Here is a 54,235-nt window from a genome sequence, read left to right on the forward strand (position 1 = left end):
CGACGTGTCCTGCTACCGATTAGCTGCCAATTAACTGCATTTTTTGGTGCATTTTTGGCGGGTCACGCCAGTTTACAACAGTCTGGAGGGGATTACGTCTGCCCCCAAACCTGAGCAAGCCAAACCAGCGCTTACGAGCCTTCCCATCAATCAGCGTCCGGTCATGTCCCCCAGAAAGCACCGGCAGCGTGCTGCGAAAAATGATGCACGAACCCATTCCTCTCGCGGCACGAAAATTCTGCCGCGCGGCAGCTTCAGAGTCTCGCGTTTTGCCGGCGCACGTTTTGACGCTAGTGAGCTTATCGTTTGGCGCAGATTTGGCGCAGAAAAGCGGAGATGTGGCAGGATGTAGCAGGTTTCACGTCTTGGCGCAGTTTGGCGCAATTGGCGCAGCTATCACATCACTGCAATCTTTTTTCCACAGCGGCATTTCGAAGCACAAAATACCGAAATCAAGATGACCAATAATGGGAAAGATGGCTGTTGGCAGAGAAGAAAGATTTTACCAAATAATTTCAGCAAGAACAGCAACTTACTCAAATGATGGATGCTTACTGAACTTTCATTTAAATTGTACACTGTCAACCAATCTTCAACCTCCGATGTGCCCTGTTGAAGAAATGGTCAACCTTCTGCCCATCTTCCGCAGCGGTTTTCTCAGAACAGCCACTACGTGAGTGAGTGTCAAAGGTGACAAACTACGTGCACAACAGGCATTCCACATCCTGAGTGACCTACCATTTTGGCGTCTTCCACAGTCTCAAAGTAGACGAAGGCCAAGCCCCCGGGAGCGGCCAGACTGCGTAAGGAAAACAACCAAAACTTAAGTTCTTTTTATATCGATTTTTTTTTTTTTGCATACTATGCAGCTTTTGTTGTTTTTTCTTTCCACCTCCCTTAGGCTCAATTGGAAATCTATTCGATATTTGCACACCCTTCAACAAAACATGGAAGGCTGGTCTGATGAACCTCTCTACAAGTACACTCGTCCCATTGGCTCAAACATGGTAGCCTACTTTCTCTACCTCAAAATGAATGCATACAGGAGTACTGTTCAATCCGAAATCACTCAACCAGAACTACTATGTCCTTTGTACATGAAATTTACTATTTGCTAGAGGTGTGCGAATATTCGCAAGTTTCGAATATTAGTCCAATACAGTATAGACCGCTTATAACGTAAGTCGCCGGAGTCGCGAATATCCGCACTATAACCAAAACAACCTTCTTCAAAGTCTGCACTAGCGCAAAACGTGTTGAGCATGTAGCCTCGCGTGTCCGATAATCGACATATGCGTTTTGGGGCGCTTACAACCACTTAAATCTCCGAATGATCAAAAATTAACCGCCAAGACTCGCATTGCCAACGATTTGAACACAGGGGAAAAAAGCAAACAAAACAAAGTGCCATCGCGGAAATTCGCCGACTACCTCGAGGTATGCGCATTACACAGAAACAATGTCGAATTGCGACCGAAATTTACGTGCTGAGCGGTACCGATCGTTCGATTTCACGGGCGCGCACGCTATGTCCAAGACATTGCAATCGAATCCGGAACCACCATTCGAGAGTTGCATGTGCCAACCACGCCCTCGTTTTCATTAACGATATGATTCACTTCCCTTCAAGTGCAGCCATCGCAAAAAGTTTCGTTGATTCCGCACCAAACCGCAACTTTTATCGCCCGCGACCGCTACCGAAAAGCAACCAACGCTGATTAGGCCTAGCCTGCGGTTCAGCATGTTGTCGCGGGAACTTTGTCCAAGACAACAAGAAGATCGGAGGTCGAAAAGATCGCACTCAAGCACTAACCCAAGAACAGCGCGCGTGATACGAAGTTTGTGTTCGCGGCCGGGAGATCAACGGCGACAAAAGCCCGCCAAGCTCGTTTAAGTCCGCGCACTGGCAGAAAAGGCGAAAGCCCGCGTCATGAAGCCGCAAAACTTTTCAATTTGCGGACGAGGTAGCAAACGCAATATCTGTAGCAAGTGTGATAACGACGACGCTTTTCCCGACAGGAAACTTGCTTTAAAGCGCGCTTGATGAGGACGCGATCGTACGTTCCACGCGGAACGCACTGCCGGCAAGCGGCCGCGGAGCCTTGCCGCAGCCGGTGCAAAGGCTACTCCGTCGCCTAGGCAACCACCATCCTTCCCCACTGGGCGAGCCCGCACAGCGCTGCCGCGGTCTTTTTCCTCCCTCCGCCCCTCGTTCGTTCACTGTGCGTGCCCTCGCCCTTCGTAACGACCTCGTTGCTCCCTCCCCAGCGGCGTACCTTCTTTGAGAACCGCACTCGCTACCGCGTTTGTCGGAAATATTTTCCCGCAACCGCATTATAAACGGTATTTCATCATGGGGGACTGCACAATAAGCGGTATGCGTATACATGCGGTTCTATGGGAGGGTAAACGGGAGTCGAAAAAGACCGCATTATAACCAGTCCTGCACTGTATGCGGTTACGTTATAAGTGGTCTGCACTGTATTGCATTCGTAATATTCATATACGATTCAAAAACCATACATTCGAAAAGTCTCAAATATTCTATCTTTTCAATTATTCGGTCACATACGTTACTGTAAAGAACTTCTGTTTTTGCGCCTTTACGATAAGTGCATCTGCATCAGCAGTCGACCATGCACCGATTACTACAACTTCGGCGCGAGTGCTATGTCATCTACATGGAAATAAACGGGAGCATGATAACAGCCACCGACAAACGCGTCAGCACCTCTTTGTAACAAACCTACCAACGCTAAAATCATCTTGGTCGGTGCCCGGATCCCTACTTTTAAGGGGGGAGGCTACCTTCGGATACCAACATTTTGTTTATTGAGATATCTTAATGAAATTTTCAGGATAGACTCATAGCAAAAGCATTAGAATTACAAAATTTCATGAAGTTATGTTCACTGGTTCTCAAGTTACGGCAGTATGTCAGAATAGTGCACATGGTTCTCTTATCCCAGGCCTGGAGAACTTTCAAAAGGCGCTGGAACTGTGAATTTAACTATGATGATTCCCAGATTGATACTTCAGGGGGTAACAGAGCCCTTTTTTTGAATTTCCTTGCTGAAAAGTTTTAGCAGACCATCGAATTTTGTGTTGGTGATTAGGATATTATCAATCAAATTTTGATTAAATATAATAAATAACTGACACAATGTATTGAAAAAATGGGCTTGTCACCCCCTCATAAATTTATTCAAGTACATAATAAAAAAAGACTTATGGAAATCGGATGAGTGGTTCCAGAGATATGGCTGGGATAAGCAGCCTCACTAGCCAAAAAAGTCATTTTGAGAAAACGACGTTTGAAAGTTTTGAGCACATATATAGTTCTAAAATGATCCTGCAGCATAACTGGAGGTTTCCTTTGGCACTCTCTTTCTTTGCCGCCTTTCCATCTTCTGTAGTGATCGCTTCTTGGCCTTTTTCAAACGCACAGAATCTTTCTCGGCTGCCCGTTGAATGGCCAGGTGGCCAGGTGTCAGCCCCACTGATGAAGCTAGCTCTTGGGTGGCCCTGTAGCAGCCAGCATTGTATCTTAGAACTGCGTCATGCAGTGCTGTCTCCACAGCAATCAGTGACGCATGCTGCTCTTTGGGCATCAGGGACCACAACACAGAGTGAAAGGCCTCTGATGCATTCTGCGTCTTTGCTCCCAGGCAGCGTTGCAGAAGAGAAGCCTGCGAGAGCCTCTCATAAATGGGTAGAAGTGCATCTGCAACATAGCGTGGCAGCTTATACGAATGCTTCGGAGGTGGAACACCGTTAATCTTGCTGGCATTATAACTGCACCAAGAGTCTGCACCCTCTGGGCACAAGTCGTGGTGGGGCTCCTCATCCGTCGATGTCACGTGGTGGTATGATGCCATCACTGCCCGCCGCATTGCAGCCACATCATCGGAATTGTTCCTTAGGGCCCAGCCATAATAACCTGTCAATTTGTCGACGAGGGCCTTTGTCAGCCTGCCCTTCCCTCCCAAAGCCTTGTCACTTTTCTGCGCAAGGTTGCGAAGGGCTGTCCCCATCCTCTTCTGCACGTGGTTCAGGCATTCCTCTTTGAAAATGGGGACCAGCCCATAAACATTTTCTTGTACGAGGGCAGAGAAGGCGGCACTATCTCCATCAGACACGAGCGTTGTGTAAAGCAGCTTGTGCTTCGACAGTGACCGTCAAAAGAGGATGATAGCTGCCTCAACCTCCATTCTCCCTGATTTAGAGTCGGTGTTTTTTTGGCCCACATGATTCTCCAGCCAGCAGGCGTAGTCTGTGTCTCCAGGCTTTGGCCCTATTTGGCAACCAAGGCACTGATTAGACAGAACAACGGCGTCCAAGATGAGGCCCGTATGATATTCGATAATTGCCCCAACTCCAATATGGGATGTGTAGCCCCGCTTGTGCCATGTTCCATCATAACACACTGTTATATCCCTGGTGAAAAATTCATCCATTTGTTTGTAAGTGGCTTTTACAGCAGAAGCAGATTCTGCATAGAAATTTGCTATGCATTGTGTCTGCGGTTCCCTGAATTTCTTCAGGTGCCTCTGAAAGGTCCTGTGATGGAGGCCACGATGGGACACGTTCATCGCTGCCCAAAAGTCGTTGAGGGCTGCTTGTCCCTTGCCTATCTGTTTCGTTGCCATAATGGCTCCTACATTCACATCAAAGGCCATTGAGTCAGCCTGACGAGCGGAACTCCATGTGCTTGAAACTACTCCACAATGCAAGCATACTAGCTCAAGCTTTGTAGCAAGTCCAAGTTGGGTGCCTCCTCGTACCTTCATCCCAGTCGCGGGGCACCGGTGGCACGGGGTCCGAGATAGCAGGTCGTCTAGGGCATCCATTTGCACAAGCAAAAATGTTTCGCCTTCACTTGTAGCGGTGGCAGCTTCATGATCGCACTCCATTGCCTGAAATTTCCGCTCCGTCGCTGGCATAGCGCCAAGTTCTCTTTGCACAGCAGCGCGTTGTTGATCCGCCGCCTCTTTCTCCTCGCACGTCAGAAAACTTGTTCGCAAATGCACAGTTAACGACGCGATCGCACTCGATGCCGATGAAAGAGAAGATGCGGAAGGCACTGTCGATGAGCACGAGACACCAGGTGCACTTGTTACGACAAATTCTTGCACCGGTGGAGCAGGAGTCCCGCTGCTAGGCGCGTCGATGCGACCACTCTCTTGCGTAGATGAAGCAGAAGCTGCCCCACAGGTACCGTCGGCGCGATCACCGTCGGCGCACGTGCGAGCGGAGAGCCTCGGCGCGCGGACAAGCTTCATAGCTCGCTTCCTTGCACCGAACGATTGTAGCGTCCTTTTCGTTCCGCGCATCGTGAGCGAACGCAACAACGGTCTCGTAAAGACGGTTGAAAATCGTCTCGTAAAGACGGTTGAAAAATCGTTTCGTAAAAATGGTTGAAACGTGGAGAGTATGCGAACGGCTGCTACGATAGACGGAAGCGAGCGGAACACAAAGGCGCTGGCGACGGAGGAGCAGCAGACGAGCGGCCGCATTATGCGCAAGAGCACTACGTCATCGCGCGCAGCAGCCAATGGCAGTCGCGGGATCCCCCGCGTCCTTGAGGAGCGCGCGCTTCGCCCAATCCCAGCTGCGCGTCTCAGCCGCAGGAAACTTGAAAGCCCTCGCGAGCCCTCCAATCATGAGCGGCTTGCTCTTCTCCTGCGCTGCCGCCGGCGCCGCGGGTGGCGGAGAAAGAAAGTGCAAGAATTCACAAACAAAACAACACCAAAATGGCGGCGCTCCGTCGAGAAACTGCGATCGCGCGAAGTTGGGGTATTTTGAGCGCTCGTGCGCCGCTCGAGGGCTACCGCGGCTTGTTCTAAGCTTTATTTCAAATGGTTTCGCGATGAATTAGACGTTGATATTTACAGAAAAGGTAGTTTATGACACATACTGCCCGAATATGTGGTTTGCCAAAAATCGACTTTTTCGCGATTTTTCGGTTTTCAAAGGGCGCATCCCCCCTTAATTCCCCCCATCATTATGTAGCGGCCATGGCACGAATCCAGCCAGCACAACTAGGTCATAATGGCTGGTACAAAAGCTTTTTTTTTTTTTTTGCACTGCAGTGCAACCACATAAAAAAAAAAGATAGAGAAAGTTTGTTCAACATGTGAATTGAACCCAAGACATCACAGTCACAAGCTCGACTATTTAGCACAGTGATATGCTTCCTGGCAAGTACAGGTGGTGATATCCTTTTGTGCAATAACATATTATAATAGCTTACCAGTATACTGTTTTCAACATAAATATATGGTAAAATAAAAGATTACCGGTGTAAAAAATCACATCTCTTGATTATTCGATTCGTATTTGAAGCTCCGCATTTCTATTTGATTCGAAAAATGTTATGTTCACACACCCCTACTATTCGCCCATTCTAAGTTTCTTCGCATGCTATATTCAAATGTTGGACAAAGCACAGTCCACCCACCTGGAGGTCTCGTTCTTGCGTGTACAGGCTGAGCCCACACACGCCCAGGCACCGGCTTGTGCTCGGGTTGTCCTGCACACAATTACATCGACAAGCGCAGGGTTAGACTAAACGGGAAGCGACCATCCACTGCCAATCTTAATAGATTGCATTTTCTTTAAGATGTTCAATACCTGCCGCACAAAGAAGCTGAAGCAGCTGAAGCTGAAGCTGAAGCTGAAGGAAGCCATCTGTTTGGAGCTGGCCACCTCTGAGACAACAGTGGCCAACCAGGCACCACAGGAGTGGAAAGCTGTGGCTGGACTAGTCAAAGCTCTTGAACCAATTGCATCGGCGACCAAAGATCTTAGTGGCCACAAATATGCAACTTTGTCATCAGTGGTACCGCTTTTGTATGGAACACAGATGGTTCTGAAAGACTGTATTGCAGCCGATGATGACACCTCAGAGTTTGCTAGAAATTTCCTGAAAAGCATGAGGACAAGGTTTCCAGGGCAGGACGAGCAAAAGAAGTATGTGCTGGCAACCGCCTGTGACCCAAGGTTTAAGAACCTCTTCTGTACTGAAACATTCCAGGAAACAAGGCTTTTGGAGCTTGCAAGAACTGAGTTGCAGCAGCTCCCTCCAGAAGAAGAATCAAGTGACTGTGTCGAAGCGTCGACATCTACAGCTCACAAGGAGCGTGTCAGCAGCATCTGGAACAGCATTGAGAAGCTGGCAGTGTCATCAGAAAGAAGACACTGCACTGAAACAGCCAACATCAAGGAGTTTAAGCGGTACCTTCGAGAGCCCACTTGCCGCAGGGACCAAGACCCTCTAGCATGGTGGAAAGAAACAGGCAAGCAGCATTTCCCAGAATTGTGCAAGATGGCGATGAAAGACATGGGCATTCCCGCAACAAGTGTACCAAGTGAAAAGTTGTTTTCAACGGCTGGTAACATTGTTACGGCCCGGAGGGAGAAGTTGACCTCAGATCACGTACAACAGCTGCTTTTTTTGCATGAGAATTTGTAAACATTTGTGCGTCTTTTAAATAAACTTAATATTCGATACTCGATTCGATATTCGGCTTTTTTTCCTTAAGTCGATTCGAGACTTACTATTCGGTATTCGCACACCCCTAAAATTTAGTTAAGATTGAGCCAAAAGTAAAAAAAATTTTTAGGACCCACGTCCCCCCTTAATCTGAAATACAGTAGAACCTCGTTGATACGTTTCCGAAAAAAAACGCGGAAAATAAACGTATGATCCGGGAAAACGTACGATCCGAATCCAGTAAAAATTGAGGCTGACAAGGCCATATTGAGGTGCAAGGGCAAAAAACATTTATTTCTCAAAAAACATGGAGGGACTCTTCGATTTTCAAACTCCTGGCATCTCGCTGGCCGCCAGAGGTCAGCCAGCTAGTTCCGGTCCTGACCGAAAATAACGTCGTGGTCACGTGTATTGAAATCCCGAGACAACCCGAATATTGCAAAATCGAACTCTGTGACAACCAGCGTAAACGTAAAGAAACGCTACCGCCATCTCAGCAGACGAAAATTTGCGCCGCATGAGCGTCGGTTCTTTCTGCATTGCCGCTTGGAAATATGGGGCTAGGTTTGCCGAAGAGCGGGAGTTATAATCTCGAGCATGCGCATTTTTAGGATACGACCACGTACGTTCGAAAGATCACGCGTGACTCGCCCCGTCCGTGAAGAAAACTGCCGCCCCTCTAAAGGCTTAACAAGCTCAACTCTTCGCAGTGCACGTAACAATCGCGGTACAACACGGTATGCGATATCTCGCGAGAGTGTCCCCGAAAGTGACAGCTGTTCGCGGCTATCGCATACTACGTCGCACACTCGCGCTGATCAGTTTGCGTTCAGTCTTAACTTGAGACATGCGCTGGTATGTTCGCCGCCACTCGTAATCGCACCATCTCGCACGGCGGAACGGGCTTTAAAAGATAACGCCCGGCGTAATGGCAACCGAAGGTGAAGTCCCCAAGCGCCCACACTGCGATCTGTCGAGTCCTCACAAAGATGGCGGCGAGCGCGCATCGTCTCGTTTTGGCGTTTGATAACCAGAAACCTCCTAGATATCTTCCAAAACAAATCTTTTCTGTCTGCTTCTGACGACCCGCTGGTAGGCAGAACTGCCCAGCCAGAGAAATACGAACGCCGACTGGAATTGCGCCGGGCGGAGCAACCCCAAAAACGATTGCGCTCCGGGAGAAAAGTGTGCGGGAAATTATCGGCCATATTGTCTAGGCACAATGGCAGCGTTGCTATGGTTACGGGTCGCGGCGTGTTGTGCAGTGGTGGCGATGCGACGGCGGCATGTGCGTTTCCGCGGCAAGCCGTTCGAAGATTGTGACGGCCAGCGTCGCCGCCTGCCTTCGGGTCGGTGTGTGGTTGACAGAGAGCGGCGATCGAGCAATTCGGAAGAGACGCGGAGGCGACAATTGAGCAAAGCAGAGAAAGCACGGAGGGGGGAAAGGCACTGCGGAGAAGCTGCCGTCGCCGAGAGGGCCTTTTTTCCACACCTGAATGAGAGTTTCTGAGTACAAAACGTATCATACGACCCCAGTTTTCCGCGGTGCTGAACGTTGCTGCCGAATAATCGTATTTTCCGGGAACGTATTAACCGGAACATATTGCACACAGCTGTATTGGGTTATTTTTAATTTTCGTGATTTCGAGCGTAGGAGCCGGGAAATCGTATCAAGCGGGAACGTATCAACGAGGTTCTACTGTATTCGGTATTCTGAAATTCGTAGTACTGAAAGTTTTTTACATTGGCAATATAGGCATTCTGGTGGGGATTTCAAAAAAATTCGTTAATCTGAAAATTTTGTTAATCTGATGTTCGTAGTAATGAGATTTTACTGTAGTTACCGCAGGCACGACGGGGTGCTGTGTCAATGGTCTTGCATTTACTCGCTATCATGCCAGTACTGCAGCTTATTTTTGTTTTTTCGAAATTGGGTTGAGGCAGCTTATCTGGAGATTTATATGGCCTCAATCGTACAATCTGCAAGACAGGTAAGAAGTGGGAAGTCGCCCGGGCAAATTGGGAGAGTTGGCAGATGTGCTACTATTGTACTGACTGTAATCGCACAAAAACCAGGTACATCGATCATCACTTCCTGTGATGGGGATGGTCTGGCAGACTCATTTATGTCCTCAACATTGGTGGCCAATTAGGTCGTGCTTACAGGAATCTCGTGCTGTCTAAAAATAGTAGGCTACAAAAGTGAAAACTGGGACACTTTTTAGGCCTGCTTAGGCAAATGTCAAACAGCTTGTTCTAGAGTGCAGTTAATGACTTCGCAAAATTGATGCAACTTTTTTTTTTCTCCTTTTATTTCAGACCTACAGTTATCTGCCAAAATGCAGACAACTCTGAACAGCTCAATGCAGTAGTACTGTGTCAGGGGACAACAGCTGGTCTAAAATCAAAACAATATTAACTAGGGGTGTGCGAATATTCGAAATTTCGAATATTTTTCGTGTTTGCTATTCGATTCGATTCGCACTGAAATTTTACTATTCGAACTATTCGAACTTCCCAAAGACAAATGCAGTCAACGTCCGGTTGAAAGTGACCCCTTCAGATTTTCAATATGCTTCACCTCATTACACTCTCGTATTGCGGCAAAGCTGCCTTTCAAGCTCCGTTGCGGTCGAACTTGGGCAAGAGACAGTCAACGTCTGATTGGAAGTGGTCCCTAGATTTTCAATAGGCTTCACCTCATCACACCCCCGTATTGCGGCAAAGCTGCCTTTCAAGCTCCGCTACGGTCGCAAATGTATTAAGGGGGGAGGTGGCGATCGAAAAAAAGTTTTTTGTTTGTTGACCTAGAGTAATGAAATTTGGCAGGCACACTGAAGAGTGTCTCGAATAGCTATATTTGAAGTTTCATTGCGATATCTCGAGTAGTTTTCAAATTACACTATGTTACATAATCTGATGACATACTCTGCTGGTGAAAAGCCTAGCAATGTAACAAAACATGCCACGAAGGACCAAGTGGTTTTGATTTTTACTCAAAACAACACTACACAGGATGACATTATTAAAAATTGTCTATTCCTTTTAGTTTTTTTACAAATAACATCCCCATCAGCTTCATGTATTGCATCAGAACTTCTCATGCACTAATTATCACATAAAAAAAAAAACTATGCCCTAAGCAAGGTAAGGAATAATGTCATCCTGTCAACAAGACTTCAAGGATTAAAAGAAAAAAAAAACGGAATCAAAATCTGTGAAGTAGTTGCCAAGATATCTGCTCCACGAGCTGAGCAACATGCCAAAAAAACAGTATTGAGAAAACTGTGTTTAAAGTTTGGCCTTCTCTAAAACACCTAAAGATTGTGGTCTTTGGTTTTTTTTTATGGTGTTTCACTTCTTGGACATGTGGCCTTTCTCCAGTGTGCCTTTGTTCTTTTTTCATAACCTCCTTCTTTTTTTGATCTACAAAAACCAGTATGGATTTCAAACCAATAATAATAATAATATCTGGGGTTTAACGTCCCAAAACCACGATATGATTATGAGAGACGCCGTAGTGGAGGACTCCGGAAATTTCGACCACCTGGGGTTCTTTAACGTGCACCTAAATCTAAGCACACGGGCCTCAAACATTTTCGCCTCCATCGAAAATGCAGCCGCCGCGGCCGGGATTCGATCCCGCGACCTTCGGGTCAGCAGTCGAGCGCCATAACCACTAGACCACCGTGGCGGGGCGATTTCAAACCAAGTTCTCTGTATGAAGGAGTGGTGTGATAGACATGTCAGAAAAGACGATATTGCAATCTAATAAGGCCATATACTGAAATAATTACACATATTTCTTGTATTTATGCTGTCATTAGCATAATTAAGTCTTGCTTATTGATTACAAATAATCATTGAATATTTTTGATAAAGAGAGAGGCTTGTTGTGACAGAAAATGGCTCACACCATGATATCCGATGCCTTCGTTCCAAATAACAAACAGTTATGGCCAAGACGTTAGTGGCACAGGGATTTTTGAGCAATTTATTCAATGACGCGAGTCGGGCAGATAAAAATTCGTCCCCCTGCTTCATACACGTTCTTTTGCCACTCTCGCGTATGAAACGTATTATCATTCGGCCGATCGCGGGACCGCTAGTCTACGAGGCTTTCATTGTTTCAGAACATTCATAAACGCCTGCGGCGATACCAAGCAGGGCTCCAAGCACGTCTAAATTACATCACTAGTGCTTATTGACAGCACTCTGACCGCGAAGTGCTCGTCCGCGGGGTCCGTGGAGCCGGCGCGTGATGTGCTTGGTGGCGGCGTTCTGTGACGATTCGCGAATGCGAAGCTACGATGACGAAAAATCTGCGCGCAGTATACTTGGTCTCGCATTTTCGGGTGCCAACGCGCGAAATTGCTACCGCTGCTCCGAGCAGTTCGTGGCCGTGGGGTCTGACGAGCTTGGCTGTGGAGTTCACTGCCGATGCGTAAAATGCCCATCCGCGGTTCCGAAATGCCGGCGAGCAATGTGCTTCTTCGCTTGCGAAGAAGCACATAGCCGCGGGTACGCTAGCGCGTTGTTCTTGCCCGCAAGGTTCGAGGTTCGTCTCGCTAAACGGCGCCGTGAGCGGAGTTAGGCCTAGTGACGACTCCGAGCAGTAGGTGCGCAGGCCGTGGTGCCCGTTGCTTCGAAGTGCGTAATGCGTGCACTGACTTGCACAACTGAAGCTGCGTTGGCACCATACGTGGCATCGCGGCTTATTCGGGATGCACACTCGAGTGTTGTTTCATCAGAGAAATAATTCTACGTCCGTAGTTGTGACTTTGGTGGCCCCAAGATCAAGCAGCACTTGTTCTGACGCACCGGCGGTGCTACTGCCGTTGATAGACACCGCCACCTGGCGCAGTTTGGCACAACTTACGCTGGTTTAATCAGAATGTCGCAGTAAATCCAATTTGGTGCACTTTGGTGCAAGAGAGGAATCATTAAGGATGCGGTGCAGTGCCCCTTCACCAATAAACAACTCACTAGGCCCATGCAGACCACATCCAATACCAGGTGAAGGAACTTCACCAAGCTCCCTCTTGTAACACATGTACATAAAGTTGTCCAATGAGACCATAGAGAGCGCTGCTAATGTCAGATAGACTGAAAACTTCCTAAGCCATACCTTGGGGTCGCTAGGGTCAGCCCACTTGAGCAGTTCTGCGTAGACACGGTTGAGGTCGGCCACTGTAGGGCCTTGGTCATCTGTCGTGGTGACTGCTGCGGTGGACGGTGGTGCATCTGAGCTGGCACTGTCAGTGGCTGGCTGAGGCGACCCAGCAGGGGGGGGGCTGGCAGGCTGTCCATCACCGGAGCCTCGGCCAGCCTCCTGTCGCATGAGGAAGATCTCGCACAGGGCAGCACCCTTGCGCGTCAGAGCCTCCACCGTTTGCGCCTTCTGCTTCTCCTGCCTGCAAAAATGCTCTCCACTGCTTTACAGAGTCCCCTCTTACGTCACTGCATGCTCGTTCAAAGCTCTGGCTTATTAAGATCACTTCTGCAAAGCCAAAGGTGTCAGTCTGCTGCGCTGAGTTTGATTCCTTAAAATTCTGACTGAAGTTCAACAAACTCAACATAATTTATACAGTAAAAGCTCATTATTTTGCATTTACTTAATTCAAGCTTTTTGATAATTTGAACAAAGTTGCATGGCCCTGCCAAGCTCCAGAGAACTGTACATAATAAAAAACTCATTAACCGCATCTGCCATGGTTAATTTCAACTACACGCCATCATGTCCAGCTCTGGTACTGGTGGTCACTTTACCCGCTATGCGACAGGCGGGCCGACTTGTGTGAGCCACCATAATGATCATCCTCCGAAAACTATTGTGATCAATTGACACATCAGCAACAGTGCCCTCGAACCTCGAAGGTTTATTCTCTGTGGTTGAAAACACTTCATGGCTGACGTATAGATCCATTTTTTGAGCTACCGTAAAATTTCGAGCAAGCGCCCCTACCCAAAAGCCCCCCCTCTCCTCTTTGCACCCCAATCATGCACCGACCGCATCCATGCAACACTGGCCTGCTTGAATCTCACCCAATCCTGCTTAGCAGCCAGATCTCAAAGTGCGTGCACCTGAAATTTGTCATAAAAATTTGATTTTTCCCCCCACATAATGATCACACCCCAAACTCAGTGCGAGACACCCATGACTGTTTTCAGGGTCCCACAAGCAAAACCATGGCCTTCAAGATCTGTATTCTAAGAGGATGCCTATGGCAACGTAATCAACGCAGGCACCTGAGATCTGCGCCAACTTGGCTCATCATTAGAGGGGCTTCAATGCCATGCTTCCTGCAGTCTTCTTGGGTTGCCATTGCGTTTCGTGTGTTTGTGAGCTGTCGTTGTAATGTGCTATGCCAGGAACAAGAGTGAGAAAGTTTCGACTTGAGGGGGGCTTCCTCTGTTCATAGATTCAGCCAAATTTTAAACTGCGCAAAGAAGACAGGACGAAAACAGCAGCACAGGTGCACACATGAAGTGCATCTGCGCTTCGTGTGTGCATCTGTGCTGCTGTTTTCTTTGCGCACCTGTGCTCTTGTCTTCTTTACGCAGTTAAAAATTTTGCTGAATTTTAAAGCAGTTCGTTGCACTGCCATCGCATTGATATCCACTACAGCTTGTGCATGGAGGCTAGTGGTGTGTGCTAAGATGTTAGTAGCTGCCTCCGGCTGTTCTTGCTACTCTGGTGTCGTTTTCTCTAAATGCAGTGGGTGCGCCATTCAAGTATGATTAAAGGTTCTTTTCTTACATTTCTTGGCAAATCAAAGGCACTTTGTCCCTCCCACTCTCCCTCCTTACCTACAGTGGTTTCCATGATGATGATGATGATATGTTGTTGATTGGCACAAAAGCCATATGGTGGCCAAAGAGCGCCAGGAGAAGATAACAAACATGAACACTGGTTACGTTAAGTGGCTGTATACGGGCCTAAAATTCTGCGCGCTAAAGGCGGGTAAAACATACGAGTATTAAAATCATGAGTGATGTAAAATGTGTGCTGTGAGGATCAATGACAAAAAGGTAGTGACAATAAAACTACGGAGATAATATCAGCACGAATGCCTCATCAACGCCCTTGTGTCCAAGGGCCGCGAGGCAGGTGCTTTCTTTATGTAGCAACTGCAGCAGTGACTTCTGTTCAGAGGTCGTGCTATAGATTGCCTGGGCATATCATGAAAACTGCACACATCGTTTAAAAACACGAACAATGATTCATGTTTAAAAAGCGGATCCCTAACGAAAAACATCGATGTATGAAGTGGTATTTGCTGTCGGTAGGGTAATGAAAGGTGTTTTCTTCTAACACTGTCTAATTCTTTACGTTGGATTAAAATGTGAAGCACGGTAAGTGGTTCACCACATTTCTCACACATGGGTGGATCACCACCAGACAGAAGGTATGCATGTGTGCTGTGTGTGTGTGTCCTGTTCTTAGCCTGGTAAGTGTTACATCTGTGTGGCGTGACTTCGATAATGGCGGCCAATTACCAAGATGCGGCTTGACAACGTGTAGTTTATTTTGTGTGTGCCTATCCCATGATCTCTGCCAAGAATCCCTGAGCTTTCGTTTTAGAAATATAATAATTGTTGGGGTTTAACGTCCCAAAACCACGATATGATTATGAGAGACGCCATAGTGGAGGGCTCCGGAAATCTCGACCACCTGGAGTTCTTTAATGTGCACATAAATCTAAGCACGCGAGCCTCAAGCATTTTCGTCTCCATCGAAAATGCGGCCGCCGCGGCCAGGATTTGATCCCGTGACCTGCGGGTCAGCAGTCGAGCACCATAAACACTAGACCACCGCGGCGGGTCTCGTTTTAGAAATGGTTTTAGGTCTAGTGCAGGGACGGGTATGCCTGTATCGGCAGCGTTTTCATGGATGGATGCAGCTAGCTGGTCCGCCAAGACGTTTCCTTGGATCGCGCTATGACCTGGCACCCAGCACATTACGACAAGAGTGTGCAGAGCGAGACAAGGACAGGGTTTTTGTGTTTATTCCGTCTTTTCAGACCCTTTATTGCACTTAGTGAATTGGTGTAATGTACTCCACTTTGTAGTATTAATTGATTAATGAGTTCGATGGCCGCAAATATCGCATAAGGCTCTGCTGTGAAGATGCTTGGATTTTGGTGCAGAACGCCGGCATCTGAAAAAGATGGACCGACCATTGCGTAGGGCACAGAAGAATTCAGGACAAGTGTATTTCTGCTGCAGTTCGAAGAAGTACGTACGGATATGTGCAACAGTCGCGTGTTTTGTAACTTCCTCAAAGGATACATCACATTCTATTAGCTGCCACTGCTACGGCAGCAGAGATGCAGCAGGAGCCATTAGACTGTGTTCATAGAGCGACAGACTCATTTCCTCAGCTAGGCTCCTCACGCAAAGTGAGCAGGGCTGTCTCACCGAAGCATGGTTGTCAAAGAGGGCAGAAATGGACAAATCATTGCCAGTAGAGTGTGAGGAGTGTTTGCATTCACCTTGAGAAAACATACAAAGGATAAGTAAGATCTCTGCAAGTGGAACGACCACTGGTTCCAACGTTGAGGCTTTCTATGGGGCTCGTTCGAAAAGCACCCATTGAAAGGCGAATGCCTAGATGGTGAACTGGGTCCAGCATTTTTAATGCAGTTGGTGTCGCAGACTGATAGACAATGGCACTGTAGTCAAGTTGTGAGCGTATGAGGCTTTTGTAAAAATTCATCAGACATTTTCTATCAATGCCCCATGATGTACGTGACAAAGCCTTCAGTATATTCATTGCCTTCATGCACTTGTTTTTGTGATTTTCGATGTGAGGTACAAATGTCGATTTCATGTCCAAAATGATGCCTAAAAATTAGCTGACCGTGGAAGTCAATGTTCGGATCGGGATGGAGGCCTCTCTTTCCTGAGAATAAGACGCAAGTGCTTTTTCTGCGGATCAAGGCTGAACCCGTTCTCGTCTGCCCATTTGGTTACCTTGTTCAAACAAAGTTTAACCTGCCACTCACACATCGCAAGATTGCATGATTTAAAACCGATCTGCACGTCGTCGACATATATGCAATAAAACATAATGCATGATCTGCACAGACACAGCGAATTCATTTTTATAATAAATAGTGTGCCACTCAAGACACCACCTTGCGGCACTCCAGTTTCCTGGACAAATGTTCGGGACAAAACATTTCTCACTTGGACACAGAACGTGCGATTGGACAAATAACTAAGGGTGTGCGAATATTTGAACTTATGAATATTTTTTTAATAGTGTCTGCTATTCGATTAGATTCACACTGGAATTTGACTATTCGAAGTATTCGGACTTCTGGAAGATAAATACAGTCAACGTCCGATTTTTCGGACTCTCTAAGGACCGTGAAATCATCCGAATAATCGGGCTGTCCCCCGGAAAACGAATTCATGCTTTCTTATTCCACTCAAGTGGTCAAATCGCCACAGCCATATCCGAAATAGCTTTAATGCTTCCTAGTACACTTATCAAGCATTTTGGTGCACGTCCAGGCTCTTGTGAATACATTCGGTACCTGCCACAAACCTCGCTTAACTACGTGCCAACCGCCAATTCCAAATTTGCGCCTCGCGGTGAGTGCTGCTGAAACCAGCAAAGCGCGGAATAGATTACGGCTCTCTCACAATGGAGCAGACGCACAACACAAAGACTGCGGTGGAAGAGCGGATGGCTCGCCCTGCTTTTCCTTGATGTGCGCATGAACGTAAACGATGCACACACGTATCGCCGAATCTCCGCCGATACGCAACATTTGCTGCTGTGTGAAGCTGATCACCAACTAAGCTGATGCCGTCACTGCCGCGGCGGTTGCTGTACCGTACGTATAGAGTCAATGGAAAATTTTCAGAGCATACGAGCAACATTTAGCGGCGGCGACGGCCATTTTCCTTCCAGGCTGTCTGGCACGTTGCTAGCGTACGCGGAGAAGCGACCGGCCTCTGCACCTCGATGTCTTTCTGTGTGTGCGTCTTTCTTCAAGAGGATATTGGAAGTGATTTCGAGTCATCAGTGGTTATGAATGGACTGCGCGATGAGCAGCATAATAAAATGAAATGTACGACGATTGTTGTCATGTGCTTGCGAACCATCTTCATGGCTTCATCGGTCTCGTTTCATGCGGCGTGACGTCGTGTGTATTTGCTAGGTCTGGAGCTAGGTACAAAGCTCAGTGACTTCGTATAAAACGTCATTTACTTGGACATTGGGTGAATAGAGTGTTTGCACTAGCTTTTCAGTGCGCAGTCTGTGTTCAGGTTTACTGCATAGTGCCCGATTATGTGTTTGACTGATCGTTGAAGCACACCTTATTTGTGCACCTGCTGGTTCAGCTGGCCTATGCTGACCTATGAGGTAGCGCCGGCCACGTCGTATTTTTTTTTGTTTTTTTTTATATAAACGGCTCTTTTCAGAGCCACCTAAACGATGCATTGGCTGAATTGCAATGGGAATCTTGTACTCCGGCCGTGACCCTCTCCGTCAGCGAAAAATACCTACCAAAAAGGTGCGTTTTCACGTGCATTCGTTTTTCCGGACTGCCCGATTTTCCGGACGTTTTCGCGGTCCCTTGAGGGTCCGGGAAATCGGACGTCGACTGTATACTGTTTTTAAAAACGTGTCCAGATTGCCACCTAGGTGACCTCCCCTAAGTAGACGTATTCCTTTAGAGCCTTGCTACCAGGGCTTAAAGTCTCCCTTCATTGGAGGGAGGGCATTGGAAACCATGCAACAGTGCAAAAACAAAAGATAAAGGAAGGGGCAACAACAGAGTCAGCATGAGTGACTCTGTCGTCATACCTTCCTTTATTTATTTATTTATTTTTTGGCGCTGTTACATGAGTTGACTATTTTTCCTTTCGCAAATATTTTTATCATACTTCTCGTGAAAGTAGACCTGCTCCAGCACACCCGTTTTCCTCGAGCTTCTATAACCAGCAAGCAAGATGTGCCAGCCCAGAAACTCACTTGTCGCAGGGCAGGGGAGCCAGGTAGACGGGCACCTGCGCACCAGGTCGAGTCATGAGGGGCGCGAACTTCTTGGCCGAGGCGATCATGGCCTGCCCCTGGGAGCGGTAGGCATCCAGGGCAATGGCACTGGGCAGCTTGTGCGACAGCTCCAGTGGCATATCCGAGAGTCGCTCAACCAGGGCACTCTGCTCGTGTCGCACATGCACCCGCAGCACATAGTCCCCCTTCTCCAGCTTGGTCGAGTACTGCATGTTGAAAAAGCACAGCGTGAACAGGAGGGCCAGCTGTGGTAGCTTTGCAGGCCACTAAGCGAGGGCACATCTAACGAAGCCAATCAAAGCATTGGGGACATTAGGTATTTGTTGTAATAATTATGACCAAAATTGACAAAAGCACCCTCTTCGCCAGTGGGATCTGGACCAATGAATTACACGTCCAATGGTCCACTGCTCGATGCTCAATCTTTTGTTGGGCATGATTGCACATTAAAGTACAGGCTGTGGGGTTTTGAAAAAGCGTTCTCGGAACACATGGAGACAGTACACATCGTATTGTAACAAACACGTGGATATTTATTAACAGCTTTTATATAATGGCAAGCCTGCCAGATAGATCTTAGAGATAAGTGCAGTAATATGCGAAATACTACAATACAGTAGAACCTCGTTGATACGTTCCTGCTTAGTACAATTTCCCAGCTCTTACGCTTGAAATCGCGAAAATTAAAAATAACCCAATACAGCTGTGTGTAATACGTTCCGGTTGATACGTACCTGGAAAATACGATTATTCAGCAGCAACGTTCAGCACAGCAGAAAACTGCGGTCGTATGATACGTTTTGTACTCAGAAACTCTCATTCTGGTGTGCAAAAAGGGCCCTCCCGTGTACTTGTGTAGCACGAAGTCGCAGACGGCCGCCGCGCGGCAACGGCGGCTTCTCCGCAGTGCCTTTCCCCCCTCTGCGCTTTTTCTGCTTTATTCAATTGTTCCCTCCGCACGTTCTCTGCTTTGCTCAATTGTCCCCTCGCGTCTCTTCCAAAATGCTCGATCGTCCCCTCCGTGTCTTCTCCGAATTGCTCGATCGCCGCTCTCTGTCAACCACACACCGACCCGAAGGCAGGCGGCGACGCTGGCCGTCAAAATCTTCAAACGGCTTTAAAAAAAAAAAGTATTTTCTGTAGCACTTGGCACAATTTTGCTGAGCATTGCAAATCCTTCATCTGTAGCCGGTACACAGATGTACACTCGTTCCGCACACTTTGTGATAATATTAGTTTGCCGTTCCGGCGCCCGGGGGCGTCGATGTTGCAAGGAAATAAATACGGCGCACATGACCGGCCAGTCATGTGTGTAACCCGCCAACGTACGTGTGTGTGATTTGGTCCGGTGACCGGCATGGCCCAGGACTACCCGGTTATCACAAGTGGCGACGAGGTCGACTGACGAACCGCACGGGCACAGCACAATCGCACGTCGTCATGCCTGTCGTGGGGAAGCTGGATTCGTTCGACCCGAGTACATCGGAGTGGGCGGAATACCGTGAGCGGGCCGAGCTGTACTTCATCGCGAACGACATCCCGAGCGACAAGCAGACAGCTGTATTTTTGACATGCTGCGGTCCAGAGACTTATTCTCTGCTACGAGGCCTCCTAGCACCAAGCAGGCCCGCCCAAGCAGGACTGACCGAAATTTTTACTACACTTGGCAAGCACTACGCCCCCCGCGTATCAGAAGTAGTGGCAAGTTTCAAGTTTTTCTCGAGGCATCGAAAAGAGGGGGAGACCGTAAGTGACTACATTGCCTCGTTGAAGAAGTTAGCCGAAGACTGCAATTTCGCAACATTTCGAGAGCGCATGTTGCGCGACCAGATAGTCAGCGGAATCAATGACGTAACCATGCAAACACGGCTGCTGGAAACGACGTGTTTAACCTTCGAAACTGCGAAGGACACCGTCGTAGCGATGGAAGCTGCGCGTAAAGATTCACGCGCATTGAGCCGTCAGCAAGCACAGCTACTATCTGACGAAGCTCCGGAGCAAGCGAACGTTGTCGCCTCGGGGAAAAATGATTGCTGTTGCTTTCGTTGCGGGGGAGGTCATTCTACGCGTTCGTGTAGGCACGGCAACACGATCTGTCACAACTGCCGTCAAAAAGGGCACCTTGCAAGAGTTTGCAGAGTTCAGCCGGGGAGTAGAAATGTCGACCGGAGCCAGTCTAGTCGCAGCCGGTCTAGTCGCGTGAACAACCTGGGCGACCTGCCTGTCTCTGCTGAAGAGCCCGAAGTTTTCGACTTGTGGACGCTTCACACAGCTAGTTCGGAGCCAATGCGCATAGCGGTTGAAGTTAACGGCGTAACGCTCGATATGGAGTTGGACACCGGCGCAAGTGTGTCGACCATTGATGAAGGCAAGTTCGCCGAGCTTTTTCCGTCGGTGCCGTTGGAGCCATCGAGTGTGCAGCTGAGAAGTTTTTTCGGCGACATGAAACGCGTCCAGGGAAAGCTGGAAGCAATGGTCAAACTTGGCGACAAGGAGCGCCAGCTGCCACTATTTGTCGTGAAAGGGGCGTGTCCTACGCTGTTTGGACGAAGCTGGATGAAGGCCTTCAAGCTAGGCATCGCTCAGACGGAGGGAGTCAACGTCGTGAAGTCTACGGAAGACCTGGTAAGCCAATATCACGAAGTTTTTTCGGAGCAGCTTGGCACGTTTCACGGCGTTGCAGCTTCTATATCCGTACAAAAGGGCGCGAAGCCACGTTTTGTCAAGGCACGTCCGATACCATTTGCTTTGCGTGATCGCGTTTTTGAAGAACTACAGAGGATGGAACGGGAAGGCGTTATCAAACCGGTGAAAACGTCTCAGTGGGCCGCGCCCATCGTTCCTGTATTGAAGCGCGACGGCCGGGTTCGGGTCTGCGGCGATTTTAAGACTACCATAAACCCGGTGACAGTCGTCGAGTCCTACCCCATTCCTAGGATTGAGGAACTTTTTGCGCGGCTTACAGGGGGCAAGAAGTTCACAAAGCTTGACTTGCAAGACGCCTACCAGCAGGTCCCACTCGATGAGAAGTGCCAAGAGCTAGTCACCATTAACACTCCGAGGGGGCTATACCGATTCACAAGGCTGCCGTTCGGGGTTTCATCAGCTCCAGCTATATTTCAGCGAGAGATGGAAAATCTTTTGCACGACCTTGACCATGTCGTAGTGTACTTTGACGATATTCTGGTCACAGGAACCAGTGACAAAGAGCATTGGGAGAACTTGGGCCGAGTGTTGGATCGCCTGAAAACCGCGGGACTGCGGCTGAAGTTATCCAAATGCGAATTCTTGAAACCAGAAGTCCAGTACTTGGGTCATATCATTAGTGCGGCTGGGCTGCGTCCAAACCCGGCTAAGACTGAAGCAGTGCTGGAAGCCCCCGCACCCCGAGCGGTCAAGGAACTTCAGAGTTACCTCGGGTTGGTTAATTTTTACAGAAGATTCTTGCCAAACCTTTCTGCCGTGTTACAGCCGCTCAATAGTTTGTTGGCGTCGGGAACACCGTGGCGCTGGGAAACTGATGAAGAGCAGGCATTTCGGAGAAGCAAGGAGCTATTGGCCTCTGCTGCTATATTGGCACACTTTGACCCAGGAAAGCCAACTGTGCTTGTCACTGATGCCTCTCCCTTCGGTATTGGAGCAGTACTGGCGCAGCGAGAGCCATCTGGAGAAGAGCGCCCCATTGGTTTTGCTTCCCGCAGCCTGGCAACCGCGGAGAAAAACTACAGCCAATTAGACAAGGAGGCATTGAGCCTTGTATTTGGCGTTACAAAGTTCAGGCAGTACTTATGGGGCCGGCATTTCGAGGCCGTCACAGATCACAAACCGCTGCTCGGCCTGCTCGCAGCAGACAAACCAGTTCCCGAATCCTGTTCTCCGAGAGTGCTAAGGTGGGCCTTGCTGCTGTCGGGGTACAGTTACGACCTGAAGTATAGGCCGGGTTCACAAATTGCACATGCCGATGGGTTAAGCCGGCTACCTCTGCCAACTGCCGAATTTGTTGTTGACTGCCCTGCCGAAGTGTTAATGCTCGAAGGAGCATACCCGGGGGTACTGTCGTCAAATGCTGTTGCGGCAGCTACCTCCAGAGACCCGGTGCTGTCGAAAGTAAGAGCAGCGTTGTGGTCAGGCTGCCAGACAAACCTAGGTTCAGAGGGAAGACCCTACGAGACGCGCTTTCATGAGATGAGTGTGCAAGGGAATTGTCTATTGTGGGGCAACAGAGTCATTGTTCCAAAATCCTTACAAAGGGAAGTCCTCCAGTTGCTGCATGAGAGTCATCCAGGACTGTCCAAAATGAAGGCAGTTGCGCGTAGCCATGTGTGGTGGCCTAGCTTGGATAACGACATAGCGATAACCATTCAAAGGTGCCGTATGTGCCAGGAGCATCAAAGAGTGTCACGACCAGTGCCTGTCATGCCCTGGCCGTTCCCGGAGAAACCGTGGTCACGGCTGCATGTGGACTATGCCGGTCCTTACAGGAACACCTATTTTTTTATCGCAGTCGATGCTTTCTCTAAGTGGATTGAAGTGTTCCCGGTCTCGACACCCTCGGCTGAAGCAACTATTTCCTGCATGCGAATTATGTTCGCAAACCAAGGCCTTCCAGATGTGGTCGTGTCGGATAATGGGCCAGCATTTACCAGTGAGCTCTACTCCACATTCCTCAAGAAAAACGGGGTGAGGCGAATGCTGGTGCCACCGTATCATCCAGCGTCTAACGGTGCTGCAGAGCGGGCAGTGCAGACGGTCAAAAACAAGTTGCGGAAGGCTGGCCCTGGAGATATTCGCACTCAAATTGCCCGCATGCTCCTGACTTACAGGTCAACGCCTCACGAGGTCACGGGTTGCTGTCCGTCGGAGCTGCTGTTGGGGCGGAAGCTGAGGACTGCGTTGGACCTGCTACACCCAGACCTCAGGACTAAGGTGCTACAGAAGCAACTTAAGCAGAAAATCAGATGCGACCAAGGAACAAGACCCAGGGTTTTGGGTCACCCTGGTGACCAGGTGTTCGCAAGGAACTTCCGTCCAGGTCCTGCGTGGCTCCCTGCAGTCGTCACCGAACAACGCACTTCGTCCATGGATGTTCTACTGGAGGACGGACGGCGTTTAACTCGACATCTGGATCACATCCGCCAGCCCCCTGAGGAACTAAGTGCAGACAACCAAGAGTCGGGCAGCCCAGTAGCTACAGGTCTGGCTCCAAGCTTGGACGTGGGTCAGAGGCAGCTAACTCCGGATCGCCTTCACGACACCGAGTCTAGGCAAGATCCCAGGGAAGACGTGGCGAGGGAAACGGAACTTGCTGTCACAACACCCAGTACTCCTGTCCTGCGTCGAAGTGCCAGAATTCGACGACCAGTATCGCGCTACTCACCTTGAACAAATTGTTTGCATCCATTAATAAAGGGGGGAGGGATGTGATAATATTAGTTTGCCGTTCCGGCGCCCGGGGGCGTCGATGTTGCAAGGAAATAAATACGGCGCACATGACCGGCCAGTCATGTGTGTAACCCGCCAACGTACGTGTGTGTGATTTGGTCCGGTGACCGGCATGGCCCAGGACTACCCGGTTATCACAACTTTTGTTCAGACCCCAGCCGGGGGAACAACAATGCGGCCCAAAGAAAGGAGGTTGTCGCTTCTCCAGTCCGCCACGGTTCGGTACAAGACCTACGGAAACGCACATGCCGCCACCGCTGCACAACACGCCACGACGCATAACCATAGCAACGCCGCCATTGTGCCCAGTGAATATGGCCGATAATTTCCCCCGCGCTTTTTTCCCGGAGCGCATTCATTTTCGGGTTGCTCAGCCCGGCGCAATTCCAGTCGGCGTTCGTTTTTCTCTGGCTATGCAATTCTGCCTACCAGCGGGTCGTCAGAAGCTGCCAGAAAAGATTTGTTTTGGAAGATATCTTGGAGGTTTCTGGTTATGGACGCCAAAACGAGACGATGCGCGCTCGCCGCCATCTTTGTGAGGACTCGACAGATCGCAATGCGGGCGCTTGGGGACTTCAGCTTCGGTTGCCATTACGCCGGGCATTATCTTTTAAAGCCCGTTCCGCCGTGCGAGATGGTGCGATTACGAGTGGCGGCGAACATACCAGCGCATTTCTCAAGTTAAGACAGAACGCAAACTGATCAACACGAGTGTGTGACGTAGTATGCGATAGCCGCGAACAGCTGTCGCTTTCGGGGACGCTTATCACTTTCGCGAGATTTCGCATATCGTGTTGTACCGCGATCATTACGTGCACTGCGAAGAGTTAAGCTTGTTAAGCCTTTAGCGGGGCGGCAGTTTTCTTCACGGACGGGGCGAGTCGCGCGTGATCTTGCAAACGTACGTGATCGTATCTCAAATGCGTATGCTCAAGAATATCACTTCCGCTTTTCGGCAAACCTAGCCCCATATTTCTGAGCGACAATGCAGAAAGAACCGACACTCATGCGGTTTAAAGTTTCGTCTGCTGACACGGTGGTAGCGTTTCTTTACATTTACGCTGGTTGTCCCAGAGTTCGATTTTGCAATATTCGGGTTGTCTCGAGATTTCAACACACGTGACCACGACGTTATTTCCGGTCAGGACCGGAACTAGCTGGCTGACCTCTGGCTGCCAGCGAGATGCCAGGAGTTCAAGAATTGAAGAGGCCACGTTTTTTTAGAAATAAATGTTTTTTTGCACTTGCACCTCAATTGACAGTTAGCACCTCAAATTGAGGCTTGTCAGCCTCAATTTTTACTGGATTCGGACAGCATGTTTTCCCTGATCGTACGTTTATTTTCCGCGTTTTTTTTCAGAAACGTATCAACGAGATTCTACTGTATACACAAAAACATAACACTGTGGCGAAGCAATTGGTACTGTTTAACGGTTGCGCTCTCCAGCGGCTCCTAGTGGGTCGTCCTCTTCTAAACGCCGCTCGCGCTCGGGGCCCGTGCCTTTGCCTTGTCGCCGAGTGCCGTCCAATAAACAGCTTAACAACACATACAGTGTACCACGAATATGGCGCCGCCGACATTTGACGCACCATGGGAGTCTGTGAGACCGAGCAGCAGAATCATCCCCATGCACCTCCCATGATAGATGACCGCCGACTCTTACGCTGAGTTACAGTGTACTAGAAGAGGGCAGTGGGCTTACTCCCCGGCGGAGGGTATGCGTTAGGGTGGTTCCACAAACGTCGCCAGTGTGTGCTTCTCTCGTGTGCTTCTTCTCAGCATAGATGGCGCTGGCATCGCCATCTATGCTGATCTCAACGATGTGCTGAAGAGAGAAAGCCGCAACCTTCAGAGACAGTTAGAGGGTGGGATGCGTAAAGTTAAAGAAGTTTCTGAGAGTGTGCCATGTGACCATATGCACAATCCCAGAGGTCCGGGGGCAGTCTAGTGAGATGGAAAGGAGGATGGTGAAGGCTAACTGTCATCAGGGGTATGGGCCAGCAGTTCAGGTACAGCGTAATGGAGGTAAACCAGGACGCGCATGAGCCCGGCTCCCGCCCCTTTTGCACAAGATGGCATTCATTACAGTGGCGCCACGGGCAGGAGGGTAGGTAATAGAATAGGTCGCCAAGCCACAGCTTTTTTAGGGGGACCCACAACCCTGAGGCCAACAGTGTAGACAAAGACGATTTCAAAGAGGCCCCAATATTCAAGACGCATGGAGTGCGTAGGAGAAGAAATCGACGTAAGCACGAAGGGCTAACTAATTCAGACATAGGTGTAGTGTAGCTAGTTTCAGTTTCAATGCATAGTCTAGCAACATTGGTGGCACTGTTGTTGTCTTGTATATATGGGTGCTCTAAAATAAAAGAGCATTCGGTTTTGTTGTGTTATGGTGGCTTGTCCGCTCTCTTCTTCACGGCCTCAGGCCGTGACACCACATTGGCGGCGAGCTTTAATGAAGGCGTTACCTCGCCTGTAGCCACGCCGCCTGTCATGAGCTTCTCTGGCCTCGCCCCACCGCCACTGTTTTTGCCCGTGCAGGGCCATCCACCGGTTCCGTGGCCGCAATGGTTTCGCATGTTTGAAACCTTTCTTTTGGCCTCCGGAGCATCGGACTTTACGCCCAAGCGACACAAAGCCCTCCTCCTACACAGTCTGGGAATTGAAGGCCAACGTATTTTTTTCACACTGCCACCCCACGGTGGCAGTGTGAAGTGTGAATATATATTGCAAATTTGTTTTCCGTTATGTCCATGCTGAGCAAAGAAAAATTATACTTTTGGCGTGGGTCGCGGGATGCGGCACATCGAACGACTTGTCAAATATGGTAGTGCCTTCAGCAAAGTGATCGTATGCAACGGTACGCTACAAAATAAGTTAAATAATGATAAATTTATTATGCAGGGGGTTGCCATTCGTCCAAAGCTCAATGTATCTTGCTTTTTTTTTAGCCCCAAGTCGATACAAATAGCAAATACAAGTGGTGTACACAATTGTGTGCATAGCGTTTTAAAGGGTTAATGACTGCATATTTTGCCTAGTTTTTCAGTGTCGAACTATTCGTTTACCAGTACAATGCTATATGATTTGTCCATTCCTTTCGAAATTTTGTTTTGCAGTAGGGACCATTTGCCTAAAGGGCAGCTTTCCTGCTACTTGTCGACTATTGGAGGGTTTACATTGAGCGTAGGACTTTAATTGGGGAACATTAATCTGGAGGGTATCAACGAACATTTTGCAGGCTCATTTACATTTTTTCTGCAACTAGTGCGCATAACGACAAATGACTAGTTTTGTCTTGGAATCATTTTCCAGGTCAGCATTCAGCTGGTGAGGGAAGCCTACAAGAATGATGCCAACGACATGACCCTCAAGGCTATGCCCAGAATCACCAAGTGCCATCTCAATTCAAATGGCTTTGACAAAATGAGAGTGAGCATCGCGTTTCATCTGTTTGGTGCATAAGTCCTCCAGGCTTTCCACCTCTACAGGAATGAGATGGACAAGATATATGGAATCATCAGTGCCACCCAGGAATCCTTCAGGTAACTGTACTGCTATTTAATTCAATTCACTCATTTATTTCAGACATAATATTAAATACACAATGTGAATCATGTCCTCGAGCTAAGGCAAAAGTTGACCCGTACATCTCCTGACGAGGCCTTCACCCCAGACTAACCATTTCTTACAGTGAGGATGAATAGGTTTGCAGTTTTTTGCCCTACTACATGGCGGTGGCTGTAATTCGAGAGGCCATGTCAACAAGAATTCAAGCAATATTGTTTTCTTCTATTTTTTTCCAGCAAGGTGAACCAGCTGATATCAGCCATGACATCACGGTGTGCTGCTGAAGCTCTCCGGCCAGGCTCCTTGAAAGCAGAAACCCTGAAGGACTTCCTGTCGTACCTTGATCAGCAGGAAAGGCATGCCAAGGGAACTGGTGGGTTTTTAAAAGCAACTCCACAGCAGCCGGCTTGTATGTCACCATTTCAAGCACTCTCGAAGTGCTTGCCTACTTAACATCCAAAGTTGGATACAAGTACTTAATGACATCAAGGACCAGCCAGGACCCACTTGAGAATTTCTTTCGAATTGTAAGACAGGCTTCTGGCAATAATGATCACACAACTACAACACAGTTCCTAATCACTGTGAATTGCCTCTCATTTTATGGTCTGGTTAGGTCTGTTAGCAATGAAAACTGCGAGCAGGGTACTCTGGCCTCCTTACTGGAAGCTCGCTCGAATCATCCGCTGGCAGAGAGGAGTGCAGTCAAACTGCTGCTTCCACTGCAGCTGAAGAGACCACAAAAGAACACGGTACCCCAGCATAATGCTGGCCTCAAATGACCATAACCAGCACGTGGTCAGAAGCAACTCCAGGCTCATTTACCACATTTCAGGCTATATTGCACGAAAATGCGATGTCAACGCTAGAACAAAATGCCAAGATTGCATCAAGCTGCTCACTGCGCCTTCACCTGGCGAAAGTTTTCAACTTGCTCGGCTAACAAGCTATTGTGACCGAGGAGGCCTCCTTCATCCCTCCGGTCAGCTCTACGGCTTTGTGAAAAAGCTCGAGGATATCTTCCCAGAGTGTTTCTGCCAGAGCGAGCGACAGCACTATGGACATGCTGGCAGTTGTGCAGCACAGACTTTCGATTGAAATTGGTTGCAGTGTGCACGCAGCTACTCTCACAAGGAAAGTAATTAGTTTTGTGGGGGTGCTATCAACCCCTGTAAAGTCGCTTGCGCCCCATGCCGCACGTACGTCTCGCGGATAGGCCACAGTTAGGTTAAACAGCTGCCAAGCGAGCAGTGGCGCTGTGCTCGCATGGGTTAGGGTTAGTGTGTTGGCGCCGGCAGCGCCGCCGCGTAGTGGTTAGGCTGGCGCATAGAAAACAGGAGCGACTCTCTTGGGGGATTGGTAGCATGCATGGATGGACGTCTCCCACGGTGGGTCCGTGGGGGACGATACCACGGCTTGTTTCCCGCGGGCCCCTCGTGGTGAGTCGTACATCGGCGACATCACATTTGCGGTGCACTGGATGTCTTACGTTGTCTTGAGTGTGTGTTATGTTTCCGGTTATTGTATTAGCATTGTATACGGTTATTTAGCGTGGTACTAGTTGTGTATTAGATTCGGCAGGCGAGCTCAGTGTATGTAAAAGTGTTTAATAAACGTACACGTGTTGCTTGCCCGGACAGCTTCTACTCTGTCCGTATGTTCCGAGAGCACATCATCTTCAGACCCCACAGTTTTTACATTGTCACGCATCTTCATTTTTATGTGAAAGGACTGAACAGTGACAAAGGAGGAAAACGGCAGAGGGCCAAGCAGTTGAAGCTGAGCCGTTGCACATGAAGTGAATACCGTATAAACGCGTGTAAGGGCCGCACCCGTGTAAGGGCCGCACCCCGTTTCTTTTGAAGTGCATATTCCAAAAAAAAAAAATCCGCGTAAGGGCCGCACCCACACTTTCCTCAACCAATACATATTCAAAATGCGCGCGCGCGTAAGCTTCTAGGCGTAGTCGATAGATGGCGCAAGGAAACGCAACCATCATCATCGTCACCAGAGTATATATATATATATATATACAGTCGATCCCGGATATATCGAACTCTGATATATCGAATTATTGGCTATATCGAACAGTTGAGAAATCCCCTTGAATTTCCCATGCAAAAGTATGGGGTTGGTCTGCACGTATATCGAACTCCCGCACAGCGAAACATCCGCTATATCGAACGCTGCCCCGCGCCGAAGCCCTAAAGTGCGTTTTTCCTAACAACTATTGATCATTTTTCGGCCGCGTTCTTGTAAGTTCCAATCCCTCGTCGCGCGCAGGTGACGGAATTGCGTTGCTCTAGTTCGTTGCGCAGCGCTTGTCAGTTCACCGGTATATTTGACGCGCGGTCCGCAGGTTTTAACGCATGGGCTAGTGTTTTTCAAAGAGGCTGATTGCCGAGGGCACCAAAATGAGAATTCGAAGTGACTTGGCAGCCTTGTTGTAACGTTTGCATTCCCTTCCTTGTCTCTTCGCGCACGATGGCATGCGGGCCCGCAAAGCATGGCCTTCGAGATCCGCAACCTCGTGACGTATTTTTAGTGTTTTCGGTTTTAAAATGCCGATCTCAGAGGCTACGCTTTTTTTCGCATTTCTCGCCAAAGTAACGGCTGCCGTCTGCAAAGCCACAAGTGCCATCGGTATCGCCAACATGTCGACGGTGGAGAAATGTTTCTTCGTGCAGCGTTGTCTCTTGCAGAATGTGTACTTCGCGCTTTGTTCTTGATAAATCGTCATTCGGGAGTCGAACTAAGCATTGTCCCGCTCGTAGCGATAAAAATGATGACCGGTGCTTGGAACGACGTCAAGTAAAGCACCGTCGCGCACTGTTTCCTTACGGGCCTTGGTGCCAGGTGACGACTTCGGGCGCGTCATGACCGCCGACTGTACGGTGCGTCAGTGAATTTTACGACTTAGAGTTTCCGGGCGCCGCATCGGACGGGAGCACAGCGAGTGACTTCATCGGTGCAGATAACGACGTAGCTGTTTCTTACTGCATCGATGCCGAGATCATAGCTGACGTTGCCGGTGCTGCGGAAATGGACCCGTGCGGTTTGAAGATGCGTTGCCACCGCTAAACCCGTTACCGCGCTACAAAGCTCGCATCAGCGTTCAGCGTCGCTCACCGCTGTTGTGGCGGAAGGTGCTGAATTTACTTATTTGGAAAGCTTCAATAATATTGACGATGACTTGATGAATTCACGGCAAGCAAGAAGCAAGCCAAGTTGACGGACTTTTTTCACGCGAAATAAAGTGCGCTAACTTGCAAAAGAAGTTCTCGTCTTGTTATTTTGCATATGTGAGCGAATCGTCATGTTCGCGCTTTTTACGATTTCAGAAAACTGTGTCGGGGCCTCCAGTGCTTTATTTAAAGCCTTACATACGCATATTTCGTATTTCGAATTATCGATATATCGAACTATTTTGCGGTCCCCTTCGAGTTCGATATATCCGGGATCGACTGTATATATATATATTTATCCATACTCCGGTATTTCTTGGCCCTGCATTGACACCGCCTGATCACAAGGGTCATTGAATACCATCAATCCACATTTTGTTACACTAAATCCTAGTCCTAGAGCTTCCCCTTCCCTTCCGCATATATCCGCCAGCTGCTGTATATCCTCTCGACTGTCAGCAAATAAGACAATATCGTCAGCATAAAATAATCCTGGAAGCTTCTGCTCAATCATCACGCCGCCCTGTTTGTGTGACAGATTAAAACCAAAGTTGCTACCTTCTAGTGCTTTTTCCATATTCACCATGTACAGCATGAATAACAGCGGGGACAAAGGACATCCCTGTCTCAGCCCCTTGCTAATCTCAACGTTCTCTTTGCTACTCATTCCTTCCCATTCTACGCAAACTGTATTTTCTCGGTATATCTCCCTCAAAAGCTGTATACAGTCGTCGCCTATGCCCATTCCTTTCAATATATCCCACAAAATTTCCTGATTAACGTTGTCGTTACGCTACGTTTTCGTCAACAAAGGAAATCCGCTAAATTACGGCTGAACGTACTTTGATTGACGAAATTCAAGGACTTTTAAGGACCTCAGACAAATTTAAAGGTTTTCAAGGCCTTGAAAATGCCATTTTAAAATTCCAGGGTTTTCAAGGGTTTCAAGGACCGCTACGAACCCTGTATGTACATACAGTAAAACCTCATCAATTCGAACTCTGTTATTTCGAAATCCCGCTTAATTCGAAGGGTTTCTGCGGTCCCGTATTTTGCAATGTAAATCTGAGTGGATATTTTGAAGCGGCGGTCAGCGCCAGCCTGGTTAATTCGAAAACTTTTGGGGCCATGTGCCAATTCCCGATCCCGATTTCGCCGCAACTCCGCAGAAGCGACAGCCATTAGGAGCCACAGGGCAGCTTGCTTACGCACTTTACGGAAGAAAACAAAATAAACAAAAAACAATGAAAACACGACCACAAACAAACTGTTACCAAAAACAAAAAACAACGGGAAACAAACCACTTTAGTCGTTTCATCGTCATGTGCGTTTTCCACGTTTTTGTTGGTCACTTGTTCACTTATTGACGTGCTTTCACTTATCACTAGGACCACTCAGTTGATTCACACCCTGCGCGTGTTTGGTTCAGTTATTCTGAAGCCACAATTTCTAAATGTAATTCAGAGTTGTCGGTCTTGTCATCGCTAAATTAGTTTGCTTTGTCTAACATGGGTGTGCGTCAGCACTGCTTGTAGACATTTTTGTCTACAGCTTCTTTTCCTTTCTTGTCATTCTTGTCAATGTTTTGGGCACCCTATCTTGTCTTCTCTTGTTTTCTTGCTTGTCAAGCTATGCACCAACTTGCCAAACGTCACACTCTGCTAATGGGTGATATAGCCAGGTTATGTGCATAGAAAGGCCTGCTGAAGTGCAAATAAACTCAGTTGTAAGTGGGCACTTGTCTCTGTCTATCCGCGTGGTTGCGCTTCAGGACAAGATCACCTACCTTAAATGAAAGATGGCGATGTTTCCGGTCATACTGGGCCTCCTGCGCCGCCCTGGCCGATGCCAAACTCTGCCTTGCTCTACTGAGAGCTCGACAAAGCCTGTCCCGAAGCTTTGATGCGTAAGCAGAACAGTCTGCCGGTGCTTCCTCGTCTCCGAGCTGGCATTGCATGACACTGGTCACCGGATTTGCCAACTCCCTTCCGAAGTTGAGGAAAGCAGGAGAGAAACCAGTAGAGCGACTCTCGGAGGTTCGGATTGCAAACGCGAGCTCACTCAAATGGTCTGCCCAGTCCTTTTGACTTTCGGCAAAGGCCGCCAACATCGGTTTGAGCGTACGATTGGTTCGCTCCGTCAAATTGGACTGGGGATGGTAGGGCGAAGTGGTGCAGTGATTAATTCCTAGGGAACGGCACGTATCACCAAACACCCGAGCGGTGAAATACGACGCGTTGTCAGTAATCAGTCTTTCCGGAAAGCCGAACCGACAAAACATTTCCTGCAGCCTCTCAAGCACCGCTCGCGCTGTCACCTTCCGAAGCGGAAACAATTCCACCCACTTCGAAAAATGATCCACGACTACCATCAGATGTATGAACCCCTGCTTACTCCTGGGGAACGGCCCCATTAGATCGCAGGTGGCTACTTGCCACGGACGCTCACTGACAATCGGTTTCATCAGGCCGGGCGGCTTGCCACCCCTTGATTTCACCGCTTGACAGACATGGCAGGAACGGCAATAGCGGAAAATGTCACGCTTCATGCCAAGCCAGGTCACAGTCTTGCTCAGTTTTGCAAAAACTTTGGAGCCACTCAGGGGACCGGCCATGGGTTCGTCGTGAGAGGATCGCAACAGTGCGGCTCTCAGACTTTTGGGCATAACCACCTTAAACGGGTCCACGGACTCCTCATCGGTGGCTATGTATTTCAGCAGGAGCCCGTCATGGTCCAGCAAGTATGTATCCGCGGGGGACCCAGCGACACACGCCGGTTCCCGTCCCCCTGCGCCCGCCGCACTACCAGCAGCGTCACGGCGCTCCGTCTCCCTGAGACCGTCGCTCAACTCGCGACAAAACGGATCATCTTGCTGGGCCTTCAGTAGCTCTTGCCTGCTGAAAGCGATTCCCATTCTCCCAAAGGGGAGCCTGGTATCGTTTTTACTCAGGACTGCAGCCATCGCTGCCGCTTGCGTCGGCGTCATGGGTTCGCTTTCGTGTTGCTCACCCTCTCGCCCGCTTCGCGGCGCGCTGCTTGCCTGGCTCGCGGAAAGGGTTTGCTCGTCGGCGCACTCACCCTTCTCTCCGCTCGGCGGCTCGGCCGCCGTTTCGCCCTCGACGCTTGCTTGCGCAAAGGCACCGCTAGCGGTTGTCGCACCAGAATCCAGGCTCCCGGTAGACACTGGGGCACGAGATAGCGCGTCAGCTACCACGTTAGTGCTCCCCTTCCGATACTGCACTGAAAAGTCATAATGCTGTATTAGGAGAGCCCAGCGCGCCAGCCTGCCCGCAGGCTCACGGAGCCGCATCAGCCAGCTTAGCGCGCTGTGATCTGTTTGCACCACAAACTTCGTCCCATCCAGGTAGACATCAAACTTCCGCAGTGCAAACACGATGGCGAGACACTCCCTCTCAGTCACGGAATAATTCTTCTCCGCGGGTATCAGCGAGCGGCTGGCAAAGGCCAGCGGCTGCAACACGCCATCGTATTCCTGTAGGAGAACTGCTCCTAATCCCAGATCACTCGCGTCAGTCTGGACAACGAACGGTCTGGTCAGGTCGGGGAGCTTGAGCTGCGCTGTCTCCGCAATGGCGCTAGACAGATGGCAAAACGCCTCTTGCTGCTCAGGTCCCCATCGCCACACCGCAGACTTACCCAAGAGCTTGGTCAAGGGCGCCTGCACTCGGGCACAGGACGGAATGAACGACCGGTAAAAGTTGGCCATTCCAAGAAAGCGGCGCAGGCCGCGTACGTCCTTGGGCGCGGGTAAATCGAGGATTGCTCGAAGTTTCTCCCGGTCTGGCTCAATGGAGCCTTCGCCCAGCGTAAACCCAAGTAACTGAACTCGAGTCTGCGCTAATTGGGCTTTCGCGGGATTTAACGTCATCCCGGCAGCCCTCACCCTCCCGAGCACATCGGCAACATGGGCCAAGTGCTCTTCGAAGGTTTGTGAATAAATCACGATGTCGATGTCGTCGAGGTAGCACATGCAGTATGACCACTTTGCTTCCCCGAGGACGCGGTCCATGAGTCTCTGAAAAGTCGCAGGAGCCGACGTGTCCTGCTACCGATTAGCTGCCAATTAACTGCATTTTTGGTGCATTTTTGGCGGGTCACGCCAGTTTACAACAGTCTGGAGGGGATTACGTCTGCCCCCAAAAGCCTGAGCAAGCCAAACCAGCGCTTAACGAGCCTTCCCATCAATCAGCGTCCGGTCATGTCCCCCAGAAAGCACCGGGCAGCGTGCTGCGAAAAATGATGCACGAACCCATTCCTCTCGCGGCACGAAAATTCTGCCGCGCGGCAGCTTCAGAGTCTCGCGTTTTGCCGGCGCACGTTTTGACGCTAGTGAGCTTATCGTTTGGCGCAGATTTGGCGCAGAAAAGCGGAGATGTGGCAGGATGTAGCAGGTTTCACGTCTTGGCGCAGTTTGGCGCAATTGGCGCAGCTATCACATCACTGCAATCTTTTTTCCACAGCGGCATTTCGAAGCACAAAATACCGAAATCAAGATGACCAATAATGGGAAAGATGGCTGTTGGCAGAGAAGAAAGATTTTACCAAATAATTTCAGCAAGAACAGCAACTTACTCAAATGATGGATGCTTACTGAACTTTCATTTAAATTGTACACTTGTCAACCAATCTTCAACCTCCGATGTGCCATGTTGAAGAAATGGTCAACCTTCTGCCCATCTTCCGCAGCGTTTTCTCAGAACAGCCACTACGTGAGTGAGTTGTCAAAGGTGACAAACTACGTGCACAACAGGCATTCCACATCCTGAGTGACCTACCATTTTGGCGTCTTCCACAGTCTCAAAGTAGACGAAGGCAAAGCCCCGGGAGCGGCCAGACTGCGTAAGGAAAACAACCAAAACTTAAGTTCTTTTTATATCGATTTTTTTTTTTGCATACTATGCAGCTTTTGTTGTTTTTCTTTCCACCTCCCTTAGGCTCAATTGGAAATCTATTCGATATTTGCACACCCTTCAACAAAACATGGAAGGCTGGTCTGATGAACCTCTCTACAAGTACACTCGTCCCATTGGCTCAAACATGGTAGCCTACTTTCTCTACCTCAAAATGAATGCATACAGGAGTACTGTTCAATCCGAAATCACTCAACCAGAACTACTATGTCCTTTGTACATGAAATTTACTATTTGCTAGAGGTGTGCGAATATTCGCAAGTTTCGAATATTAGTCCAATACAGTATAGACCGCTTATAACGTAAGTCGCCGGAGTCGCGAATATCCGCACTATAACCAAAACAACCTTCTTCAAAGTCTGCACTAGCGCAAAACGTGTTGAGCATGTAGCCTCGCGTGTCCGATAATCGACATATGCGTTTTGGGGCGCTTACAACCACTTAAATCTCCGAATGATCAAAAATTAACCGCCAAAGACTCGCATTGCCAACGATTTGAACACAGGGGAAAAAAGCAAACAAAACAAAGTGCCATCGCGGAAATTCGCCGACTACCTCGAGGTATGCGCATTACACAGAAACAATGTCGAATTGCGACCGAAATTTTACGTGCTGAGCGGTACCGATCGTTCGATTTCACGGGCGCGCACGCTATGTCCAAGACATTGCAATCGAATCCGGAACCACCATTCGAGAGTTGCATGTGCCAACCACGCCCTCGTTTTCATTAACGATATGATTCACTTCCCTTCAAGTGCAGCCATCGCAAAAAGTTTCGTTGATTCCGCACCAAACCGCAACTTTTATCGCCCGCGACCGCTACCGAAAAGCAACCAACGCTGATTAGGCCTAGCCTGCGGTTCAGCATGTTGTCGCGGGAAGTTTGTCCAAGACAACAAGAAGATCGGAGGTCGAAAAGATCGCACTCAAGCACTAACCCAAGAGCAGCGCGCGTGATACGAAGTTTGTGTTCGCGGCCGGGAGATCAACGGCGACAAAAGCCCGCCAAGCTCGTTTAAGTCCGCGCACTGGCAGAAAAGGCGAAAGCCCGCGTCATGAAGCCGCAAAACTTTTCAATTTGCGGACGAGGTAGCAAACGCAATATCTGTAGCAAGTGTGATAACGACGACGCTTTTCCCGACAGGAAACTTGCTTTAAAGCGCGCTTGATGAGGACGCGATCGTACGTTCCACGCGGAACGCACTGCCGGCAAGCGGCCGCGGAGCCTTGCCGCAGCCGGTGCAAAGGCTACTCCGTCGCCTAGGCAACCACCATCCTTCCCCACTGGGCGAGCCCGCACAGCGCTGCCGCGGTCTTTTTCCTCCCTCCGCCCCTCGTTCGTTCACTGTGCGTGCCCTCGCCCTTCGTAACGACCTCGTTGCTCCCTCCCCAGCGGCGTACCTTCTTTGAGAACCGCACTCGCTACCGCGTTTGTCGGAAATATTTTCCCGCAACCGCATTATAAACGGTATTTCATCATGGGGGACTGCACAATAAGCGGTATGCGTATACATGCGGTTCTATGGGAGGGTAAACGGGAGTCGAAAAAGACCGCATTATAACCAGTCCTGCACTGTATGCGGTTACGTTATAAGTGGTCTGCACTGTATTGCATTCGTAATATTCATATACGATTCAAAAACCATACATTCGAAAAGTCTCAAATATTCTATCTTTTCAATTATTCGGTCACATACGTTACTGTAAAGAACTTCTGTTTTTGCGCCTTTACGATAAGTGCATCTGCATCAGCAGTCGACCATGCACCGATTACTACAACTTCGGCGCGAGTGCTATGTCATCTACATGGAAATAAACGGGAGCATGATAACAGCCACCGACAAACGCGTCAGCACCTCTTTGTAACAAACCTACCAACGCTAAAATCATCTTGGTCGGTGCCCGGATCCCTACTTTTAAGGGGGGAGGCTACCTTCGGATACCAACATTTTGTTTATTGAGATATCTTAATGAAATTTTCAGGATAGACTCATAGCAAAAGCATTAGAATTACAAAATTTCATGAAGTTATGTTCACTGGTTCTCAAGTTACGGCAGTATGTCAGAATAGTGCACATGGTTCTCTTATCCCAGGCCTGGAGAACTTTCAAAAGGCGCTGGAACTGTGAATTTAACTATGATGATTCCCAGATTGATACTTCAGGGGGTAACAGAGCCCTTTTTTTGAATTTCCTTGCTGAAAAGTTTTAGCAGACCATCGAATTTTGTGTTGGTGATTAGGATATTATCAATCAAATTTTGATTAAATATAATAAATAACTGACACAATGTATTGAAAAAATGGGCTTGTCACCCCCTCATAAATTTATTCAAGTACATAATAAAAAAAGACTTATGGAAATCGGATGAGTGGTTCCAGAGATATGGCTGGGATAAGCAGCCTCACTAGCCAAAAAAGTCATTTTGAGAAAACGACGTTTGAAAGTTTTGAGCACATATATAGTTCTAAAATGATCCTGCAGCATAACTGGAGGTTTCCTTTGGCACTCTCTTTCTTTGCCGCCTTTCCATCTTCTGTAGTGATCGCTTCTTGGCCTTTTTCAAACGCACAGAATCTTTCTCGGCTGCCCGTTGAATGGCCAGGTGGCCAGGTGTCAGCCCCACTGATGAAGCTAGCTCTTGGGTGGCCCTGTAGCAGCCAGCATTGTATCTTAGAACTGCGTCATGCAGTGCTGTCTCCACAGCAATCAGTGACGCATGCTGCTCTTTGGGCATCAGGGACCACAACACAGAGTGAAAGGCCTCTGATGCATTCTGCGTCTTTGCTCCCAGGCAGCGTTGCAGAAGAGAAGCCTGCGAGAGCCTCTCATAAATGGGTAGAAGTGCATCTGCAACATAGCGTGGCAGCTTATACGAATGCTTCGGAGGTGGAACACCGTTAATCTTGCTGGCATTATAACTGCACCAAGAGTCTGCACCCTCTGGGCACAAGTCGTGGTGGGGCTCCTCATCCGTCGATGTCACGTGGTGGTATGATGCCATCACTGCCCGCCGCATTGCAGCCACATCATCGGAATTGTTCCTTAGGGCCCAGCCATAATAACCTGTCAATTTGTCGACGAGGGCCTTTGTCAGCCTGCCCTTCCCTCCCAAAGCCTTGTCACTTTTCTGCGCAAGGTTGCGAAGGGCTGTCCCCATCCTCTTCTGCACGTGGTTCAGGCATTCCTCTTTGAAAATGGGGACCAGCCCATAAACATTTTCTTGTACGAGGGCAGAGAAGGCGGCACTATCTCCATCAGACACGAGCGTTGTGTAAAGCAGCTTGTGCTTCGACAGTGACCGTCAAAAGAGGATGATAGCTGCCTCAACCTCCATTCTCCCTGATTTAGAGTCGGTGTTTTTTTGGCCCACATGATTCTCCAGCCAGCAGGCGTAGTCTGTGTCTCCAGGCTTTGGCCCTATTTGGCAACCAAGGCACTGATTAGACAGAACAACGGCGTCCAAGATGAGGCCCGTATGATATTCGATAATTGCCCCAACTCCAATATGGGATGTGTAGCCCCGCTTGTGCCATGTTCCATCATAACACACTGTTATATCCCTGGTGAAAAATTCATCCATTTGTTTGTAAGTGGCTTTTACAGCAGAAGCAGATTCTGCATAGAAATTTGCTATGCATTGTGTCTGCGGTTCCCTGAATTTCTTCAGGTGCCTCTGAAAGGTCCTGTGATGGAGGCCACGATGGGACACGTTCATCGCTGCCCAAAAGTCGTTGAGGGCTGCTTGTCCCTTGCCTATCTGTTTCGTTGCCATAATGGCTCCTACATTCACATCAAAGGCCATTGAGTCAGCCTGACGAGCGGAACTCCATGTGCTTGAAACTACTCCACAATGCAAGCATACTAGCTCAAGCTTTGTAGCAAGTCCAAGTTGGGTGCCTCCTCGTACCTTCATCCCAGTCGCGGGGCACCGGTGGCACGGGGTCCGAGATAGCAGGTCGTCTAGGGCATCCATTTGCACAAGCAAAAATGTTTCGCCTTCACTTGTAGCGGTGGCAGCTTCATGATCGCACTCCATTGCCTGAAATTTCCGCTCCGTCGCTGGCATAGCGCCAAGTTCTCTTTGCACAGCAGCGCGTTGTTGATCCGCCGCCTCTTTCTCCTCGCACGTCAGAAAACTTGTTCGCAAATGCACAGTTAACGACGCGATCGCACTCGATGCCGATGAAAGAGAAGATGCGGAAGGCACTGTCGATGAGCACGAGACACCAGGTGCACTTGTTACGACAAATTCTTGCACCGGTGGAGCAGGAGTCCCGCTGCTAGGCGCGTCGATGCGACCACTCTCTTGCGTAGATGAAGCAGAAGCTGCCCCACAGGTACCGTCGGCGCGATCACCGTCGGCGCACGTGCGAGCGGAGAGCCTCGGCGCGCGGACAAGCTTCATAGCTCGCTTCCTTGCACCGAACGATTGTAGCGTCCTTTTCGTTCCGCGCATCGTGAGCGAACGCAACAACGGTCTCGTAAAGACGGTTGAAAATCGTCTCGTAAAGACGGTTGAAAAATCGTTTCGTAAAAATGGTTGAAACGTGGAGAGTATGCGAACGGCTGCTACGATAGACGGAAGCGAGCGGAACACAAAGGCGCTGGCGACGGAGGAGCAGCAGACGAGCGGCCGCATTATGCGCAAGAGCACTACGTCATCGCGCGCAGCAGCCAATGGCAGTCGCGGGATCCCCCGCGTCCTTGAGGAGCGCGCGCTTCGCCCAATCCCAGCTGCGCGTCTCAGCCGCAGGAAACTTGAAAGCCCTCGCGAGCCCTCCAATCATGAGCGGCTTGCTCTTCTCCTGCGCTGCCGCCGGCGCCGCGGGTGGCGGAGAAAGAAAGTGCAAGAATTCACAAACAAAACAACACCAAAATGGCGGCGCTCCGTCGAGAAACTGCGATCGCGCGAAGTTGGGGTATTTTGAGCGCTCGTGCGCCGCTCGAGGGCTACCGCGGCTTGTTCTAAGCTTTATTTCAAATGGTTTCGCGATGAATTAGACGTTGATATTTACAGAAAAGGTAGTTTATGACACATACTGCCCGAATATGTGGTTTGCCAAAAATCGACTTTTTCGCGATTTTTCGGTTTTCAAAGGGCGCATCCCCCCTTAATTCCCCCCATCATTATGTAGCGGCCATGGCACGAATCCAGCCAGCACAACTAGGTCATAATGGCTGGTACAAAAGCTTTTTTTTTTTTTTTTGCACTGCAGTGCAACCACATAAAAAAAAAAAGATAGAGAAAGTTTGTTCAACATGTGAATTGAACCCAAGACATCACAGTCACAAGCTCGACTATTTAGCACAGTGATATGCTTCCTGGCAAGTACAGGTGGTGATATCCTTTTGTGCAATAACATATTATAATAGCTTACCAGTATACTGTTTTCAACATAAATATATGGTAAAATAAAAGATTACCGGTGTAAAAAATCACATCTCTTGATTATTCGATTCGTATTTGAAGCTCCGCATTTCTATTTGATTCGAAAAATGTTATGTTCACACACCCCTACTATTCGCCCATTCTAAGTTTCTTCGCATGCTATATTCAAATGTTGGACAAAGCACAGTCCACCCACCTGGAGGTCTCGTTCTTGCGTGTACAGGCTGAGCCCACACACGCCCAGGCACCGGCTTGTGCTCGGGTTGTCCTGCACACAATTACATCGACAAGCGCAGGGTTAGACTAAACGGGAAGCGACCATCCACTGCCAATCTTAATAGATTGCATTTTCTTTAAGATGTTCAATACCTGCCGCACAAAGAAGCTGAAGCAGCTGAAGCTGAAGCTGAAGCTGAAGGAAGCCATCTGTTTGGAGCTGGCCACCTCTGAGACAACAGTGGCCAACCAGGCACCACAGGAGTGGAAAGCTGTGGCTGGACTAGTCAAAGCTCTTGAACCAATTGCATCGGCGACCAAAGATCTTAGTGGCCACAAATATGCAACTTTGTCATCAGTGGTACCGCTTTTGTATGGAACACAGATGGTTCTGAAAGACTGTATTGCAGCCGATGATGACACCTCAGAGTTTGCTAGAAATTTCCTGAAAAGCATGAGGACAAGGTTTCCAGGGCAGGACGAGCAAAAGAAGTATGTGCTGGCAACCGCCTGTGACCCAAGGTTTAAGAACCTCTTCTGTACTGAAACATTCCAGGAAACAAGGCTTTTGGAGCTTGCAAGAACTGAGTTGCAGCAGCTCCCTCCAGAAGAAGAATCAAGTGACTGTGTCGAAGCGTCGACATCTACAGCTCACAAGGAGCGTGTCAGCAGCATCTGGAACAGCATTGAGAAGCTGGCAGTGTCATCAGAAAGAAGACACTGCACTGAAACAGCCAACATCAAGGAGTTTAAGCGGTACCTTCGAGAGCCCACTTGCCGCAGGGACCAAGACCCTCTAGCATGGTGGAAAGAAACAGGCAAGCAGCATTTCCCAGAATTGTGCAAGATGGCGATGAAAGACATGGGCATTCCCGCAACAAGTGTACCAAGTGAAAAGTTGTTTTCAACGGCTGGTAACATTGTTACGGCCCGGAGGGAGAAGTTGACCTCAGATCACGTACAACAGCTGCTTTTTTTGCATGAGAATTTGTAAACATTTGTGCGTCTTTTAAATAAACTTAATATTCGATACTCGATTCGATATTCGGCTTTTTTTCCTTAAGTCGATTCGAGACTTACTATTCGGTATTCGCACACCCCTAAAATTTAGTTAAGATTGAGCCAAAAGTAAAAAAAATTTTTAGGACCCACGTCCCCCCTTAATCTGAAATACAGTAGAACCTCGTTGATACGTTTCCGAAAAAAAACGCGGAAAATAAACGTATGATCCGGGAAAACGTACGATCCGAATCCAGTAAAAATTGAGGCTGACAAGGCCATATTGAGGTGCAAGGGCAAAAAACATTTATTTCTCAAAAAACATGGAGGGACTCTTCGATTTTCAAACTCCTGGCATCTCGCTGGCCGCCAGAGGTCAGCCAGCTAGTTCCGGTCCTGACCGAAAATAACGTCGTGGTCACGTGTATTGAAATCCCGAGACAACCCGAATATTGCAAAATCGAACTCTGTGACAACCAGCGTAAACGTAAAGAAACGCTACCGCCATCTCAGCAGACGAAACTTTGCGCCGCATGAGCGTCGGTTCTTTCTGCATTGCCGCTTGGAAATATGGGGCTAGGTTTGCCGAAGAGCGGGAGTTATAATCTCGAGCATGCGCATTTTTAGGATACGACCACGTACGTTCGAAAGATCACGCGTGACTCGCCCCGTCCGTGAAGAAAACTGCCGCCCCTCTAAAGGCTTAACAAGCTCAACTCTTCGCAGTGCACGTAACAATCGCGGTACAACACGGTATGCGATATCTCGCGAGAGTGTCCCCGAAAGTGACAGCTGTTCGCGGCTATCGCATACTACGTCGCACACTCGCGCTGATCAGTTTGCGTTCAGTCTTAACTTGAGACATGCGCTGGTATGTTCGCCGCCACTCGTAATCGCACCATCTCGCACGGCGGAACGGGCTTTAAAAGATAACGCCCGGCGTAATGGCAACCGAAGGTGAAGTCCCCAAGCGCCCACACTGCGATCTGTCGAGTCCTCACAAAGATGGCGGCGAGCGCGCATCGTCTCGTTTTGGCGTTTGATAACCAGAAACCTCCTAGATATCTTCCAAAACAAATCTTTTCTGTCTGCTTCTGACGACCCGCTGGTAGGCAGAACTGCCCAGCCAGAGAAATACGAACGCCGACTGGAATTGCGCCGGGCGGAGCAACCCAAAAACGATTGCGCTCCGGGAGAAAAGTGTGCGGGAAATTATCGGCCATATTGTCTAGGCACAATGGCAGCGTTGCTATGGTTACGGGTCGCGGCGTGTTGTGCAGTGGTGGCGATGCGACGGCGGCATGTGCGTTTCCGCGGCAAGCCGTTCGAAGATTGTGACGGCCAGCGTCGCCGCCTGCCTTCGGGTCGGTGTGTGGTTGACAGAGAGCGGCGATCGAGCAATTCGGAAGAGACGCGGAGGCGACAATTGAGCAAAGCAGAGAAAGCACGGAGGGGGGAAAGGCACTGCGGAGAAGCTGCCGTCGCCGAGAGGGCCTTTTTTCCACACCTGAATGAGAGTTTCTGAGTACAAAACGTATCATACGACCCCAGTTTTCCGCGGTGCTGAACGTTGCTGCCGAATAATCGTATTTTCCGGGAACGTATTAACCGGAACATATTGCACACAGCTGTATTGGGTTATTTTTAATTTTCGTGATTTCGAGCGTAGGAGCCGGGAAATCGTATCAAGCGGGAACGTATCAACGAGGTTCTACTGTATTCGGTATTCTGAAATTCGTAGTACTGAAAGTTTTTTACATTGGCAATATAGGCATTCTGGTGGGGATTTCAAAAAAATTCGTTAATCTGAAAATTTTGTTAATCTGATGTTCGTAGTAATGAGATTTTACTGTAGTTACCGCAGGCACGACGGGGTGCTGTGTCAATGGTCTTGCATTTACTCGCTATCATGCCAGTACTGCAGCTTATTTTTGTTTTTTCGAAATTGGGTTGAGGCAGCTTATCTGGAGATTTATATGGCCTCAATCGTACAATCTGCAAGACAGGTAAGAAGTGGGAAGTCGCCCGGGCAAATTGGGAGAGTTGGCAGATGTGCTACTATTGTACTGACTGTAATCGCACAAAAACCAGGTACATCGATCATCACTTCCTGTGATGGGGATGGTCTGGCAGACTCATTTATGTCCTCAACATTGGTGGCCAATTAGGTCGTGCTTACAGGAATCTCGTGCTGTCTAAAAATAGTAGGCTACAAAAGTGAAAACTGGGACACTTTTTAGGCCTGCTTAGGCAATGTCAAACAGCTTGTTCTAGAGTGCAGTTAATGACTTCGCAAAATTGATGCAACTTTTTTTTTTCTCCTTTTATTTCAGACCTACAGTTATCTGCCAAAATGCAGACAACTCTGAACAGCTCAATGCAGTAGTACTGTGTCAGGGGACAACAGCTGGTCTAAAATCAAAACAATATTAACTAGGGGTGTGCGAATATTCGAAATTTCGAATATTTTTCGTGTTTGCTATTCGATTCAATTCGCACTGAAATTTTACTATTCGAACTATTCGAACTTCCCAAAGACAAATGCAGTCAACGTCCGGTTGAAAGTGACCCCTTCAGATTTTCAATATGCTTCACCTCATTACACTCTCGTATTGCGGCAAAGCTGCCTTTCAAGCTCCGTTGCGGTCGAACTTGGGCAAGAGACAGTCAACGTCTGATTGGAAGTGGTCCCTAGATTTTCAATATGCTTCACCTCATCACACCCCCGTATTGCGGCAAAGCTGCCTTTCAAGCTCCGTTACGGTCGAACTTGGGCAAGAGACAGTCAACGTCTGATTGGAAGTGGTCCCTAGATTTTCAATATGCTTCACCTCATCACACCCCCGTATTGCGGCAAAGCTGCCTTTCAAGCTCCGCTACGGTCGCAAATGTATTAAGGGGGGAGGTGGCGATCGAAAAAAAGTTTTTTGTTTGTTGACCTAGAGTAATGAAATTTGGCAGGCACACTGAAGAGTGTCTCGAATAGCTATATTTGAAGTTTCATTGCGATATCTCGAGTAGTTTTCAAATTACACTATGTTACATAATCTGATGACATACTCTGCTGGTGAAAAGCCTAGCAATGTAACAAAACATGCCACGAAGGACCAAGTGGTTTTGATTTTTACTCAAAACAACACTACACAGGATGACATTATTAAAAATTGTCTATTCCTTTTAGTTTTTTTACAAATAACATCCCCATCAGCTTCATGTATTGCATCAGAACTTCTCATGCACTAATTATCACATAAAAAAAAAAACTATGCCCTAAGCAAGGTAAGGAATAATGTCATCCTGTCAACAAGACTTCAAGGATTAAAAGAAAAAAAAAACGGAATCAAAATCTGTGAAGTAGTTGCCAAGATATCTGCTCCACGAGCTGAGCAACATGCCAAAAAAACAGTATTGAGAAAACTGTGTTTAAAGTTTGGCCTTCTCTAAAACACCTAAAGATTGTGGTCTTTGGTTTTTTTTTATGGTGTTTCACTTCTTGGACATGTGGCCTTTCTCCAGTGTGCCTTTGTTCTTTTTTCATAACCTCCTTCTTTTTTTGATCTACAAAAACCAGTATGGATTTCAAACCAATAATAATAATAATATCTGGGGTTTAACGTCCCAAAACCACGATATGATTATGAGAGACGCCGTAGTGGAGGACTCCGGAAATTTCGACCACCTGGGGTTCTTTAACGTGCACCTAAATCTAAGCACACGGGCCTCAAACATTTTCGCCTCCATCGAAAATGCAGCCGCCGCGGCCGGGATTCGATCCCGCGACCTTCGGGTCAGCAGTCGAGCGCCATAACCACTAGACCACCGTGGCGGGGCGATTTCAAACCAAGTTCTCTGTATGAAGGAGTGGTGTGATAGACATGTCAGAAAAGACGATATTGCAATCTAATAAGGCCATATACTGAAATAATTACACATATTTCTTGTATTTATGCTGTCATTAGCATAATTAAGTCTTGCTTATTGATTACAAATAATCATTGAATATTTTTGATAAAGAGAGAGGCTTGTTGTGACAGAAAATGGCTCACACCATGATATCCGATGCCTTCGTTCCAAATAACAAACAGTTATGGCCAAGACGTTAGTGGCACAGGGATTTTTGAGCAATTTATTCAATGACGCGAGTCGGGCAGATAAAAATTCGTCCCCCTGCTTCATACACGTTCTTTTGCCACTCTCGCGTATGAAACGTATTATCATTCGGCCGATCGCGGGACCGCTAGTCTACGAGGCTTTCATTGTTTCAGAACATTCATAAACGCCTGCGGCGATACCAAGCAGGGCTCCAAGCACGTCTAAATTACATCACTAGTGCTTATTGACAGCACTCTGACCGCGAAGTGCTCGTCCGCGGGGTCCGTGGAGCCGGCGCGTGATGTGCTTGGTGGCGGCGTTCTGTGACGATTCGCGAATGCGAAGCTACGATGACGAAAAATCTGCGCGCAGTATACTTGGTCTCGCATTTTCGGGTGCCAACGCGCGAAATTGCTACCGCTGCTCCGAGCAGTTCGTGGCCGTGGGGTCTGACGAGCTTGGCTGTGGAGTTCACTGCCGATGCGTAAAATGCCCATCCGCGGTTCCGAAATGCCGGCGAGCAATGTGCTTCTTCGCTTGCGAAGAAGCACATAGCCGCGGGTACGCTAGCGCGTTGTTCTTGCCCGCAAGGTTCGAGGTTCGTCTCGCTAAACGGCGCCGTGAGCGGAGTTAGGCCTAGTGACGACTCCGAGCAGTAGGTGCGCAGGCCGTGGTGCCCGTTGCTTCGAAGTGCGTAATGCGTGCACTGACTTGCACAACTGAAGCTGCGTTGGCACCATACGTGGCATCGCGGCTTATTCGGGATGCACACTCGAGTGTTGTTTCATCAGAGAAATAATTCTACGTCCGTAGTTGTGACTTTGGTGGCCCCAAGATCAAGCAGCACTTGTTCTGACGCACCGGCGGTGCTACTGCCGTTGATAGACACCGCCACCTGGCGCAGTTTGGCACAACTTACGCTGGTTTAATCAGAATGTCGCAGTAAATCCAATTTGGTGCACTTTGGTGCAAGAGAGGAATCATTAAGGATGCGGTGCAGTGCCCCTTCACCAATAAACAACTCACTAGGCCCATGCAGACCACATCCAATACCAGGTGAAGGAACTTCACCAAGCTCCCTCTTGTAACACATGTACATAAAGTTGTCCAATGAGACCATAGAGAGCGCTGCTAATGTCAGATAGACTGAAAACTTCCTAAGCCGTACCTTGGGGTCGCTAGGGTCAGCCCACTTGAGCAGTTCTGCGTAGACACGGTTGAGGTCGGCCACTGTAGGGCCTTGGTCATCTGTCGTGGTGACTGCTGCGGTGGACGGTGGTGCATCTGAGCTGGCACTGTCAGTGGCTGGCTGAGGCGACCCAGCAGGGGGGGGGCTGGCAGGCTGTCCATCACCGGAGCCTCGGCCAGCCTCCTGTCGCATGAGGAAGATCTCGCACAGGGCAGCACCCTTGCGCGTCAGAGCCTCCACCGTTTGCGCCTTCTGCTTCTCCTGCCTGCAAAAATGCTCTCCACTGCTTTACAGAGTCCCCTCTTACGTCACTGCATGCTCGTTCAAAGCTCTGGCTTATTAAGATCACTTCTGCAAAGCCAAAGGTGTCAGTCTGCTGCGCTGAGTTTGATTCCTTAAAATTCTGACTGAAGTTCAACAAACTCAACATAATTTATACAGTAAAAGCTCATTATTTTGCATTTACTTAATTCAAGCTTTTTGATAATTTGAACAAAGTTGCATGGCCCTGCCAAGCTCCAGAGAACTGTACATAATAAAAAACTCATTAACCGCATCTGCCATGGTTAATTTCAACTACACGCCATCATGTCCAGCTCTGGTACTGGTGGTCACTTTACCCGCTATGCGACAGGCGGGCCGACTTGTGTGAGCCACCATAATGATCATCCTCCGAAAACTATTGTGATCAATTGACACATCAGCAACAGTGCCCTCGAACCTCGAAGGTTTATTCTCTGTGGTTGAAAACACTTCATGGCTGACGTATAGATCCATTTTTTGAGCTACCGTAAAATTTCGAGCAAGCGCCCCTACCCAAAAGCCCCCCCTCTCCTCTTTGCACCCCAATCATGCACCGACCGCATCCATGCAACACTGGCCTGCTTGAATCTCACCCAATCCTGCTTAGCAGCCAGATCTCAAAGTGCGTGCACCTGAAATTTGTCATAAAAATTTGATTTTTCCCCCCACATAATGATCACACCCCAAACTCAGTGCGAGACACCCATGACTGTTTTCAGGGTCCCACAAGCAAAACCATGGCCTTCAAGATCTGTATTCTAAGAGGATGCCTATGGCAACGTAATCAACGCAGGCACCTGAGATCTGCGCCAACTTGGCTCATCATTAGAGGGGCTTCAATGCCATGCTTCCTGCAGTCTTCTTGGGTTGCCATTGCGTTTCGTGTGTTTGTGAGCTGTCGTTGTAATGTGCTATGCCAGGAACAAGAGTGAGAAAGTTTCGACTTGAGGGGGGCTTCCTCTGTTCATAGATTCAGCCAAATTTTAAACTGCGCAAAGAAGACAGGACGAAAACAGCAGCACAGGTGCACACATGAAGTGCATCTGCGCTTCGTGTGTGCATCTGTGCTGCTGTTTTCTTTGCGCACCTGTGCTCTTGTCTTCTTTACGCAGTTAAAAATTTTGCTGAATTTTAAAGCAGTTCGTTGCACTGCCATCGCATTGATATCCACTACAGCTTGTGCATGGAGGCTAGTGGTGTGTGCTAAGATGTTAGTAGCTGCCTCCGGCTGTTCTTGCTACTCTGGTGTCGTTTTCTCTAAATGCAGTGGGTGCGCCATTCAAGTATGATTAAAGGTTCTTTTCTTACATTTCTTGGCAAATCAAAAGCACTTTGTCCCTCCCACTCTCCCTCCTTACCTACAGTGGTTTCCATGATGATGATGATGATATGTTGTTGATTGGCACAAAAGCCATATGGTGGCCAAAGAGCGCCAGGAGAAGATAACAAACATGAACACTGGTTACGTTAAGTGGCTGTATACGGGCCTAAAATTCTGCGCGCTAAAGGCGGGTAAAACATACGAGTATTAAAATCATGAGTGATGTAAAATGTGTGCTGTGAGGATCAATGACAAAAAGGTAGTGACAATAAAACTACGGAGATAATATCAGCACGAATGCCTCATCAACGCCCTTGTGTCCAAGGGCCGCGAGGCAGGTGCTTTCTTTATGTAGCAACTGCAGCAGTGACTTCTGTTCAGAGGTCGTGCTATAGATTGCCTGGGCATATCATGAAAACTGCACACATCGTTTAAAAACACGAACAATGATTCATGTTTAAAAAGCGGATCCCTAACGAAAAACATCGATGTATGAAGTGGTATTTGCTGTCGGTAGGGTAATGAAAGGTGTTTTCTTCTAACACTGTCTAATTCTTTACGTTGGATTAAAATGTGAAGCACGGTAAGTGGTTCACCACATTTCTCACACATGGGTGGATCACCACCAGACAGAAGGTATGCATGTGTGCTGTGTGTGTGTGTCCTGTTCTTAGCCTGGTAAGTGTTACATCTGTGTGGCGTGACTTCGATAATGGCGGCCAATTACCAAGATGCGGCTTGACAACGTGTAGTTTATTTTGTGTGTGCCTATCCCATGATCTCTGCCAAGAATCCCTGAGCTTTCGTTTTAGAAATATAATAATTGTTGGGGTTTAACGTCCCAAAACCACGATATGATTATGAGAGACGCCATAGTGGAGGGCTCCGGAAATCTCGACCACCTGGAGTTCTTTAATGTGCACATAAATCTAAGCACGCGAGCCTCAAGCATTTTCGTCTCCATCGAAAATGCGGCCGCCGCGGCCAGGATTTGATCCCGTGACCTGCGGGTCAGCAGTCGAGCACCATAAACACTAGACCACCGCGGCGGGTCTCGTTTTAGAAATGGTTTTAGGTCTAGTGCAGGGACGGGTATGCCTGTATCGGCAGCGTTTTCATGGATGGATGCAGCTAGCTGGTCCGCCAAGACGTTTCCTTGGATCGCGCTATGACCTGGCACCCAGCACATTACGACAAGAGTGTGCAGAGCGAGACAAGGACAGGGTTTTTGTGTTTATTCCGTCTTTTCAGACCCTTTATTGCACTTAGTGAATTGGTGTAATGTACTCCACTTTGTAGTATTAATTGATTAATGAGTTCGATGGCCGCAAATATCGCATAAGGCTCTGCTGTGAAGATGCTTGGATTTTGGTGCAGAACGCCGGCATCTGAAAAAGATGGACCGACCATTGCGTAGGGCACAGAAGAATTCAGGACAAGTGTATTTCTGCTGCAGTTCGAAGAAGTACGTACGGATATGTGCAACAGTCGCGTGTTTTGTAACTTCCTCAAAGGATACATCACATTCTATTAGCTGCCACTGCTACGGCAGCAGAGATGCAGCAGGAGCCATTAGACTGTGTTCATAGAGCGACAGACTCATTTCCTCAGCTAGGCTCCTCACGCAAAGTGAGCAGGGCTGTCTCACCGAAGCATGGTTGTCAAAGAGGGCAGAAATGGACAAATCATTGCCAGTAGAGTGTGAGGAGTGTTTGCATTCACCTTGAGAAAACATACAAAGGATAAGTAAGATCTCTGCAAGTGGAACGACCACTGGTTCCAACGTTGAGGCTTTCTATGGGGCTCGTTCGAAAAGCACCCATTGAAAGGCGAATGCCTAGATGGTGAACTGGGTCCAGCATTTTTAATGCAGTTGGTGTCGCAGACTGATAGACAATGGCACTGTAGTCAAGTTGTGAGCGTATGAGGCTTTTGTAAAAATTCATCAGACATTTTCTATCAATGCCCCATGATGTACGTGACAAAGCCTTCAGTATATTCATTGCCTTCATGCACTTGTTTTTGTGATTTTCGATGTGAGGTACAAATGTCGATTTCATGTCCAAAATGATGCCTAAAAATTAGCTGACCGTGGAAGTCAATGTTCGGATCGGGATGGAGGCCTCTCTTTCCTGAGAATAAGACGCAAGTGCTTTTTCTGCGGATCAAGGCTGAACCCGTTCTCGTCTGCCCATTTGGTTACCTTGTTCAAACAAAGTTTAACCTGCCACTCACACATCGCAAGATTGCATGATTTAAAACCGATCTGCACGTCGTCGACATATATGCAATAAAACATAATGCATGATCTGCACAGACACAGCGAATTCATTTTTATAATAAATAGTGTGCCACTCAAGACACCACCTTGCGGCACTCCAGTTTCCTGGACAAATGTTCGGGACAAAACATTTCTCACTTGGACACAGAACGTGCGATTGGACAAATAACTAAGGGTGTGCGAATATTTGAACTTATGAATATTTTTTTAATAGTGTCTGCTATTCGATTAGATTCACACTGGAATTTGACTATTCGAAGTATTCGGACTTCTGGAAGATAAATACAGTCAACGTCCGATTTTTCGGACTCTCTAAGGACCGTGAAATCATCCGAATAATCGGGCTGTCCCCCGGAAAACGAATTCATGCTTTCTTATTCCACTCAAGTGGTCAAATCGCCACAGCCATATCCGAAATAGCTTTAATGCTTCCTAGTACACTTATCAAGCATTTTGGTGCACGTCCAGGCTCTTGTGAATACATTCGGTACCTGCCACAAACCTCGCTTAACTACGTGCCAACCGCCAATTCCAAATTTGCGCCTCGCGGTGAGTGCTGCTGAAACCAGCAAAGCGCGGAATAGATTACGGCTCTCTCACAATGGAGCAGACGCACAACACAAAGACTGCGGTGGAAGAGCGGATGGCTCGCCCTGCTTTTCCTTGATGTGCGCATGAACGTAAACGATGCACACACGTATCGCCGAATCTCCGCCGATACGCAACATTTGCTGCTGTGTGAAGCTGATCACCAACTAAGCTGATGCCGTCACTGCCGCGGCGGTTGCTGTACCGTACGTATAGAGTCAATGGAAAATTTTCAGAGCATACGAGCAACATTTAGCGGCGGCGACGGCCATTTTCCTTCCAGGCTGTCTGGCACGTTGCTAGCGTACGCGGAGAAGCGACCGGCCTCTGCACCTCGATGTCTTTCTGTGTGTGCGTCTTTCTTCAAGAGGATATTGGAAGTGATTTCGAGTCATCAGTGGTTATGAATGGACTGCGCGATGAGCAGCATAATAAAATGAAATGTACGACGATTGTTGTCATGTGCTTGCGAACCATCTTCATGGCTTCATCGGTCTCGTTTCATGCGGCGTGACGTCGTGTGTATTTGCTAGGTCTGGAGCTAGGTACAAAGCTCAGTGACTTCGTATAAAACGTCATTTACTTGGACATTGGGTGAATAGAGTGTTTGCACTAGCTTTTCAGTGCGCAGTCTGTGTTCAGGTTTACTGCATAGTGCCCGATTATGTGTTTGACTGATCGTTGAAGCACACCTTATTTGTGCACCTGCTGGTTCAGCTGGCCTATGCTGACCTATGAGGTAGCGCCGGCCACGTCGTATTTTTTTTTTGTTTTTTTTTATATAAACGGCTCTTTTCAGAGCCACCTAAACGATGCATTGGCTGAATTGCAATGGGAATCTTGTACTCCGGCCGTGACCCTCTCCGTCAGCGAAAAATACCTACCAAAAAGGTGCGTTTTCACGTGCATTCGTTTTTCCGGACTGCCCGATTTTCCGGACGTTTTCGCGGTCCCTTGAGGGTCCGGGAAATCGGACGTCGACTGTATACTGTTTTTAAAAACGTGTCCAGATTGCCACCTAGGTGACCTCCCCTAAGTAGACGTATTCCTTTAGAGCCTTGCTACCAGGGCTTAAAGTCTCCCTTCATTGGAGGGAGGGCATTGGAAACCATGCAACAGTGCAAAAACAAAAGATAAAGGAAGGGGCAACAACAGAGTCAGCATGAGTGACTCTGTCGTCATACCTTCCTTTATTTATTTATTTATTTTTTGGCGCTGTTACATGAGTTGACTATTTTTCCTTTCGCAAATATTTTTATCATACTTCTCGTGAAAGTAGACCTGCTCCAGCACACCCGTTTTCCTCGAGCTTCTATAACCAGCAAGCAAGATGTGCCAGCCCAGAAACTCACTTGTCGCAGGGCAGGGGAGCCAGGTAGACGGGCACCTGCGCACCAGGTCGAGTCATGAGGGGCGCGAACTTCTTGGCCGAGGCGATCATGGCCTGCCCCTGGGAGCGGTAGGCATCCAGGGCAATGGCACTGGGCAGCTTGTGCGACAGCTCCAGTGGCATATCCGAGAGTCGCTCAACCAGGGCACTCTGCTCGTGTCGCACATGCACCCGCAGCACATAGTCCCCCTTCTCCAGCTTGGTCGAGTACTGCATGTTGAAAAAGCACAGCGTGAACAGGAGGGCCAGCTGTGGTAGCTTTGCAGGCCACTAAGCGAGGGCACATCTAACGAAGCCAATCAAAGCATTGGGGACATTAGGTATTTGTTGTAATAATTATGACCAAAATTGACAAAAGCACCCTCTTCGCCAGTGGGATCTGGACCAATGAATTACACGTCCAATGGTCCACTGCTCGATGCTCAATCTTTTGTTGGGCATGATTGCACATTAAAGTACAGGCTGTGGGGTTTTGAAAAAGCGTTCTCGGAACACATGGAGACAGTACACATCGTATTGTAACAAACACGTGGATATTTATTAACAGCTTTTATATAATGGCAAGCCTGCCAGATAGATCTTAGAGATAAGTGCAGTAATATGCGAAATACTCAATACAGTAGAACGCCGTTGATACGTTCCTGCTTAGTACAATTTCCCAGCTCTTCCGCTGAAATCGCGAAAATAAAAATAACCCAATACAGCTGTGTGTATACGTTCCGGTTGATACGTACTGGAAATACGATTATTCAGCAGCAACGTTCAGCACAGCAGAAAACTGCGGGTATGTACGTTTGTACTC

General features: G+C 48.5%; 3 protein-coding genes across 3 annotated transcripts; all 3 read left to right on the top strand.

The window, feature by feature from the left end:
• The first annotated feature begins 6,622 nt into the window (after positions 1–6,622).
• On the top strand, positions 6,623–7,474 carry LOC119377239 (E3 SUMO-protein ligase ZBED1-like). Its single transcript, XM_037646804.1, has one exon. It carries the CDS (start codon positions 6,623–6,625, stop codon positions 7,472–7,474), a length of 852 nt encoding a protein of 283 aa, XP_037502732.1.
• Positions 7,475–21,002: 13,528 nt separating this feature from the next.
• On the top strand, positions 21,003–23,912 carry LOC119377240 (uncharacterized protein K02A2.6-like). The gene has a single exon (XM_037646805.1). The coding sequence runs from the start codon at positions 21,003–21,005 to the stop codon at positions 23,910–23,912; it is 2,910 nt and encodes a 969-aa protein (XP_037502733.1).
• Positions 23,913–41,412: 17,500 nt separating this feature from the next.
• On the top strand, positions 41,413–42,264 carry LOC119377241 (E3 SUMO-protein ligase ZBED1-like). Its single transcript, XM_037646806.1, has one exon. The coding sequence runs from the start codon at positions 41,413–41,415 to the stop codon at positions 42,262–42,264; it is 852 nt and encodes a 283-aa protein (XP_037502734.1).
• The last annotated feature ends 11,971 nt before the right edge of the window (positions 42,265–54,235 follow it).

The sequence above is a fragment of the Rhipicephalus sanguineus genome, unplaced genomic scaffold, assembly GCF_013339695.2.
Source record: "Rhipicephalus sanguineus isolate Rsan-2018 unplaced genomic scaffold, BIME_Rsan_1.4 Seq4173, whole genome shotgun sequence".
Lineage (NCBI taxonomy): Eukaryota > Metazoa > Arthropoda > Arachnida > Ixodida > Ixodidae > Rhipicephalus > Rhipicephalus sanguineus.

Excerpts from the sequence above, each read along its gene's own strand:
- LOC119377239 (XM_037646804.1), top strand. The coding sequence starts at position 6,623 with ATGTTCAATACCTGCCGCACAAAGAAGCTGAAGCAGCTGAAGCTGAAG.
- LOC119377240 (XM_037646805.1), top strand. The coding sequence starts at position 21,003 with ATGGTCAAACTTGGCGACAAGGAGCGCCAGCTGCCACTATTTGTCGTG.
- LOC119377241 (XM_037646806.1), top strand. The coding sequence starts at position 41,413 with ATGTTCAATACCTGCCGCACAAAGAAGCTGAAGCAGCTGAAGCTGAAG.